Genomic DNA, 72,089 nt, shown 5'->3' with positions numbered 1-72,089 from the left:
AGGACAAACACTCACACCCCGCAGTCGAGTCGACTATTTGGTCGACGCGAGGGAGAGGAAAGTGATCTTTCGGGCAAGCTCGATTGATATATTTGAAGTCGATGCACATGCGAAGTGAGTCGTCCTTCTTAGGGACCATGGAAACATTAGCTAACCACTCGGAGTGGTAAATCTCTCGGATAAACTCGGCTGCTAGAAGTAGAGCCACTTCTTCACCGATTGCCTTCCTATTCTGTACAGCGGACCGTCGAAGATGTTCTTTGACCGGTTTCACCTTTGGGTCGACTCGCAAACGATGCTGAGCCAGTCCCCAGGGAATACCTGGCATGTCAGAAGGTTTCCATGCAAAGATGTCCCAGTTCTCACGGAGGAACTGGATGAGTGCTTCTTCCTATTTAGAGTCGAGTGTTGTTGAAATGTGAGACGACACGGCATTGGGATCCGTTGGATGAATATGAATCGGCTTTGTTTCACCAGTCGACTGGAATGCTGAATCAGTGGCAGGCTTCTTAGCTCGCAACAAATCACTCAGATCTGCATTTTTTTGATACTCCTGCAACTCCACTACTACCATCTGTGCATTGGTGATCTTTGAGCCATTCAGGAAGCACTCTTCTGCCTTCTTTCGACTGCCAGTGATAGTGATCCCCCCTTTAGGACCAGGCATCTCCAATTTGAGGTACACGTAACATGGTCGAGCCATAAAACGTGCATAAGCTGGCCTGCCTAGAATAGCGTGATAAGCACTCCGGAAATTCACAACTTCAAATGTCAACTTTTCTTTGCGGTAATTGTTGGAATCACCGAACACTACATTGAGGGCGATCTGACCGAGTGATGCAGCCTTCTTGCCAGGAATAACTCCACGGAAACTCATATTACTTTCGCTGAGTCTGGACATTGGAATGCGCATTCCTTTCAACGTCTCAGCATATAGTATATTCAGACCACTGCCACCATCCATCAGAACCTTAGTCAATCAAGTGCCTTCGACTACTGGGTCGACCACCAGCGCTTGCCTCCTGGGGGTGGCTATGTGCGCTGGGTGATCGGACTGGTCGAATGTAATGGCAGTCTGAGACCAGTTCAAATAACTGGGTGTCACCGGAGTGACCATGTTCACTTCTCTATTGATGACTTTCAGTCGACTCTTACTCTCAACGTCAGCGAAAATCATCAGAGTGGAATTGACGTGGGGGTAACCATCATCGTCCTCCTCATCCTCAACTTTGTCTGCTTCCTTCTCTTTTCCTTAGGTTGTTTCTCTCGGAATTGCTGGATCAGGAGTCGACACTGTCGAGTGGTATGCTTTGGGTAAATGAAATTACCCTCTTCATCTTTCTTGGTGTGAATGTGGCATGGTAAATCCAGCACATCATTTCCATCTTGATCTTTTACTTTCTTGGGGTTCCACGGCCCTTTTGGTTTCCCCTTGAACTTCCCTTGAGTCACGGCCAAGGCTTCTCCAGGAGCAGCTGGCTCGGCTTTGCGCTTCTGCTTCCGACTGGAGTTCCCCCCTCCGGTTTCGTGGGAGACCGTTTTGTGCTTGCCACTCTGGAGTCGGTCTTCTTATTCACCATTGGCATACTTGGTGGCAATCTCCATCATCCGAGTCAGAGTCATATCTCCTGTTCGACCGAATTCCAGATTCAACTCCCGATACTTAACGCCTTCTTTGAAGGAACAAATTGCTTGGTGATCTGACACATTCTCCACTGTGTGGTGCAACGTGATCCATCTCTGGATATAATCTCTCAAAGTTTCATTCGGTTTCTGAACGCAACACTGTAATTCTGTCAACCCTGCTGGCCGCTTGCAAGTACCTTCAAATGTTCTGATGAATACTCGAGCAAGATCTTCCCAAGTATAAATACTACCAGGACCTAACTGATTCAGCCATGCCCTCGCCGAGCCCTCTAACATCAAAGGAAGGTGCTTCATGGCCACTTCATCATTGCCGCCACCGATCTATACAGCCACTCGGTAATCCTCAAGCCAAGTGTCAGGCTTGGACTCACTAGTGAACTCCTTGACTCCAGTCGCCAACCTGAAGTTGGGAGGAATCACTGCGGCCCTCATGGCTCTGCTGAAGCACTCTGGGCCTGAGACATGCACTCTGCTGCTAGTTGGAAAATCTCTGTCGGGGCCTTCTCTGTGAGCTCTGTTTTTGTCGACCAGACCCTGAACGAGAATAGATCTCGCATCAAAGCCCGGTTCCCTGGGGTCGACTGGAATCCTTCGCCCACCACTGTGAGGGCGCCTATCATCCTGCTGCCGAGGCATGTATGATCCACTCCTCGAGGGAGGCGTGTGCACTCGACGATGATCATCGTGATCGAGTCGGTGATCATACTGCTCATGGTTTCTGTATTGATCTCGTCGGTCTCCACGTCCCTCACGCCTCGAGGGCGATCTTGGGCTGTGAGCCGACTGGACTGTGTATGCAACCACGGATCTGCTGTCAATCCTATTCCGCGAATGAGATACTACTGTATTCTGCTCTCCCGCGGCTCGGAGCAAGGCCCGGATCTGCACCAAACCTCGACTAGCTTCTGACTGGGAAGGTTGAATTGACTCTGCTATTCGGGCCGCGGCTGCGAGATTCTGGATTGGAGTTCGGTATACCTGAGTCAGATGTGGGAAAAGTTGACGTCGACTGGATTCGGGAGCACGCTGCCAAGCACGCTCGTCAAGTGCGCGTTGGAGGATCTCCAGTCGAGTGCGCTCAGCCAAGTTGTCCAGGCGCGCCGCCTCCAAGGCCTAGGCCTTAGGGGTTTCTCCAACAATGGGAGTGTGAAGTGCATCCATGTTCCGGCGGCGAAGTTCCTCCCTCCTCTGCGAAGAGAGGGGTTCAGGTCGGTACTCTTCATGGTCACGCGACGGATCACCACCACCATCGCCTCCGTCCTCGCGGGTGAAGCCAGGAGGACTACGTGGTCCCTTGACCATCAAAACTTCCGCCATGGGATCGCTGCTGTCACACTCGGATGCAGTCTCTACGGAGCAAGTCGACAGGTCGAACAGGCCGTAGAGAGTTTCGCCGTGCTCGATTGCTGCGACCTGGGGGTGGTCGATTGGCGAGCCACCGCATGCCTCACCCACCGCTGAAGCCTCGACCGATCGGAACGTTTGCCCAGGTGGGCTGCAGGGAGGGAGGTCGACACGGGAGCCGACTGATACTGAGTCAACGTCTGCTGTAGGAGGGCGTCACCACTACTAGGGAAAACCTTATACACAGAAATTTAGCAACAGCGCAGGTTAAAAAAGGGCGCTAGTGCTAGATAGCAGTAGCGGTTCAGAATAAACCACGCTGCAGATACGATCCTAGCAGTAGCGCGTGTGCCCGTAAAAGCGCTACTACTAATATTCCCATTGCTGGAAAGATGGGCTACACATAGCAGTAGCGGCCATGCAGGAAGCGCGCTACCGCTAGGGCATGAGTAGCAGCGCGTTTCCCTGTAATAGCGCTACTGCTAATGGAAATAAAATAAAATGAAAAACAAATAGAAAAGTAAATGAAAATGAAAGAAACAGAAAAAGGAGAAAGAAAAAAAATAAAATGTAAAGCAAAATAAATGAAAAAGCGAAAAAACAGAGAAAGGCTTAGCTGTAGCGTGTGTTAGTAAGAGGCGTTGTAGCTAACGCAGCTGCAGCGCGTTTCCAGGACCCCCGCTATAGAAACAGAAAAGGAAAAAAAAGAGAGAAAATTACATATGTATAGCAGTAGCGCGTTTTGGAAAAAGCGCTATAGCTACCTTAGCTATAGCGCATTCTGAAAAATGCGCTACCGCTAGTTTTGACTTAACCAAAAAACCATCCCCCCCCCCGGCCACCACTTGCCCCCCAAATCTGTCGACCCACCCCGCCGCCGTCTCCCCGATTCGCCGTCGTCCCACTTCGCCGTCGTCTCCTGTCGATGCCGACACCCCCGAAGCCACCAGAGCCGTGCGCCGTCGACGCCACCGGAGCCGCCCCCAACGCCACGGAGCCGCGCGGCCTCATCAACGCCACCGGAGCCGCCGTCTATGCCACCGGATCCTCCCTCGCCACAAATGCCTCCCTCACCGTCACCGGAGACGCCCCTGCCTCCCTCGCCACCACTGCCTCCCTCGCCACCACTGGAGCCATCCTCTGTAAGCCCCCACCCCTCCTCTCTCTCTCATGCATAGGTTAGCTAGTTTAATTATGTTAATTATCTAGGTTAGGGCAAAAATTTAGTTAGGGCTTTGACAGAGAAGTAGTTAGGTTAACTAGTTTAATTAGGTTAATTACCTAGGTTAGTGCAAAAATTTAGTTAGGGCTTTGACAGAGAACTAGTCAGGTTAACTAGTTTAATTAGGTTAATTATCTAGGTTATTTAGGCAAGTTTTATTTTAAAGATGATCCCTTCCTAGACTTTCATTGTTGATTATATCTTTTCATTGAAGTGGTCATGTTGTTTGTGCCCAAGTGACTTTGTTGTTTGAATGAAGCTGAGTGGCCTATATATGTTTTGCCGGAATGTTGATTCATTTCCGTTCTGGCAAATTTCAGGTTCTCGATTTGTCCACTTTTTAGCAAAGGTCATGCCGAAATTTTCCGTGAATTTCGGCATGACTTGTGCTACAAACTAGGACATATCGAGTGCCCGGGATTTGCCGCACCAGGAAGGAGTCAACGTTCCTACAAAACATAGGCCTTTTGTATGGCATTATTCATTTTATTAGGTCTAGAATTAATTTACTAGATTTAATCGTAGGAAACATGGCTAGCAACGATGAAGGACAGGGTTCTGGTGATTGCAACGACGTCTACTGGGCGGCAGATGAATTTTTTAGCCTTGCCGACGATCAACTGGTGGCATCGGGGACTGAGACCAACACGCAGACCGGTGCTGAGACTGAGACCGGCGCTGAGACTCAGACCGGCATCGAGACCGGCGCTGAGACTAAGACCGGTGCTGAGACTGAGACCGGCGCTGAGACTCAGACCGGCATCGAGACCGGCGCTCAGACTCAGACCGGCGCTGCCTCGGGGAGCGGAGCCGGTGTAGAACAAAAAGCAAAGAGGCAACGACTTCCTAACAAACTCAAGACTACTAGACTGGTGGTCACGGAGGTGGACGACGGCAATTTTGAGCCAAAGGCACCCGAGGAAGCGCGTCGATGCTATGGCAATCAAATAGGTTGCATCGTACGGACAACCGCCACCATCAACGATGAGAAACTACCGAAGATAGAAAATATGAGGAGCTCCCTCCTAAGGAAGTTTCACCAGATATTCTTGTTCCCGGGCCGGAATGAGAAGGATTATGAAGATCCAGATGAGGACCCGGCAATGAAGAAGATAAACAAACACGCCATGACCAAGTTTAGCAACGCGTTGGCTGCCTGGAAAAATCGAGTGAAAGCAAAGATCATCGACAAGAAGGAACCCTACTCCGAGATTGTAAAGGATAATCCGACAATCACGGAAGAGCAATTTCAAATATTCAAGGAGGCTTGCGAGGCCGAAGCTGCCAAAAAAAGTCTCAGTACATGAAGGGGCTTCAAGAGAGGAACATTGGGAGCCACCACCTCGGAAGCCGTGGTTACGGCGGAAAGAGGTCCAAATGGGCCAAGGAGGACGCGGAAGCCGCGAGTCTTGGCATCCCAGACCCCTTGGCGGATTTCACCGTCCCGCAGGAGCGTGACGTCCTCAGGGCCCGGCACCGTTGGGACCCAGTGAACAAGGTTTACGAGACAACACCGGTCATTACGGAGTTCATGAGACTGCTGGTAATTTTAGTTTCTGATCAATTCGACTGCACACGTTAGTCATATTTGTAAACAATCATTGTGCCTTTTGCAGAGAGAGCAGCACTGGATTGCGGCCGAAAGCGACTCGCCGTCTGAGGCATTGGCGAGGCCCAAGTGGGACACTCCATTCAACCAGGCGTTGAACATATTGAAACGACAACCGGTGGATACTTGACCGTCGTATGGACGCGTGCACGGTGTCGGAGACGGCGCCACGTGGAAGAAGTACTACCGTGAGACCACGGAGGAGAGAAAGGAAAGACGGAGGTTAACTGAAAAAAACATCGACAAGAAGGTTGAGATTGCGGTTGAGAAGAAATCATCTCAAACAGTCGCAACAGCGGTAGCTGCCGCAAAATAGGTGGTTGCAGATTTGTCTACTTCCTTGGTGATGGGCGTTATCACTTGGACAAGGCAAAATCCAGAAAAAAATGCAGAGGACTTTCCCCTTGCCGACTTCTTGGGGAGCAGCTCGACTAGTGTTGCACCAGCACCTGCTCCCACACCGGCTTCTGCACCTGCTCCCGCACCTGCTCCCGCACCGGCTCCCGCACCGGACGTGCTCGGTGGTGCTTCATCTTTGGCTGAGCTCGACGCCCTCACGGTATTTGTCACACCGGCCCCCTTCAATATAAATGTATAATCTCCCGTTTTCGTTGCCTTTCGGATGTCTCACGTCACAGACTTTTCTTTGCAGGCCGACGAAACCCCGTGCACCATATTGTACACCATCGGCGACCAAAAGGTGGACGTGGGGAAGGTGACGATAATGAAGCCGAAGGAACCATTGTTCCACAGCCGGTCGATTCCCCCGAATGCCTTCAAGGTTTCCGTGGCCAGTGTCAAACCGGGCCACGAGAATTTGCCTCCTCTAATACTAGCGGGGGATGACGATGAGACACCGCGGCGGATTGGTGATTGTTGCAATGGGTGGGTGCTGTTGTGACCAAAGAGTCTGCTTCGTCTGGAGGCGGCCGGGAGCACACCCACGAGCACGCAGCCTTAGCAAGGTATGAACATCAACACCCCACCTACCCAATTAGCATCGGGTGTCGGGTTGGGTGATAGCGGACGGGGTAAGGAGGAGGCTCCATTTAGTCGCTGATGACATCGCCATGGATGAGGATGAGGACGACGATGGCGCTGAATAGTATGTCTATACTGGCGCCTCCTCAGGGTTAGAGCGTCATGAGTCGGTGCCTGAATTGCCGTCTCAACGTATTATGGACGACCTTCCGATAGTAAAGAAGTTTAGGAAGAGAGCGAGGAAAGGCAAAAAAGCTGATTCTATGATCCAGCCGCCTCAGCAGCCTCGGCTTCAGGACCATATAGATATCCCCGATGCAGATAAATGGCATATCCCCGGTCAACCAATCCAACCTGCAACAGCGCTACGGGCCAGATTCGGCGATCTAAGGAGACTTCATGACGATGTGCTGCGGGTAGAGAAAGGCCTCATCGCCTCGAAAGATCCAGGATACCCACTCTACGTGGTTAACGTTCCGCGGCAAATGTCGTACGTCGACAGCTTCCCCGCGGATAAGTTCTTCCTCTGATTCGATTACATATTCGAGATGTTTCACGTGAAGAAGCTGGATTTTACGTTTGTCCGCCTTTATGCCTTGCACATTAACTACATCATCAGGGTTGAGAAGATATCTAATATCTGTGTCGCTGACCCATACTACATGCACGAGGGCTTCTTGGGAGTCTGCACAAAGCACCATGAATACGCGAGGGATTACATCGTCACTTTCATGCTCGCTAATAAGGACAAGGAGGCGATTCTCGTGCCTTATCATCCCGTGTAAGTCATCCGCGCTGCTATCATTCCTTCGATTTCAATCATTCATTTGCACGGTGGAGGCTAATTAATTTGAGGTGTACTTATTTTGCGCAGCGGCGGGCGTGCCGTCCTCATCATCCTCTACCCCCGATTCTCCCACGCTCTTTACTTGGACTCGTCGAAGAACATTCACAAAAAGGATTACACCCACATCAAGGATGTTCTCGACAGTGTTATGTTTTACTACCAAGCAAGGGGTGGAGAGGTCAGGGACAAGAAGACAAGGGGCGGCAGGGCTGCCTTCGGCCATAAGACCGACTTCTGCTGCATCCAGCAATCGAACGATTCTCTTAATGATGGATTCTATGTCCTACACCACATGCTGGAGTACAGACGGTATCACCAGAACCTTCGCATGTCACCTAGATCCGACGATGCCCATATTCTGCAATGGGCAAAGGACATAGGAGATATCGAGGATCATCGACTTCGAGCTGAGTTCTATAGCATCCAACGCAAACTTGCCCAAATCATCATGAAGGAGGTCGTCGGAAAAACAGGGATGTTCTACGGAGAAGGACAAATGTCGCGGGAAGACGTCCGAACATGGATAGCCTCTCAGCGTCTCAACATGAAGCCTTTCACTAAGCTCAAGGACTATCTCCCTGACTTGGATGGATGGAACGACATGTTGGAGTGATTGTCGATATATGACAATGTGTCTGTTTAGTCCATACTTTCTGTATGACAAAACTTTGAGTTATGCATAGTCAAAGTTTATTTGTGATGTAATTAAACCGTCCTCCTCCTCGACTAGCGAAAATCACTCTAGTTAGGGCATTTTGGGGTACGATGAACTTTGTTATTTATCCTTATGATATGTTGTTTCTATTTTTGCCAAGTCTGTCTCTTTCTGTTGCTCAACTATATATGTTGCATATCATCGACTCATGTGACGATGCAGGTGCATAGATCATAGATGGCAAAGAAGCGCTATGCCAGGAGTATATATACGACAAGTGGCCGGAGTGTCAGGCCCGGGTGTACCGGTTTCCGGTTTCCGAGCGACATGCAGTAGTTAGTTTAGGTTCACACTAATGCGAGAGAGGGATACGAACTCATGTACTCAAAGTGATAGCTCTTCTCGCGTATATCATTGTTTAGATGGATGACGATGTATTTGCCAGTAATCGAGACTTGTATCGCTATTTTCGAGATGATGACGAGAGACCACTTTGTGTTGGATGATGATTATGATGAGACTATTTGTATGTATATGCTATGATTACATCTGTGGTCTCGCAGGCATTTGTATGTGTATCATGATGACATTTGTATGTGCTAAAGGTTCTTCTATAAAGCCTGTTCAAATACAAGACAAATATGCCAAAAAAACAAAAAAAAACTACTAAAATTAGCAGTAGCGAGTGGAGAAAAGTTAGCAGCAGCGCGGTAGTAGCAGTAGCGCGCACGGAAGAAGCATGCTATAGCTATTAGCAGTAGCGAGCTCCCACTAAGCGCGCTGCTGCTACACTTGTGTAGCAGTAGCGCTGGTGAGCACGCGCCACTGCTATGTGTTAGCTGTAGCGCCTTATTAGTAGCGTCGGTCCGCGCGCTACTGATACACCTAAAACCCGCGCTGCTGCTAGCCTTTTCCCTAGTAGTGCACGGACGCACGCGCGAAAGTGCGTTGCCCCGCGGACGGGGAGCGCCTCGACGTCGAGTGGCGCTTCCTGGAGCCAAGCGGAGTCGTCGGCGATGAATACGAGCGCACCGAGATGGATCTCGTGGCCCTTGGCCAAACCTCCGCCTGAAACCATGTTGATGGGGATCGGAAAAATCACAACTTCTCCAACAAGTCGCTAAGACACCTGCCCCATGGTGGGCGCCAACTGTCGTGGTTCTAAGTCTGACAGTAGAATGGGGGGTAGGAATGTAGAGGCAAGATCTTAGCTATGGAGGAGTTGTACACGCGAGTTTTACGAGTTCAGGCCCTTCTGGGAGGAGGTAACAGCCCTACGTCTCGGAGCCCGGAGGCGGTCGACTGGATTATATGCGTGTGTGTTACAGGGGGTGCGAACCCTTGTCCCTGAGGAGGGGGTGGCTTATATAGAGTTCGCCAGACCCCTCCCGCCCTCAGTTACAAAGGATTTAAGGTACATAAAGACGAGAACGTTACTGGTAACGCCTGCAATAAAGATACATAATGACCATTAAAGCTATGACTTAATTCCCGACCGTTGCAGAGTGGAGTGTCTCTAGATCTTCTGGTAGCCGAGTGATTGCCCATACGGTCGAGTGTCTTCAAGACTGTCGAGTGGAACATAGCTTCATGGTCGAGTGGATGATGATATTTCTTCGAATGCTTCTGGTTCTTTTTAGAGATGTCCTTGGGGAGGGTATCTTGGATAGATCCATGACCCTACCCTAGGTACATAGCTTCATCAGCGGCTCCACCGGAAGAACGCGAAGGCTCTACGGCTAGCTATCAAGCAGTCCGAGCGCGAGGCTAGGGAGAAGGCAACCGAGGCGGCTTGGCCGGCAAAGCTCAAGCACTGGTAGAACTGGGCCATCCGGCGCCTCAAGGGCCTCATCATCGTCTCATCCTCCTCCGACGACGACGACAACTCCTCGTCCGATGACTCGGACGATCCTCCACCAGCCACCGACGGCTCGGACGATCCTCCACCAGCCACCGATGGCTACAGCTGCGCCGGTGACCGAAAGGGGAAAGGGCCGGCCCAGAAGTGGTGAAGATCAGCACTTCTTCAATTTAATTTCATGTTTTAGGAGTAGTTTCAAGTTGTCAGTCGTTTATGTGAACTTTGGTAGTCGTTTGAACATCCGATCTTTTGGTGAAAGTATTGTACTTGCCTATGTACTTTTGCTGAGCTATGTAGTTTGATCCACGTTTCATGGTTTAGTGTGGATATAGGGGATCGGATATGAGATAAATAGATGTGAACAACACTATTTGAGGAGTGCCCGATCACTGCCTGCGGACGCGTTCGGGTCCATCCGTGGGCGTTTGAGGGGTCATATTTGTCCTCAGCGGCTGTAGATGCTCTAACACAGGCCGCTCCCACGTCTGCTCAAGGCGAGGTTCTCCCCCCTCCCTGCAATGCTCTGTGTCTAACCTTACAATGCAGGACCGCGGTGAGGCTTACACTCGTCGGCGTTGCTTCCTCATGTCATCCCTGGTTCTCGGGATGTGGTGGTGGGGCTCCTCGGTGGATCAGACCGCCCTTGGTGGAGCCGCGGCGGCATTATTTCTTCCCCCGATCTGCGGCCCTGGCTCTAAGGCAGTGACTTTTTGGTGCGTTTTCGGTGGTGCCTCCCAGCAGTAGATGCCCTTGCGCCATGCTGGCCTAGTGTTTGGTGGACGCACGCGTCATTTCTATGGGCTTCTTCCTAGCTCGCCTCCCAACCATGTGGCCCTGGACCTGCATTTTTCACTGTCCATGGGTTGTCGATGTCTCTCCCGGCGCGGTGTCAGCCCTGGTGCTCCGGAGGCTGCGTCTACTCCAGCCTCTATGGCTTGCCAGTATCTTGACGATCTCGAGGCCGGATGCCCGGATCTATGCCTCCTCCAGTTCCTGTCTTGTCGACATCGTCGATTGGCAGGTCCCCTGCATTGGCCCCCTCACCCCACCGCTTCCCCAACTGCACCCACCTCTCTTCCCCACCCCTAGTCAATGTCCAAGGCCCGTGTGTCCAGTGTGGCTTGGTTTTTTTACCTTCGTTTGACTTTTGACTCCCGATTTCTAATTCGATGGCTATGGGATTGCTTAGACCCAGGCCAATGAGAAATCCCTGCTCGGCTTGTCGATGCTAGCAGCGGCGTCGACACTTGCGAGTGCCCCCCCCTCCTTGGAGGCTTTGCCATGGCCTCTCTCCGAGCCCCTCTTTGAGCACCAAGAGAAACCCTAGGTTTGATTCTTTAGATCGGACGGTGACAGGCGCTCGACGTTGTCTTGTGTGCTCACGACATCCCCAGTGTTGGAGTTGTGGATGTAGGACGTCATGTAGGTTCGGACCGCCGGCAAACTAGGGGGTGTAGTTTTTTTTTGCATGTTTGGGCGAGCACCCCTTGTCTCTCTTCTCTGGGCACTGTGCTCACGTCTCCTTGCGTTCGTTCATATGTTGTACCCTCACTTGTGCTCATTCTCTATTCTTTAATCAATGGAAAGATACGTAGCAAAGCCTACTCGCAAAAATATGATTAGTAAATAGTTGAGCACTCTTAGAAGTTTGTGTTGGGGGAAGATTGACCGAACAGTTGATTCACATTGCACTTGTCCTGGACCACTTGGGTACCTCATGAAGTTAATGAATTTAGGTTTTACTATGTATGTTGAGCATCACTTGGGTATCTCTTAAGATTATGGAGTTTAGTTTAATATGTTATGGTTAGTAGAGCTTGTACATACTTGATTTTTCTGGGTCATTTTTGAGAATTTAACCTCACTGACGCCTCCAAATAAGAACTAAAGGAGATGAAGTGGTTTTCCATCCTTGAAAAGAAACCTAGCTTTGTGGTGCAGAGCGCGGCGTGGCTGGCGCGGCAGAGGCAGCACACCACGTGCCCGGCGACCTCGCACTGCGACCACAGATGCAACAACCACCCCCAAATCATCATCTTCCTCTCAAATTTCTTTCCTGTGCTTGCAAAGAAATCCTTCCTCTCAAAATGTGAGATGGAAAGAGGGTTTTTTGGTTTTTCCAGAAATCTTCTCACGGCCGTATCAAACCAGAAAGTGAGATGGAACGAGGTTTTTTGGTTCTTCCAAACAAATGTAAGATTTGTACTGTAATAATAGGCAGAGAAATCCTCTCACGGCCGTATCAAATCAAAAAGTGACATGGAAAGAGGGTTTTTTTGGTTCTTCCAAACAAATTCGTGATCTTGGCAAACAAACAGAGTCATGGATCTCTGGTAGAAGAGAAGAGGAGAAATTACCTTGAACACGGGGGGCTTGAGGGGGAGGAGGCAGGCCTGGCAGTGGAGCAGCACCACGTCCATCCTCATATCGATCTGCGCCGGCGCCATGGCTTCCGCTGCCGCCGCCGCCACCGCAGCGGCACCTCCGTCCTGCTCCTGCATCATCATCACCTCTCCCTCCTCGCACTCCGGCTTTGCCTCCTCCTCACTCTTCACGCTCTTGCCGCAGCTCTCCGCACCCTCCATTGTTATTATTTCTGGTTGCAGCGTGTGTGTTAGATGATGATGAAATAAAAATGGAAAGAAAGGGAGGGAAACTGGAGGGGCCATGGCTGCCACTGCCAGCCAGCAGAGCATACCCCAAAACGGAAAGAAGCAGGACCATAATTTGAGGCCGTGCATCCCCTTGGATGCTTTTCTTGTTTTTTACACTTTTGACTGTTCAAAGAGCTGAAGCCTATAAATTCTCCACTCGGACGTGGCTAGCGGGCGCCCGAGCGCTCGGTGGTGGGATTGGTCGCTATTCCAAATATGGAAAGAGCAGCTGACGTACACGACGTAGTTCATTAAAAAAGGAATCTTATCTCCCATGCATTTATTTGTGGTTCCAAAAAATAAAAAACATGTTACTTTTGATTTAAGCGTCGAAATTCAATTTCGTTTTCACAGCTGGGTTTCTGGCGACGAGTTCTTCAAAACTAGATCTCATATAGATAGGTTTCGTCGAACATTTTTTCGAGGCAACTTTGGCTACGATTGTGGCAACTTTAGTGATATAGGAAAGCAACTTTATTTTTATTTTTGTCTAGTAGGACTTCCTATTATGTTTGTTTGTGTAAAAAATAAGAAAATTACACAAAACATGATGCACCTTTAGTGCTACAGATAAGTAACTTCATTGCACTATGTGTATCAATGAATTTTGCAAACATTATCACGACTTTGCCTATCATGGTTGCTCAATTGCCTACCATGGATATTTAGTTGCCTATCATAGATGCCTAGTTGCCTATAAATACGACGAAATTGGCCTACCATTGATGTCCAGTTACCTGCTATTGATAATTAGTTACCTACCATTGCTGATTAGTTGTCTAACTTTGCAAATTAGTGACCTACAATATTATGAAGTTGCTTATCATTGTGTTTTCTAAGTTGTCTAAAACACTATGAAGTTGCCTATCAGTGATGCTCAGTTAACTGGCATTACTATTTCAGTTGCCTACAATACATTAATAAGTTGTCTGTCAATGTTGCTAAGTTGCCTATATATAAAACTAAGTTGCTTATTACCACACTGAAAAAGTATTATATGCAACTCAGGATAATGTTATCCTACTAACTAGTCATGGCAGGCAGGCTACCTTAAAAAGTGAGTTTCCTATAGTACTATCAACTTGGAGATGAAGCTAGTTATGGTAGAATACTTGTGTTATGCACTCGAGTGCCTCACAAAAAATGTTATCAACTTTGGGTTGTATTTATACAACTCTAGTGCACTCACCAGACAACTCATGTGTACTCTGACTTGGTATCTAGAAAAAAAGAAAGCACATATGGAAAAGTCTAAGTTCACCATTGATGGGGCTATTGGAGGTAAAACAAGTACAATAACTTTAAGATCGTTGTGCACTCGAGTATCACATAAAAAGTTAGCAACTTTTGGGGTGTTCTTGTGTGACTCCAGTGCATTCAACAAGCAACTCAAGTGTGTTTTCCATCATTATATATGGAGATTTCAATGATTTTTGTGGGCAACTCATGCCAAAATTATGAACAACTTATGTAGGTTTGTGGGCAACTGTCTAATCCACCCCCTATAAAACCTCTAATCACCCCCTATGCAAATTCTCATATGTCCCTACTTATGCAACTAGTCAACACCCGTGACTTGGCTAGCCAACACCCGCGCGCTCAGCGGGCAGACTCCCCAGAAAAGAAAAAAACAAGGCTGTCATACCATCCATCCCCACATAGTTTCGAAATTTGGAATCATGATAGGCAACTTATATCTGACAAAAACTTTTCTACATTGTAGGCAACTTAGGTCCCTTAATGGACAACTTCCATAGTATTTTAGGCAATAGTGGATTTAGGAAACTTCGTAGCAATATAGGCAACTTTTTTTCTGAGGCGGAAAACTTAGAAACCATGTTAGACAACTTCCACTCTACGGTAAGCAACTTTCACAATATCGTAGGCAACTAAACTATCTACAGCTTAGTTTTCGATGTATGCAACTTAACAACTAAGGTAACCATCTATTAGACTGCTGCACACAACTATTAGTAGGCTAGTAGGTGAATTTACAAATACACGACGTAATTCATCTAACATCGAAGTTGCTCCTACTTAGCACTAAATTTGTCTTATTTAGCATCAAAGTTGCTTTACAAAAAACATCAAAACATATTCATATGAGATCTAGTTTTGAAGAGTTCATCATGACAAACCCAATGGTGAAAACGGATCATAATTCTAACATGTGGTTTGAAAGTTATAGCTTTTTAAATCTTCTAGTACTGGAATTAATGCATGTTACGTCATCGTTGGATTCATATGGTTGGTAGGACGAGTTGAAGAGAAATTGACGTACTGTAGTAGAGAAATCTTTCCATATATGGGCAACTTAGAATGATGTTAAGCTAATCACTAGTCATAGAAGGTAAGTTACGGTATTATTAGCCTACCTCGAAAACTAAGTTGCTTATAATTCTATCAACTTGAAGGCGAAGCTAGTTATGGTAGAACGCTTGCTAGTTATGGTGAAAACTTAGAGGTGAATCTAATTAACCTGGTAGTATGGTAACCAACTTTGAAGGAATTTTTGATAATAGACAATCATACTACATAGACTAACAAGAAGTTGCTTCTCTATAGAACAAAAGTTGCTTCTGTAGTATCCAAAGTTGCTCGGAAAAAAAAGTTAGTCAAAACATACTCATATGACATCTAGTTTCGAAAAACTCGTCATGAGGAACCTAGCGGTGAAAACATATCTTAATTTTGATACTCGGTTCAAAAGTTATAGATTTTGAAAATTTTAAAACACACATTAAATGCATGCACGTGGGATCTTGCGAAGATAATCGTGGTTCGGGAGGGTGCAAGGATACGATGGGGGACCAGGTGCTTTTCATGTGAGTTAATCCTCTCCGTGGGCCCTGCGATTAGGTGGATTTAATTGCACTATGCATTAATAATCATGTGGGGAAGGAAATTGAAGGGGACACGAGCGTGCGCTCGAGACAACCAAAACGCGCAGCTGTGCGTTGAAGTATTTAGGTATAAATTTTAATGATTTCCCATTTTGTTGTTGTTTTACCAAATTGACAATGTGGGATTTGATCTTACAAATTGGGTGGTTAGTCATCGAACATGTGGTATGAGACGTCGAGTGGGAGGAGGCATCTACAGTGACTTTGTAAATCTCAAGATGATATGTCGGCTCACTCCCTCGAAGATGCTCATAAGGGTAGGGTGTGCGTGTGTGCGTTCATAAGGGTGAGTGTATGTGTCTGTACTGTGTTAAAAAAATGTGACATGACATTTCTAAGAAAAATACGTGACATATGTGGTAAGCAATCCAAACTAATCTAATAAAAAATAGATGAACAAAACTCATTGCGTACCCTCCCAAAAAAATATTGACAATGATAAATAAAGTTCACGCCATCAAACACATGATGGAAAAAAGGAGCCTCATGATCCGGAAATACCGGATCAACAAACTAACGCCCTCCATAGACCCAACCCACCATGCCTCCGCCTGCGGTCACCAATGGCGCTGTCTGGACGAGAGGGTCTAGGGCAAGAGCGCCCGATGGTGCTGGTGAATGGGTACTCGGAGGGTGGTTGCAAGCAGGAGACGAAGCACGCGTCCCGCGCGGAAGGCCGTGAGATCACGGCCCCGGCGTAGTCGCACGCCTCCATGTGCGAGCTTGGGGGAGACCAGCGTCACGGAGGAGGCGGAGGCCTTCGTGGGAGCGGGATTCTGCGGCACGGAAGACATCTTTCATAACTGCGATGGCATTCCTACTCTAGATATAAATAGTTTTCTCTTTAACCTTAATAAAAATTTATAATTTTTTTTTCTTTCGAAAATGAGGTAAAAGCACCAGGAATCCTGGAACTTGTCGTGTATGTGATGATCTAGTCCAAAACTTGTGAAATCAAACTATTGCATCCTACAACTTGCACCCAATGTGCAAATTTGGTCCTAGCCAATCAGACGACGACAAGTGGAGCCAAGTCAGCACAGCCCACTCCATCGGTCAGTGCCGCACTTTTTGCAATTACCCCCTGGCCTTAGCACAAATTTTCTGCATCAACTGCAGTAAAAGCACATACTTTTTGCTCGCCGGACACATGCTCCCTCGATATTTTTACTTCACATATATGATTTGTTTGAAATCAAACTTCTGAAGTTTCACCAATTTTATAAAAAAATCAATATTCACAATACGAAAATAATATCAATAGATGTGTCATGAATTTAATTTTCATATTGCATAACTTTAGTATTATAGATGTTGAAATTTTTCATATAAATATGGAAGTTTGACTCTAGACAAATCTTATATGAGTAGTAAAAAGGACCGGAGGGAGTACGTGCACATATTTTTCTCATGAAACACACACATATATTCTTCTCACGAAAAATAAAATATATATTTAATGTGTACTTTTTTATTCTTTAGCGCTTAAAATAAATGGTGTATTCCCTTTTGCAAAATCTTCACTATGCAACTCTGTTTTTACTTATTTCATTACATGCAAGTCCTAATAAAAAAAGTTATATCACTAAACAAGTATTTTTAATAACACGGATTGTTTTACCTGATAAAATTTGATCTTGTTTTATTGACCAGTTGCAAACCATTGGTTGTGCACTTTATAATGTCTGTTTTGGTGAGGGTTGTGTGCATGGATTGGGGGGGGGGGGGGGGGGGGGGCGGGGGGGGGGGGGGGGGGGGGGGGAGGGTGTTGTTGTACCCTCTTTCTGTGAAAAATATAGCGTCCATTTTGGTAATAGTTTTAACGTGGTCCCACTTACCTCCTGAGTTCACATGAGAGGTAACAGTATATAACAGATTTGGGTCGTTGATTTAATTAAGTAGTGGATCTGAGTAACTTTTACCTTCTTACCTCCCATGTGAAAAGAGAAGGTAAGAGGGACCATGTTAAATTTAGCCTTTGTCCAATGAGCAGTCAGTACGTAAAATATGGGGAACCAATTAAAAACGAACTATTACAGTTTTTAGCTTCTCAACAAATTGTTAAAGCACCGATTAAAAACAGGCCATTTTGTTTCTCCAACGCTTCAAAAATGTTTTGCATCTTTTTTGACGGTTTTTTTACACCACCGTTTGCGATTATGGCATCACACACAGTTTCATCCAAGGGTCTTTGATCGTATAGTGTCGCATTAGCAGCATCCTGCAGTAGTGACAAGTTTTCTCTTAGCCGTGTGCGGTGCCCCCCTCCATAGTTACACACATCGGTCATATCGTTGTAGTGCTTAGACGATGCTCTGCGCCGGAAACTTCATCATCACCGTCAACACGCTGTTGTGCTGATGAAACTCTCCTTCGTCCTCAACTGGATCAAGAGCTCAAGGGACGTCATCGTGCTGAACGTGTGCTGAACACGGAGGTCCCGTACCTTTGGCGCTAGGATCGGTTGGATCGCGAAGACATTCAACTACATCAACCGCGTTACTAAACGCTTCCGCTTTCGGTCTATGAGGGTACGTGGACACACTCTCCCCTCTTGTTGCTATGCATCTCCTAGATAGATCTTGCGTGATCGTAGGAAATATTTTGAACTACTGCGTTCCCCAACAAAGGTACCCATACAGACCAGCTCCCATGATCTGGGAGCGAGCCTGGGCACGCCATAGGACATAATTGGTGCGGCTCAAAGGTTCAGAGGTGTTGTTGTTTAGGCCAGAGAAGTAAGCCGAGCTAGAGGAGGACATGGTTGTGGCTTGGTTTTGATCTGGAGGAGGTTTTGATGGCGGCTAGGGTTGATCTGACTACCACAAAAGAATTGATGAAGCGTCTCAACTCCCGTAACATGGGAGCCCACATCAGGTTATATATTGATTGAGCGAGAGAGATCTCGCGATCATTTACATGGTGCGGTTGAGGAGGATCTCCAACCGTGGAGATAGATTACAAAGGAGAGGAGAAGGGATTGAAAGATACAGATAAATATTGTAACTCTCCTATCGTGAAGCACAAGGCTACCTCTATTCTGTTATAATATTTCTAACATCAGGTCCTTGTGCTTCTACTAGAATATAACAGTAAGGGCATGAGTGATGATCGGAAAGAAAATGCAAACACGAAAGAATCATCTAAAAGAGAAGAGAAGAGAGATGAGCAGTAGCCACTTGTTCATATTTGCTTGTTTGCAAGTATTAGCATCTTCGAACAAGTACCTACATGATATCTGTGTACTGTTGGCCATGAAAAGGAATTCCTCTGCTATCTGTCCTTGTGATTAAAAGCACGTGTGTTATGTCTGATTGATTAGTAGTGAATGAATAGCATAGTGAACGATAAGTCCTATAGTTCATATGCACCATTGGAAGTAAATTAGTATTGGACAAGCAGCAGCCAAAGGCTGGATCATGAACACATAAGATCGAAGTTAAAAAACATCAGATTGACAATGATGACATACTTTTTGAACCACAAAAGAGAAGCACACTCAAAAGAGTCATTCAAAGACTAAGGCATAAATCAAGATACCCAAAATCCGACTTGAACTAGGGTATTCAAAATCACCTTGCTACATTAAGACTTGTCTAGGAATGCGAACACAGCCAACCACATTGATGCGATGTGAAAAACTCAGTGACAACTTTAACACCTTACCACATAAGAATCTTGTCTACATTAGATAACGTATAGACACTGCCGTTCATATTGAAGTAATGTGGCAAACACAGTTACAACTAACAACTGCAGCGACCCTTCCCTTCTTCACCTGGAGAAAACAAAAGTGTTAATATGACAGTAACCTAATGCAGACACCGACAAAACCTAATAGTAAAACTTGAGAATATATAACAGTGTATGAACAAGGTTTGTGTACAGACATATGACCAGCGGAGCAACAAGTGAGGTGTTTTGGTGAACTTCGGCATTGTGCTCGTCCAAAACTTGCCAAAGTGACTAGCATTGTTTTTGCTACGGGCAATATGAGCAATACAAGAATTACGCTCGATCAAACTATCTTTGATCTCCTATATTTCTCAGAGTACCTTTATATCATATATCTTACCAGTATTCATATGTCAAATATATTCTTAGTGGATTGCCTAAGAAACAAGCTGGCAATTAATATGTTTAACTATTTCAACCCACGGGTAGATAAGCAGGCCTAAAGTGTCAAAAATATGTTGGGAAATGTCCACAGTTCAGAACTTAGGATGGGACTTCTGATTTATTACTTTGGAAGATATGTTTGAGTCGCAAACAAGCATTTCTTTCGTAGCAGCACCACCAGTAAGCAGTTAACTATTTTGATTTGTTCATACAGAAGTGGTTGTTGAGCGGCGCCACCGGCTGTAGATGCTCTTAATTATATCAGCAAGAAATTTCGGAGCAACGCATCAGGGACATTTCGAGTTAAACAAACGCAAGCGCCCGTCAGTCTCTCCCTTGCTCGAATCACATCGCCAACAGCCAGCTAAGTGTGACTGAGACACAACTATTCGTGAGCTACTCCGATGAGAAATACAGTAGCAAAAACGTCTTTGTATATATATATAAATCTAAACGTCTGACTCGGTAAGCATCGAAGCCGTCAAGGTAACGTGATGGCAGCTCAGCTGAAGAAGGAAAGCGAAAAGCAAAAGATCCCACGCGCACCCTGACGTACGTACGGTGGTTCCAAATCCAAATGGCAGGCGGTGGCCGGCTCAACGGCAAGTCGTGGGCTGCGGATGTCGAGGAGCTTGTGAATCTGGACGGCAGCGCAGACCCCCTGGTGGAGGCGGCGCGGTGGCGGAAGCACTCCATCTATCGGGTGCCGGCGCACGTGAGGAAGAAGAACAGCAGGTACGCTTACATCTCGCCCTACGAGCCGCAGCTGGTGTCCTTGGGCCCCTTCCATCACGGCAGCCCCGAGCTGGAGCCGCTAGAGGAGCACAAGCAGAGAGCGCTCCTCCACCTGCTCCGGCGCACCGGGACGCCGGTGCGGGACCTCGTGGAGGCGCTGGAGCAGGTGGTGGGTCGGCTGGAGGAGGCGTACATGGACCTGGACGACAGTTGGCGCCGCGACACCGACGAGTTCCTGCGAGTCATGGTGATGGACGGCTGCTTCCTGATGGAGGTGATGAGGACGGCGGCCGAGGACGGCCGCAGCGACTACGCCGCCAGCGACCCCGTCTTCAGCCGGCACGGCCAGCTCTACATGTTCCCCTACATCCGGCGCGACATGCTGATGATGGAGAACCAGCTGCCGCTGCTGGTGCTCCAGATGCTCGTCGCCGTCGTGTCCGGCCCCGATGCAGCGGTATGGTATACACACATCTCTCACCAAAGACCAGACCATCCACAACTCAAGGACTGATGATGTGATGTTATTTCCTATACGAGCAAGACCCACGACGCGATCAACAACATGGTGCTCAAGTTCGTGTCTTTGATGCCTGACCCGCCGGAGATGTGTGACGGCAGCCTGGCGCTCCACCCCATCGACGTCTGCCACCGGAGCCTGCTGTACGGCCTGCCGCGCGAGATGGTCAAGGGGCGGGAAGACGAGTTCATCCGCTCCGCCACGGAGCTGGACCAGGCGGGCATCCGGTTCGCCAGGAGCTCCACGCGCAGCCTCCACGACATCGGCTTCCTCGACGGCGCGCTCCACGTCCCGGAGCTCACCGTGGACGACTACACGGAGCACAAGCTCTTCAGCCTGATGGCCTTCGAGCGCCTGCACGCTGGCGCCGGTGCCAACGAGGTGACGGCCTACGTCTTCTTCATGGACAACATCATCAAGTCGGCCGCCGACGCCCAGCTCGTCTGCTCCAAGAGGATCATCTCCAATGGCCTCGGCAGCGACAAGGAGGTGGCCAGGATGTTCAACCGCCTGGCCAACGAAGCGGAGCTGGACAAGTACAGCCCGCTCCGCACCCTGCACGGCCAGGTCAACACCTACTGCGAGAAGCGCCGGAACCAGTGGCGAGCGAGCCTCATCCGGAACCACGCCGCCAATCCCTGGGCCGTCGTCTCGCTCCTCGCCGCCGTCCTCCTCCTCGTCCTGACCGTCCTGCAGACCGTCTACACCGTGCTGCCCTACTACCAGCAGCAACCATAAGCCCAGGACGACACACCGTACCGTACGTGTCTGGACTAGTATTGTCGCACGTACGCAGGCTTCTTCTTCTCTTCGATGAATTGTTTCAGGCTTGTTATGTAAACCAACTGTACATATATTTATCAGATGACATGTTACGCCAATAATAGCGCAAGTGTGCCCGATTTTAATCGAAATTTATTTGCTCAATAAGGCCTTAATTTCTCAAGCATGTCCACTATTTCATCACCGGGCAAAGCTAGACCTACGTAAGGTCTGTTACGTGTTTTACGTAAACAGTATCATCTATACTTCTATACTACTATTAAACAATCAAACACGAACTTCTTTAAGCACACCCCACAAAACGTACACAAATCCAATACCACCGCATGATTAGGCTCACTAAAACCAATCTAACGGTCAGCCTTAACCTAAACCATTTTCTGTGTGCACTTAGCAATTTACATTGACTGACCGTACTCCACCGTGGAGGAAAATATGAAACTCCACGCCTGAGCAATTAGGAAACTAATAATCACAGGTACATCCTATTCTAGGAAACTAAATCAGAGTGCATCCATCCTATTATCTATATCTATACTACTATTAAACAATCAAACACGAACTTCTTTAAGCACACCCCACAAAGCGTACACAGATCCAATACCACCGCACGATTAGGCCCACTAAAATCAATCTAACGGTTAGCCTTAACCTAAACCATTTTCTATGTGCACTTAGCAATTTACATTGACTGACCGTACTCCACCGTGGAGGAAAATATGAAACTCCACGCCTGAGCAATTAGGAAACTAATAATCACGGGTGCATCCTATTCTAGGAAACTAAATCAGAATGCATCCATCCTATTAGGAAACTAATCTCAGACAAATCCATCCTATTAAAAAACTTATCTCGGACGCATCCATCCTATTAGGAAGCTAATCGCGAGCCGCCTGCCGCCATCATGCACGCTAGCCACGATGGGGGAAGCGCGAGGAGCTTCGTCTTCCTCCGGGAACACACGTGCTATCGCCGCCATCGTCTTTTGCCTGGAGGCCAGGCGCTCTTCTGCTGCTACTGCGACCACTCCATCCACGTCCAGGGCATGCTCTCCGGCAACCATCGGCATCCACGTTGACTTCAGCTCCGTTCACAGCACCCACGCCGACAAAGTGTCTTTTCAGTGGGTGCACGTGCATTACATATTAAATAAGAATCGTGGGGCTTCAAGCAATCTGGAATTATAGATTTGGGATTATCTTAGGTTGCCGATTTGCTGTACTAAAAATGTGTAATTATATATGGCACGTACATAAGAATGCAGCAATCTTGTCTTACAAAGTAGGATCAAGAGGGATACTAAAGAAGTCAAGATGCAGAGTCTATTTCCCATGATTACTTCTCATGTTCATGTCGGCTTCCTTGGGCTTTACTTCGTACCACCATATGCATTAAACTGGATCGTATCAAGAGGTAACGTCATCCCCTTGATTAGAATTGCCTTATTTGTGCTATTTGATCAGTGTGTGTTTTACGTATGACCTTGCTTTACCTAGAATTAAGGTGGTTTGCACCTGCCTAGGCACTATCTCCAGAGATAGGTTGGAAATCAGAATATATGATTCATTCTTAGAGAAAACTTTACACGCGTCACTTTAACATAATTGCATAGCAATCCGGTAAATTATGTAAGATTCGGTAGGAGGCAAGATATTGAAAATGTACTACTATTTCAGTTACATGATTCTATACATCTAAAACGGGTCACATGACTCCGTAACTGTTGTTAGAGAATATCTCTCGCTGTTCTGTAAAGGTATGCAATCTCTACTGCGTTCCAATAAAGAGAATTTTACCATATAGAAGGATCCAATGAAGAAACTAATCTGGCTGAGTTCCAATAAATAGATCCTTCAAAGGATATGTCCTAATACAGCTGCCGTATATTGGTAAAGAGAAATCATATAAACTGTACTCAATCGGATTTATTTTGTTTCATGACAGAGAAACCAAATACCTTTCGCTATTTTGGAACATATATTTATTCTTATATACTTGTGCAGTTTCAAATGATCCAACATATCTGCAGTCATCAAACTTGAAGACATGCTGTTTAAGGCCTTATTTGCACCGTCTCTCTTTCTTTGTCTGTGCGTCTCTTTCATCCAATAATAATAATGAACAATTTTTTCCGGATCAGGTATTACACTGTTACAAATGTATGCTGAAGCTACTCCTTACGACAAGGAAAAAGAGGATGAATGCTTTCCATCTTCACCAGTTCTGTAGCATGTTCCAAATTGTTGGCTCTTTCTTATTTGAGGATTCATCATTTTTTTTGTAATTTAGAAGCTGACCTGAAAGCTTGATAAGGTTAAGCTTGACAAATACTCTAGAATACTTTTCCTTCCATCTTTATTTTTCTTCATAACTCATTTCAGTTTCTATACGTACAAAGCGTCTTACATCATTGTAAGTTAGTATGGTTGCCAATGCATAAACACATACAAAACCAGAAAAATATTTTCTATCATGATAATTATTGGATTTCTTTTAGCCCTTTTACATTTCAATTAGTTCTAGTAAATCATCTTTATTTCATATAGAAGTCGTTGTAGTCACATATCATCTTTTATTTCCTATTATCCATAGTAGGTAGCTATATAATTTTGGCAGTCCACACAACCAAAAAATATATATAGTTTGATCCAAATTAGTATAAATGTATATTTTGCTATGCATACTAGTAGAATAAAATAAGATTCGAGAATTAAGCATCTTGAACAATATAATTGCACCGTAAGGCAGTTTATACTTTTTTTTCCTGGCTACACTCGAAGAGAAGACTATACTACATTCCTATATTACTGCATTAATAAATAATTGCTGATTTTATTTAAACGAGAATATTTTCCTGCTATTACACTATGCAGCAACATAACCACTATTGTGTCTCGCTTTTGAAAATACAATTTGAGCGACATCAAACATTGTGTATCCATTTGATTTATATTTTAAAAAACATTTATTTTTTATATTATGTGAATTCACCTGTTTTACGTTTGAGACGTGCGTTGCACGTGCAAACTTACTAGTGGAGAAAGATGATTGGATCTGTAGGAGGGCAGGGGCCCACCCCTGCTGAAATCAGGGAGCCAGGAGGTTTAGTAGTATGGAAAAATACGTAGGCCTTCGTAGGCACTACGTAGATGTAAGATTATCGTTCATCATCCAGGGTGCAGAATACGTTATTATTCACTGAGGTACTTGGATAATTTTTACATAAAAAAACCGGATGCGTTTCATCTAAACAGGACCAAATTTTTTATATTTCGACATATTTCAACTAAACCAAAGTCTAAACCTAGTTTAAATTACCACCGGCACCTGTTCCCGTGTCCAGCCGGACATGAGCCCCGGAAACTAAACCTCCTACTCCACAGTGTGCAGGAGGCTAATGGGCAGATGATGATGAGCCGACCAAGCTTAGCTTTAATGGGAGGGGAGGAGTGGTGGCCTTTCATAGGCGGTGGATGTCGCATACGGTCACTACAAGGATTCCGGTCTATTGCAACAAAATTTATTGCTATAACTACCATTTGTTGCAATAAAATGCAATATTACCACAAATTCTCTGGTTGTGGTAATAGGTCACACATAGTGCCATAACTTAGTTTGGTCACGATAAATACTAACTTTGTTGCAATAGAGGCCTCGTATTGCAACAAACGGTATCGGCGTTGCAATATGGCAGCGTTATTGCGACAAATAAATTCCGTTGCGTGAGGGTAGTCATTTCGTTGTAATAGATACTAGTTATTTCAATAGAATAACTATTCGTGGCAATATTCAGAAAGATATTGCAACACAGGCATGACGTTGCATTAGTTATCAAATATTGTTGCAAAAAATTGGCTAACTATTGCAACAAAATAAATTGGCCTTGCCATATGGCTGCGACATTGCGACAAAAAAATTCCATTGCGCAAAGCAGACATTTTCTTGCAATAGAGAGTAGGTATTTCAACATGATAACTTTTGTGGTAGTATTTGAAAAGATATTGCAACATCGGTGTGATGTTGCATTAGTTACAAGTAAAATAGTGGAAAATATATTATTCGAATTTATAGATATTAAGTTATAATTTTTGCAAGCTCTAAGGAGTAATTAAAATATTTCTAAATTACACCAATTTTAATTAACCAAAAATGTGGAAACAGTTTATAAATGGTTAGACCACACTTTCTTGATAGGAATACATATTTAACTCGTTAAATTTGGATTTGAAATGGCCAAGAAATGTTCGCCTATGTAAAAAAACATGTTGACGAGTTTCAAAAAACATGTATGCAATTTAAAAAATGTTTGTGAATTCAAAAAAGATTCAAGAATTTGTAAAAAAGTTTATGAATTTAGAATATGTTCGCAACTTCAAAATTATGGTGGACATTTTTCAATTTGGTGAACAAATTTTAATTCGAAAAATGTCACCCCAATTGGTAAAAATGTTTACCGTTTTGAAAACAAATATCAGGAATTTAAAAATATTCACAATTTCAAAAAAACAATTGTACGTGCTGAGTATACACCAGGTCGCTCACGCCAAATAGGAGACCGCCAAAAAAATGAAAACGAACAAAAAACCAGAGCACACAGAACACAACTGGGCCATAGCTTTAAAACGAAATATACAGGCCCTCCCAGCCCAAAGGAAAAGACTATGTATACCTAAATGGATTTCTGTTGCTAAAAAACACCTAAATGGATTTATTTTCTCCAAAAACCTAAATAGATTTGTTTTCACCCAAAAAAAACCTAAATAGATTAAAAACTAAATATATAATAAGTGCATCTCCACATTTATAGCACATACACGCTTGGTATCGTGGTTAGCACGTGCGTAAACAGCGCACAGGTCTCAGGTTCGACACCCTCCGCGTGCTCTGTTTTCTTTTATTTCTCATATATCCCACTGACATATGGGCCCATTCAGACGAGCGGGACCGGGCTAACGTGTCATACTGCAGAATACACTGTACATAGTCCTCATTGTTTGAAAAATTCCCAACAATGTCCAGAAAATGTTTATTCCCATTCTAAAAATAAACGTGACACTTAAAGGAATAGTCACATATATACCAATAATATATGTGAAATTTTCCAAAATGTTTATACAATGTAAAAGAATGCATAGTTTACAAATAATGTATGAGAAATTTTCAAAAGTTTTTACAGTGTAAAAGAAAACTTTGCATAATTTGACAAAATTCCCAATAACGATGGACTAATAATTATTTTGGAACTCGTCGACAAGTTTTTTTTGCATAGGCGAACATTCCTTGAAATTGGGGAACAACTTTTGAAATTCAGAAACATAGTTTTGTGCAGAATATTTTTAGAAATTCACGAATTTTATTTTGAATCGGCGAACATTTTTAAAAAATTGAAATATTTTTTTAAAATTCCGAAACATTGTTTTGAATATTTTGAAAAAAATCATGGAATTTGTTTTGTGGAAACGGACTTTATTTTTCGATCATGATTGTTTTTTGAGGCGATGAACATATTTAAAAAAGCTCATAAACATTTTATAAATTTATGAATTTTTTAAAAGATAAGTATATCTATATAATAGACGTTGCATCCCCATTTAAACATATCACAGATTTGCCCTGGTGGGAAGCGATGAACGTTTTTGAAAAAACTCATGAACATTTTCTAAATATATGAAATTTTTAAAAGCCAGAATATCTATATAATAGACAATGTATCACCATATTAAACATATCACTGATTTGGCCTGGTGGCTTGCTTGCCCAGCGATGGGGCAGAACCTTGCGCATGCGAATCCCCTCGTCGTGTTTTTTCCTCTTATTTGTCGGCATGCTTTTTTCTTTTTATTACTCGGCCCACAAACAAATTGACCCGTTAGCTATAGAAATACGAGATACTATGCAATGTGTAGACTGTTGTTTCAAGCTCAAAGACCGTATTGAGCACGTATTTTCTTATGACGGGACCGTATTGAAGTACTTTGCAACCACCAGGACCAAGTTGGACTTCGCCAGCTAGCGACTACGAGGACGATAGATGCAATTATCTGAAGTATAAATCACAGAGAAATATTTCTATTATGTAGGATGTGGCACTTAATCGGGAGTAATAATCTACACTGCAGGAGAGTGAGGGTATCAAATAAAGGATTGTTACTTCAAAGCAGGAAAGTGACCAGGTGGCAACTCGCAAAATCAGAAGCTCCAACCCAATCAAATCACGAAGCACTGCCACAACATATGGACGACTCGAAGATACGGAAAAATCCTGCGCGAACGACACACAAAATACATGTCTAAGCCAGCTCGGGTTGTCGCTTCCTGGCGCTGATAGACAGGGTCCACCACACGACCATAGGCCGGAGCGCTCTCATTTGAGGGAGCTTAGAAACATAGAGATCTGCACACAATTTTCTTGCTGGCCGGAAGAGATTTTTTTTGTGTGTGAAATGCTAGAACTAAATTTAACTTCATTGCAAAGCAATATTTGTTTTCAAAGTTTGGATTTTGTCATGGCAACTAGGAAGTAAACAAAGATACACAATTGTAGATCCTTGCTGTAACAACACGTTCCTAACACAAAAGATCTCAGAACAAAATTGGTTTGATTATTAATTTACAGAGTTGAATATCTATGGTTGTTGTTGAAACAAAAATGACATGATTATGTTGGACCTACTCTAGCGCGGAGGAACTCTCTATGGATTGTTCGGTAAGATGAAAGATGCTTAGATCACCCCATCTCAAGATCAAAATGTGAGATCGAGACTGACATAGATCGACCGTCTCATCAACCCATCCCATCTGTAGTTATGTTTCAAGGCAAGAATATAACCTAGTAGTTTTAAAGTGAGGGTCACATGATGTTTTCTGTGGGCTGTAGTTCAAAATTGGTCAAGTTTTTGCTACTTTCTGAAACGATTTCTGAAATTGTAGTGCAAACCTGGTTGTACGTACCTATAGCCGGATCGTCCGGCGACAACGCGCTAGCACCGGTCGCAACCCCTACTTCTGCAGGACGGCAAGCCCCGTCCGACGAGCCGCCCCTCTGACCTTGCACGTCGCTCCTGGTCGGCCATGGCTCCCGTCGCCCTCTTCCTCCATCCTCGGTGCTGACCAAGCAGTTCCTTTGTCCCTTTTCCCGATCTTCCCCCGGGAGCTCGAGCCTTTCCACCGGCCATGGATGCAAGCTTCCCACATGCTGCTTACCGCCGTACTTAGGGAAGATGACGGGCGTGAGACGATTTCATCGGGAAGCTCCTGATCTAGTTCGGAAGGAAGATAACGGTGGTAAGACGGTTTGTCGGGATTTGAAAACACTCAATGACAACAACAGTGCAAAATATGGTATCCTCTAAACATATGATGCCATGGATTGGTCACGTTGAACTACTTATACGCACCATACATGTATACTAAATAACCGGGAAACAATGTATAAATAAAAAATATACAAATATCGACGCCGAGAACGTTAGAAGGGAGGGCGCCGGATCGCCCCTCCATGATTCTCGGATTTGGTGGTCTTTTAAAAAAGAAATAACTTACAAACATATTTTAGTAATATTATTTTAGCAGCATATATATCTCATATTGCTTTGAAATATTTTTTTCTAATTTATTTCATTATTCTAAACATTCCATCCAAAAATAATTACTTTCCCACCACCTAATTTCAGTTTACTGTAGTTTGCGCCAATATTTTGTGTTCCCACCAAAACAAATAGAGTCTACTTATCCTTTGCCTTCCTAACTACCCACGATTATTATTCTAAACCAAATCACAGGGCGTCTTCATGGGTGATTGGATCTGAGGTCTCGTCCTCGTTCCTCCGTCACGGCGTCAACACAGCAAACCACACCGGAGTCAACTGCAGTACGAGGAGTCGTCGTCCTCGATCTCGCCCTCCTCCCTCTCCTCCGTGCCCGCCGACACGGGCCGCGTCTCCGTGTCCTCGGCCATGCTGCCAACAACAGCGATGCGGTCTGGTGTCGGCGCCGACGGAGTTCCCGTCTTCTTCCCTGCATCACGAGCGCAGTGCCGGCCTGCCTACGTCGGGGTTGCTCGCCACATGGCCGACCCGGAGGTGGAGATGCTGCGACCAGGTTCATCACCAAGCCGCATCCCTGAACCTCCATAACGAGTGCTGTAGATGCAGTACCGCCGCCGTATCCCGCCCCCATGATCCTAACGAGCAGGCCAGATTCGCCGCCGCCGGGAGCAGCACAGAGTCGTGGTCGTGCGCTACCATACAGCCTCAATGCGTCAACCCCGGCCATCTCTACGTGGGACAACTATGCCTCACCATAGATGACCTCCAACACCGTCCTGCTGCCCAAAAAGGAACGAAACATCCGGCTCTCGGACGACTTCCCCTGCCCCCGCTAAGATCGCCCCTTTTAAACAGCTGAGCGGCATCGCTCCTATGGTCTCCACCATCAGCTTCGTGTCTCCCCCCTTTGGTGACCTCAAAAGCACATACGTAGTATCAGTATCATAGTTGTAATTACTAATCCATACAATTATTATTATTTCGCTGTTATTTGCAGATATGTTATCTGTGTGCTAAAGTTGGCTGGGTACTTTGGCCACTTTCACCGGAAATATCAAAGATAGAAAGGAGCATATATGGTTTCATGCCTCTCATGTTTCGGTACTGTACCTACAAATTTTTAGATACACATTGGACTACGACATAGTATTAAAGTGCGCCACATCGGCTATATCATTGCCTCCAAATGGTTACTTGATCTCTGTATTATAGTTGATGGTGTAATTGTTGTTTCAGCTGGATGTATATCTGATACAGTCACCGGTTATAAAAGCTTTTGATTTGCTTAGTAACTTTTGTTGTAGATTCTAGGTTTGTTTTGTAGGACCTTCCATACATTAACAAATATATTTTTAGCTGATTGTTACCTACTTGACTTCATTTGGCCACACCAGCAAGTTACATATATATGTTGACTCCTGCATGAATGACAGCAATGTATTGGCATCTACCTGCTGATCACGAGTTCATGACTGAGATTCGAGATGGATAAGGTATCCCTTCTTAACACGAATATGTTTTGTTTTCCTGAAAGAAAATCTTGACAGTTATGCAAATTATGTTCGGATCTCCTTATTCTTATGCTTTGTTATTCAGGACACTGCCGCTTAACATCATCTTTTAATTTTCTTTATCATGAACATCTATTTCAATGTTGTTTCTCAGCGATTGGTGTAGGTCATTCAGAACCCACTCCAACATTTGTTCGGGTTTGTTACGTCTTTGCCTCCATTTAATTAGCCACTTGAGTTTTTCAAGTTATCATGCATGTATTACTGGATAATTCATCACACTTTTAATCTATAGTAGACTAAGGAGATTTATGCTGCTACCGCATAGGTAATACTTCAATGGTGAGCTACCTTCTGCATTGTAGAGTTCTCTTTTTAAGGTATGCCATTCTAATTAATTTTTTGATTTTATATTAGTAATCATTTGTTCAGTCCCTATTGTTGTGAGCTCCATGGTAATTATTGCCTCCTAATTCTAGCAAATATTTACCGGTTATGTATGGTTCTCTATTTGCGCATCACCAGGTGTAAAGGGTCCAATATAATCAATTCACTAAACTTATCTTGGGATATTCATATGTAAATTTCTATCAAATGTACACAATTTCCATTTTTCTGTCGGTGTAAACTTACCAGATTATTTATGTTTTTCTTAATTTGCTTCTGGGAACAACCGAATATATGCCCAAGGAGTAGTGAAGTGGGTGCTCTAATCTTGCTCTTTCTTTTGCTTCAGAATGAATTGTCGTCGGGCAAACTGAATAAAATACTGTAGAGAACCACGACACCAAGGGTCTTCTCCTTTGCCAAGAGATTATTTCCACTATGTAACTCATGTAACCATGTTTATTTTTGTTTACTACACATAATCTTGATAATTTTGTTCTCTTTCATTATGATTTGGCGAGGCATCGTCTATGTACTGTGTTATGCCAACATTTTACCATCCAATCTTATAATCCATCTACACAGAGAACAAATGTAGAAAATAGAAGTGGGCTGATTTCTTGCCCAGCTTTGCTACGTGGTGCACATGTATTTTCTGCTCCAATGTCATCACGCCATGTGATCCGTCCTTTTCTAGGGAATATTAATCCATCTATTGCTATATGATATAACTCAAGCTTTCTTATTCTTAGTCATGAGCTTTGTCCCCTTACTTATATTGATATTAGTTTGCCAGGGCTCCTGGTTCCATGGCGTTCCTTAGTCTTTGGTGGGCATACTAAAAGGTGAGGGCTCTCCTGGTCAAACAAGTGGAATGAACGCATGCTCTTTTCTCACATTGAAGGACCATAAACTGCTGATGGGCACCTCAAGTTTCTCCCCCATTTCAGTTCGCTTTGGAAATCTCTTGCAAGCTCAAGTGCTCAGTTGTAAGGTATTTCTTAGCACCAATTTAAAAGCAAAGTTAACACTCAAAATCTGGTCCATTGTAAAAACTTTTTTCATCCCTGATCATAATTGTGCCATATGCCAAGCTCATGTCGAAGCATATAGTTGTACTTTTGTTTGATTGTTGATTTGGCTTGCAATGTTTGGACATTCTATGGCCTGCATGGTGATGAGGCATCTAAAACATGGCAGAGATAGAGATTATTTACCAATAGATCAATAGACTATTTTCCATGGAAATAGCCATTTTGGGATGTGTTGTATTTGGAAAGTATGTAATAGAAAAATCTTTGGTAATATACTTGCTGGAGAATTCAAGTTGTTAGCACCTACAGTAGAGCTGAATCTAGGAGAGTGAAAAGAAAATTGTTTTGTTGCATGGATGACTGAGTACTTTGGCACTGATTCAAAATTTCAGGTTATCTCTAAGATCACTCTTTGTCTACTATGTGTTAAGATGAAATTGCTTGTCTGACTGGTTATATTTGCTTTCAATGACTTGATAGGAATACAGCCAAAAGAACACCGATACCCGTAAGAAACTGAAGACAATAGACAGAATTGGATCAAAATCTTATTTGCAACTAAGTTTTGAGAAGGTATGAGTCTAACTAAATATGTATGCCTCGCTGCTAACTATGGTTTCATGTTTCAAGCATCTCATTGCTATATTACTTGCAGAGAAACTTGGAAACTGGAGAAGAGTTAGATTGTATTGCTCTGTGGGAACTCACCCACACGAAGAATGAAACATGGTCTAACACAGAGTCCCAGTATATTTACGTGAGCACTGACTTTTGGTTAATTATTCAATGATGTGCATTCAGCATGCTTCTTCATCAGCTTGGATTATTCATGTGTTGGATCATGTTATTCTTGTTTCATCATTTATAGTGTCAATATTGGTGGATATTTGCTATGAGAATTATGAATTTTATGAATCTACATATTATACGTATGGTTTTGAATATTCTAATTGAACGCCTGTATTTTTTTTACGGTTGCAGTAGGCTATTACCACAACCCAGTTTTGGTTGCCACATGTTAGCACCACGAACAGTTTAAATTGTCGCAATAGTTTCTCGCTACAAACATTTCACCCGCGGTGAAACCTATTTATCACCACCAAAACTAGTATGTTGCAATTTCCTATTACGACGTCTAAAATATTTGTTGCCATAATTTAATGCCACAAGTGTAGCGGTTCGTGGCAAAATGCCTAATGCCACGAAAACAAGAATTGTTGCCATAGTTTATTGCCACGGAAGAGTACGCGCCACAAAATGAGCATCGTTGGCATATGTTCTTTCCACAAATGTCTATTGTCACGAGCTATAAGTGGCCATGATTCGTTACATGTTGCATTAAAGTTATCTCCACAAAGCGAATTGTGGCATAACGTGAGTGTTGTCACGGGAAAACATGTGGCAACTTCCCACATGGTTGTTGCAATAGCACACCTTATTGCCACAATTATTTTTTTGTGGCAATAACCTATTACCATGTGTCCAGTCGCAACGGCTGTCAACGAATGATGCTTTGTGGCAATAGGTACTTATTGCCACAAGTTGGCATGTATTGCGACGAACGATTTTGTTGCAATAGACCCGGATCCTTGTAGTGGGTTTTGCTAGGACGTGGAGAATAAATTTCATGTACTCACTTTCTTCATTTGACTCAATCTTAAGGGGTCATGTAGATCTGCGACTCGTAAGACGACCTACACATGACTTGAAGTTAAGCAGCACCTTGACGAACAAAAAGGTACACGAACTGATCATTAATTCTTCAAGGCAGAAATGGACTCATTCTCTCAAGTTTTTATTCATTCCCATGTTTCCATGGGCACCAAGTGCTGCTACAATACAACTACCCATAGCGAAGAACAGTCCGAGTTCTAAACTATTACATTACCATTTCCCTCTCTAACAATGCATGACTAAACCTTTAGCCTTTCCTAATTGATCCATCTCACCGACACTAATAAGCTAGCTAGCTACGGCTAGGCTGTAGGCTACTCCTAATCCTGATCGTCTGGGCTGCTGCTACTGCTCCAGCAGCTTGTTCATCGTGGGGGTCTTCATCTCCCACGCGTGCAGGTTGGTGACCTTGATGTCCGACTCGCCGTTGTTGAAGTCCAAGAGGTGAGTGTCGTCCCCGGTGGCCTTCCGGTAAACCCTCGTCAGGATGCACGTCCTGCCGCCGGCCCCGGAGCTCTCCACCACAGAATGGTCAATCTGAATTGAAGTTTGACACATGGCAAGCTTAGACCCCTCTTGCAGTGGTGCATTTCAGTCCAGAGCATATACACTCATCATGTGGTTCCATATATACGTTAATACGTACCAATGTCCTGAGGGCGATCTTCTTGGTCTTGGCTATGTCGAAGTTGACGAAGCTGGCAAAGGTCGGCCTGTAGATCTGCGACTCATATGACGACCTGTTTGATAGCAATCACTGGGAATTACTATTGGATCTTGGTGGCCTTGATGCATGTGACTTTAGTGAGGTAGTTTATCTTATATGTAACCTTGTCGGGTCATTGCACATGAGGACGACGTAGTTGGTGTCGTTGGTCTTGAACACCCTGAAGAAGACGGCCGTCCTCTCCTTGAGGTCGTTGGAGGCCAGCAGCCAGAGCCCGAACGGCCCAACGCTACCTTTGACGTGCTTGTTGAACTTCTTGCGTTTTTTTTATAAAAGGAGGATGTATCCCTGGCCTCTGCATCTGAACGATGCATGCAGCCATATTATTAATTATTCGTAAAGACCATACAAGGTGATACATCAATAAGCTTGAAGCCACCATCTTGACAACACCGTTGCTACTCCTATCCCCTTGACGAAGGCGTGCCGAATGTCCGGGCTTAATATTAAACAGACATCGCACTAAAGCCTAACATCTAAAGCCGGGTGTCCCCTCCAAGCCACTATCTGGATTGGGTCCCACACCGGTCAGACACACTCCCAGTGAGCACCGCACACTGCAAGGGCCGTCACCTCCACCATCCCTTGGTCCATCCTAAGAGCAAAACTGTTGCACCGACCTTGCCAGACTTCTCTGCCATCAACGCCACTATGACTCCAGATAGTTTCCTCCTCCTGCACGAGTCCATATCCAGACGCGCCCATCGCCGAACCTCCACGGCGCCATGCCGCCAGGATCCGCCGTCAGCCTCGCGGTAGATGTAACACCACTCCTGCTCTTGTCCCCTCCAGCCAGCACGTGCTACAAAACGATGCCCCCAGGAGGGACAACGACATCGATGGTGCCATCATCATCCGATCCTGTAGACCCAAATCTAGGGTTTCCCCCGGAGCTCACACCGTCGCCACTGCTAGAGCTACACGGCGCCCACCACCCATAGCATCTCTCGCCCGGCCTCCCAAGACGGCGCCTCCATGGAGGTCACGATGCGCAGGGCACCGCCGCCGCCCAATCCAGACTGTATTTTGAACTTTCGTCTGAAAGGGGTTCGGATGTGGATAGGAGGGACCTCGGCTTCGCCTCCAAGGAGGGTAACGACGCCGTGGGACACCGCCGATGCCGGACCGGACCAGCCGGCCAAAGTTTCCTCCGGTCCCCAACATATACCACCAAACCTCCGACTGTTCCGGATCCGACAGCGAGACGAACCGAGACCAGCAGAGATGCAAGTACCATGGGGCTCAACCCACCAGAAAGAAGGATCAAGAAGGACAGCCGCCGTAGATCTCCAGCAGTGGCGAAGCCACATGTAAGCTGGGAAGTCAATTGACTACCCAGCTTTTTGATAAAATCTATGTATATATGTATATATCTTGCAAAAAATAAATATAAATTATCTGACAACACCACTTCAAATTGACTACACTGCATTAAACTTCTGGCACCGCCACTGATCTCCAGGCGCCGGATCCAACGATCCGACGAGGCCAGCGGTGTAGACCACCACCCTGCGCTGGCCGACAACATCCAAGCGCCAGATCCAGATGGATCCGGCCTGAACATGGCGGCGCCCGCGACCACCCGATTTGAAGACCACACAGCCACCACCTCGCCGTGGAGTCGCATCCAAGCCGCAGCTGCTGTGCCGTGTCGCCAGCGCCGCAACGCGCCGCCGCCAAGATGCTCGCCCGCCACGCCGCCAAACCCTGCGCTAGCCCGATGCCTCTTCGCGATCTGGTCGTCCCGAGACGCCCAAGACGCTCCAAGGGGGAGAGATGCCCCGCCGCCGCCCAGTCAGCCAAGCTTTGCCCGGCGGCAATGCAGACAGCGGCGAAGAGAGGTGGAGGCGGAGGAGGGACGAGGAGGACAGCGGCTAGGGTTCTCCCGGGTCGCCTGCGGGGGCGACACGAGGGGGGCGAGGGGAGGGACGAGGGGGACGGGCCTGATGGCTCCCGTGGTCAAACTTCTCCGCCTTGTCTAGGTTCCTGATGGCAAACCCCGCCTCCACGTCCGACTGCACGGATTTGAAGCCAGTGACCTCGAAGTACACCCCACCCTTGACAACCTTGTTGCTGACATTTACGTGCTTTGAGCGCAGCGACTTGACCTCCTCCTCGGTGTCACCTGAAAAATTCAGCAACAATAATACGTTTGGATCTCAGCACGTACGGTAGAAAACATACTAGCAAAAGACATTTTGTTCATGTGGAACCGTAGCTAGTTACCTGGATGTCGGCCCAGCATTGTGGCAGTCATCAGGAATGGTGTCGGACTCGTTTGCCCAGCCCGAGAGCACGCGACGCTTCTTTGCCAGGTCGAAGAAGGACTTGAAGGCGTAGAAGTCACCGTAGTCGTAGCGGAGGCCGTAGTTGTTGTCTGGGAAGGTAGGGTCGGGGGTGTACCTATCCTTGTCATGGTCGTAGGTGCCGACAGTGTAGTACTTGTACCGTGTCAAGTCTAGACTCACCTTGAGCACATACTTGACCTCCTCGGTAACAGTGCGGTCGTGCAACTCCATGGTGTCCACGCCGCTCCGGTGGTGCTGGCTGCCTCCAGCCACCACCATAGGGTAAAAATCCGGGCATTTCCACATTCCTGTGAGCCCTCCGTGCAACGAGCGGTGTTCCTTGGCCCACTTCTTGAAGTCTCAGCCCTGATACAGCACCACAACCCCGCTCATGTTCTCCTTGCTGCCCACCACCAACCTCCAATGTCTGCACATAATTCACATGTATCATGTACATACAACATACAATGTCTACGTGTATATCACATCACAGTATATAGTTTCTGTTTTTAGGGGACACGGTATATAGTAGTTTGTAACCATGCATGATAGATGTCAGTGACTTCATACATTAAAAAGAAATACTTCTTTCAATGTCAGAGGCGGAGCTGTGTGTGATTAGCGGGAAGGGGGGGGGGGGCATCGCCCCCTACCCCCCCGCAACCCCCCCCCCCCCCCCCCCCCCCCACACAACCCCCAACCCAACCCACCCCCCACCACAAACAACAACACCCCCCCCCCCCCCCCCCCCCCCCCCCACCTTCCCCCCCCCCCCCCCCCCCCCCCCCCCCAGTAAAAAAATTACGTACCCGTCAGGCCCGTACCACACAATCGTGGGATCGCGGAACGCGTTCGCGTTGATGTCCTGGTTGGTGGTGATGATTGGCTTGTAGTCAGGCTTGACCCACTCCCGGAGGAAGGGATCGGAGAGGTTGGCAGGGTACGCGCGACGTTCTGCACCTGGTGACTGTAATATACTCTTAGGTTGATCTGTTATTATTATCAATAATGCAGTTGGATAAAAACACAGAGTGTGAAAAGCTAGGGTCCCCTGCCAGTGGCTGCCTCCCCTAAAAAGCTAGGGTTTCTTGCCTCCCGCCGGCGCCAGTGTTGGTTCGCCTCGTCTCCGGTGGCCTTAGGTCCATGGGGGTGGAGTGGATCCCGGCCCTTGCAGGTGGGAGGGCTCCGTTTTTAGATCTTTCTTCAAATTTTGGTATGGTTTGTGTCTTGCTTAGAAAGGCGAGATGGCGGCGGCTCCCTGAAGATGGAATAAAGGTCGTTCATCTATTTCCATGTGTCTTCAGGTTGAATCCTTCTGATCTACGCTACACTTCATCAGCGGTGGTTGTTGTTCTACTGCGTTGGTCCTATGGGGTCTGAGCACGACAACTTTCCAACTGTCTACTACAAGAAGTTTTACCCGGCTCCGGTGATGACAGCGGCACCTTCAGGCACAATGTCTTCACCATTATGCAGTAAATGTTCTTGGGCAAAACCAGCACAAATGTTGTTAGCTTTTCTAATGGCGCAAATGATTTTTCCCCAAAATATCTCTCTATCTTTTTTGCAAGGAAAAGGGGAGGTTTATCCAAATATCTCTCTATTGCCCATTTATAGTTTGTTAACTAGAAATTCTGCCAAATATCCAAATATCCGAAATTTCTTGCTGATATAAGATCCCAAATATTCTGCCAAAACTAAACAAAGATTAAAACTATTGTGATGCGCTTGTTGAACAGATGCGAGCTATCTTTTGGAGGCTAAAAAGCCAAACATGTATTTTATTCCCTGTGTTTCTAAATATAAGTCATTTTATAGATTTCAAATGGACTACCACATACGGATGTATATAGACATATTTTAGAGTATAGATTCACTCATTTTGCTTCGTATGTAGTCACTTGTTGAAATCTCTGGAAAGATAAATATTTAGGAACGGAGGGAGTAGTTGCTTTGGGGCTCATCTCTACTCCTAAGGGGGAGTTGGTAGGCCAGTAGCCCCAAACCCTAGCCGCCAACTCCCCTCGTGCCCTCCCCAACCGCCGTTGCCGCCGGCACGGGCCGCAGTGGCGGCGGGACCGGCGCAGATCCAGGGTGGTCGGGTGTCACGACATCTCCTGTGGGCGGAGGAGGCGTTGCATGCGAGGAGGCCGGGGGCGGCAGTCAGGGCGGCGCCGTTGCGAAGCCTCCAAGGCCGGCGGTGACCTGAGATTTGGTGGTGGCGGTGGCGGCGCTCCATTTAGCGACGGGGCGGCTGCCTGTAGATCGGTGGCATCGAAGGCTGCGGATCTGGCATCCTGCCCAGATCCGTCAGGGTATGGCCTTGGCCAGCCGGTGGCGCGAGGAGGACCGGTGAGGGGAGGCTGAAGGCTCCCTGTCGGCGTGCCGACGGTGGCACTCGTCTTCACGGCAAGGCTCCGTTCGCCTCCACCCACTTGCGAGATCGGGGGACGCGACTTCCGCTAAAAATCGCGCCGACTATGGTCATGGCGGACGTTGGCGGTGTCTGTGATGTCGTTCTCTTCTCGAGGCATCGTTGTTGCAGGTCGTGGCACCCTACTCGTGATATTCTGGGGGGAACCCTAAATCTAGGTCTACTGGAACGGACGATGATGGCACCTTCGATGCCATTGTCCCTCCTGTGGGCATCGTTTTGGAGTAAGTGCTGGCCAGAGGGGACAAGATGAGGTGCGGTATTACATCTGTCGCAAGGCCGGCGGCGGATCCCGGTGGCTTGGCGCTTCGGACGATCGGCGACGGGTGCGTGTGGACGGATAGGTGCAAGATGGTGGAGTTGTCTGGCGCCGTGGTGGCATCGACGGCAGGCCAGGCAAGGTCGATGTGTCAGTTCCTGCTTTGGAGAAGGACCGGTGGAAAATGGCGGCGGCAGTCTCTGAGAGTGTGCCAGACCGGTGTGACCCAGTCCTGGTATGTGGTTGGGATGGGGAATCCGGTTTTAGATGTTAGGTTTTGGTGCGATATCGGTTTGGTATTAGGCTCGGACAGTTGGCACACATTCATCAAGGAAATAGGAGTAGCAGATGGTGGCTGCAGGCGTACTGATGTATTGCTTTATATGGTCTTTATGAATAATTAATAAAATGGCTGCATGCATCGTCTAGATATAGAGGCCGGGGTTATATCCACCTTTTAGAAAAGAAGTAGTCACGTTGTAGTTTCGTCCCATCGGTTAAGTTTCACCTCACCTCCCACCACCACCCTATCACAATGGTTTTCTTTCCTCCCGCCTGCCGTTGGTTTTTTTCCCTTCACCTTCCACATTCATTTTTTTCTTCTCCAATCTGGTATTTTCTTTAATTCGTTCGGATCGAGACTCTATCGTCGTCCATCAAGTGCAGCAAATCTCTCCCGAGGGAAAGAATGCGGATGAGATCTTGACCACAATAGCGACTTGTGTGAATCCATTATGTTGTCCGCACATATCCAAACACCAGCGGCCACTGCACTCGTGCTTCTTTGTGCGCCGCTCCCGCACGCCCGTTGTGAACCGCGCTTCTCTACCTGCTGGCAGCCTGTTACCACTTATTAGCATATCTACATGGTGTCATGTGCAGTTGTGCCTAAATATTTTATCCATTATCTCGGATGGCTTCACTATGATTTATATAAGGCAAACACAATATCTTTACTATGCCATTATGTATGTTTTCGAATATTGCCTAACAATGTCTCCACCAAGGGGCGAGATGCCCATCCAAACACTATAGCGCCGTGATAGTGTGCTATTTAAAACTATAGTCTACACTAGAGCATGATAAGTAAATAATTATTAGTGAATGAAGGCGTATGCCTAGTAGCAACTCTGTGTATTTGTCAATTGACTTTTATTATGTAGAAAGATAGATGGTGTCTGCATGTAAAAAGAATTCAATCTTTGGTGGCAGATCACTTCTCACAAAGCAACAAAGCATGTGCCAACAACAATGCCTGAATCAAAATATAAAGAATTCTATCCCAGATAGCCATATCACTTCTCACAAAGCAAGTCTGAAATCTGCTATCAGCATTTAAAGTTGGACCTTGTAAAGTTCTATTTTTTTTTTTGAGATAGCTTACCAGGCTTGCTGCCTGGTTGTAAAGTTCTATTTTAACCGCAGATGGGTATGCGTTTGTTTTCTCAAAACAATTTGGAACATACCATGCTACTCTTTCTTTTGGTCTTCTATTAATTAGTTATTTTTAGCAGTGTTGCTGCTGCAAATTTATCTTTTTCCCTGGTTTGATCTACCTCCAGTTTCATTTTTTTAGCATTGATGGAGGATAGTTTATTATAGTGGAGGTGTTGTGAGATATAGTAGTCAAGTTCTGGTTGATCATACTGTAGTCGAAGGTGAGCACAAGAACAAGTCGTTTGGCAATCTATAGTTTCTAACTGCATGGCAAGGATGCATATATATTACGTTTGTGAAGCTAAGTGAATACACGACTCAGTGAATGAGAGGTTGCAGACGATTTGTCAAGTCATCGCTATGTGAAGATGATGTGGCTTGCCACATCAAGTGTGAAGGACAGACTAGGGTTAACGAAGTCAAGTGTGGGGTCTGGAGGTCACGGGTGCCAGAGATGGTGGCAAGGTTTAGAGGTATGGCCAACGACAGAGGCGGCGACTCAGGCAGGGGGCGACGAGATAGAACATGACAACACTTGCTAAACCCTAATGACGGTCAGGTGGCTAGGTAGGGAGAGGTGGGCGGGTCGATAGGGTGGACAAAGATAAAATTAGTGGTGGCAGACAGAAGAAGAATAATAGTAGTACAAGTGGGTCATCACCGATGGTGGAGAGGCAACGGGTTAACGAACTCAAGTGCGGGAGTGCGAGGTCGTAAGCACCGGCGATGGTGGCATGGTTTAGAAGGATGGTGACACGGTCGATGTATAAAAGGTAGAGGCGGGCGGAGAGGAAGAAGAAGAATAGTAGCGGAGGTGGGTCGTCGCTGGCAGAGGAGGGACATGGGATTAAGGGATTCGAGTGTTGGGGATTGTGCGAATAAGTTCTGTAAAATTTGGGATTGTATTTGTGATGTTATGGATTTAGATCGTGCCTAGATGACTGAATAATACACAACCCATTCCAACTACAAGCATACTCCCTCCGATCCTTATTTCTCTGAGCATAAGGTGAAGCAGAGATACCAAGGAGGTCCTCACTGTGTATATTTTGGACGAGTTTGTCCCTGTGCACGCACGGAGAGAGCACAATTTGTTTAATCATTGCATACAACAGATCGGGTGGCCGCCTCAATCTGCTTCTTTCTCCCGCATGCATGCGCCATGGGCCCGTTTGCATGCCACTCTGATTGGTTGGAGCACCGGTGCTGCTGCCAAAGTAATGAATGCGTACGCGATAGGTGCAGGGTATAGATGAAAACAGTCGCCAGCAAAAGGTAGTACGCAGACTAATTAGGAAGAAACGGGCAAAGTTATACGCAAAGAAAAAAGAATCAGAGGGAGTATTTTCTTTTGAGTTGTCAATAACATGATTGTGTTTGAGAATATGACGTCTGTTAGCTGATTTGCAAGACAAAAGATGTGCAAGCTGATATGCCAATGTCCTTGGTTATTTGAGCTTGGTGAGTAGCATCTTATTTTTTAGAAGCCCGTTGAAACCCACAGACGTTCTACTAATAATAATAGTTTACGACATTTTCTCTTTGTTGTGAAACAACACCTCAATCCATTAAACTTTCCAGCAATAGAAGAACCCCTATAAAAAATGGAAATTACCACATGGTCCCTGGGCATTTTCCAATATATTTTTGATGGGGTTTAATCATATTGCATGGATTTATTCCGTCTTCATCATGTCATCATGCTTAAAGTGCTATTTTGTTTGTCATGAACTTAATACCATAAATGCAGGCAGGAGTCGGTCGATTGGTGGAGTGATAATCGTAGATGCAGAATCGTTTCGGTCTACTTGTCACAGACGTGATACCTATATACATGATCATTCCCATGAATATCGTCATAAGTCTGCGCTTTTCTATCAATTTCCCAACAGTAATTTGTCTACCCACCATATACTATGTTTCGAGAGAGAAACCTCTAGTAAAAACTATGGTCCTCTGGTTAATTAACTCATATTGGTAAAACCAAAAACACCTTGCTGCAATTTTACTCTTTTTTATCATACTTTTCAATTTATCTATTTATCATTACTGGATTTAATCCTTGCATGTAACAAGTTCAAGGGGATTGACAATTGACAACCCTTTTCCCTGCGTTGAGTGCAAGTATTTGCTTTTGTGTGTGTCGGTACTACTTACTAGGCATTTGCTTGGTTCTTCTATTGGTTTGATAACTTTGGTTCTCACTGAGGGAAATACTATCCGCTACTATATTGCTTCACCCTTTCTCTTCGGGAAAATCACAATGCAGCTCAGAAGTAGCAATCCTCCCTAGTTATGGTGCAATACTAGCTTAGCCCGCGCGGCGACACGCCGCGCTCATCGACCAGTCACGACTATGTAGACTATGGTCCAAACAATAGAGTAATAAATAGTCATTCGCTAACAATTAAAGAGAGGCATAACGATACATAAAAAGGTTGAAGATGACAAAAAAGTTGACTTATTACGACCATTCAAATGCATGGACACAAGTAGAACGATTAATATTGATACACCTCTAACAAGAACTGCTTACTGAAACCATATACAGCTCACCCCCTACATACCGGGCTGTACATGGAGATACAGACACACAGTGATAAGAAGTTGGAAGCACTTTTCGCTTGAATGGTTCATCTATTATTCTAAAAATATTTGTATATCCAATACAATATTTATCAGTTAAGAAATGTATTATAATTTAAAATAATACACATATTTGTAAACATTTAATTTTAGAAATTATTATTTTAATCATATAAAAAATTAATGATTGTCAGCACATTTGTGTAGATTAATGTTCATATAATTAAACATATCCATAATTTAAAATCTCAACTACAATTATTTGTGTGTTAGACATAAATGTTTGTATTAATAATTTAATATTTGTGAATATAAAGCTTACACACATTTGTATTACTCTAAACTATAAAACATATATATATATAATACTTATAAGACACGAATATTTAGAACTTATTTCTATTCCTGATAATAATTTACATACTATCTCATCCCAATACAGACTACACACAGAGCAAAAGGAGTGAATCTACACTCTAAAATATGTCTATATACATCCGTATGTAGTTTATATTGAAATCTTCATAAAAACTTATATTTAGGAATGGAGGAGTACAAATTTCTGAAAATAAACAAAGGTGCAAAATGGGCTGCACAGACAATAGTCCATTTCAACTAGCTAGCCCACTGTCTGTACAAAAAGGATATATAGGCAGTAGTCACCGAATTGAACGTTTATTATGCGTCTAGCATTGCTACTGGAGGTATGATGTTCTATTTCTATATGTGTATAATTTTCCTATTATACTGTTTGCTAACAGGAAGGACCCGCATGTGCTATTCTGTGTAATTATATAATCCAGGGAGTTATCTGATTTCTTTTTACTCCCAGTAGTGACGTGTGGGCCACTGCCACACTGGCATGCCATCGAGACAGGATAGGATAGAGGACGCGTCTAGCGGGCGGCTGGGTGCCCGCTAGCGCTCCTAGGCGGCTTGCTGTTTTTTTTTGCCAAATATTGCGCGTAATTATCCTTGTGGCTAAAAAGGACACTGCTAATTAATCACTTTCTATGTGGTTTCTTCTCACGTGATGGATGTCTGCATGTCACTGCATTAATGTTTCTCATGTTCGTTTCTTGTGCATTAATTTTTAGCTTTTAAAATTATAAAAGACATATCTTCTAAACCGCGTGTCGAAATTCAGATTCGTTTTCACTGTTGAAACCCTCGCGACGTGCTCTTCAAAAGTAGATCCTGCATGGGGATGTTTCGACAAACTAGTCTTCTTGCCAACTAAACATCAATATGTGTGCAACTAGACTACATTCCCGCGCCAACTGAGCATATATGTGTGTAACTAGTCCTGCAAACTAAATATCAATGTGTGTACAATTAGACTACATTGCCGCGTCGATTGTGCATATGTGTGTGTGCAACTAGTGTCCTGCCAACTAAACATCAATGTGTGTGCAACTAGACTACATTACAAGCCAACTGAGCATATATGTGTGCAACTAGTCTTCCTGCCAACTAAACATCATTGTGTGTGCAACTAGTCTTCCTGCCAACTAAATATCTTTGTTTGTATAACTAGACTATATTACAAGTCAACTAAACATCAATGTGTGTGCAACTAGACTATATTACAAGCCAATTAAACATCAATGTGTATGCAACTAGACTACATTACGAGCCAACTAAACATCAATGTGTATGCAACTAGACTACATTAAAAGTCAATTGAACATATGTGTATGCAACTAGTCTTCCTGTCAACTAAACATCAATGTGTGTGCAAGTAGACTACATTACAAGTAGGGACGATGGTTGCACATCTACAACTAGGTAGTTGGCCACGACAGTAGACTAGTTGCAAATCAAGTTGTCATGGTTGCTACGTTGCAACCTCATAGGAAGTTGGATTATCCAGCTCTAAAATTTTATTTTGAAAATAGTTGCAACATGTGGTACTAAAGTTGCACAACACAGTGCTAAAGTTGCATCATATAGCTCCAAAGTTGGCATCAAAAAAATTTCATCAAAACATACCTATGCGTGATCTAGTTTTAAAGCTGTCGATGTGAGGAGTCCAAAGGTGAAAACGAATCTGAATTCCGATGCAAGGTTCGAAAAATATGACTTTTTTAATTTTTGAGGAAGGTAGTTAAATCAGTCACATGCGGAGAGAGAGAATGCACATCACGTACTACTTTTCCTTCTAATTATATTTCCTGGCCCACTATTTTAAAGAGCAACAATCCAAAACCAGTCCATATGATTCAGCCCATATGGCACCTGGACTATGTCCGCGCGGGATCGAGTGGCCAGGAGCCGGCCGCTCGGTTCACCCAAACAGTGGGTATGCACTTTTTAGATTTTAGGTAGGATAGAAAGCATTGTATTTGAAGCCATCATAAAGTTAGATATCACAAATCCGTATTTTTAAAGTTCTAGCACCAAACTGAATATCCATCATAAGTTCTATAACTCCTAGTGATATTACCTTTTCTAATATTTAAAACGAAGATGAAGATATAGCAATGTTGGTAACTTACAAAAATAACAAAAAATGTCCAAAAAAGTCCAGTAACAGTTTCAATCAAAATGTTAAATGACTATTTTTTTGTTTCCTAATCTTTAGGCGGAGCTGGAAAATAATCCTCGAAACCAGAAGCCAACCCATTCAGGATAAGACATGGTGTAAACAAAGCGTACATCCACATGCCACTTACATTTTTTTTTATGAATCACGTACAATTTTTTGAACAGAAGTACAACTACCATATAGTACTATTATGCATCAATTAGAACTACTCCTTCCGTTCTAAAATACGTGTTCCGATCTTGTACAAAAACCAAGAAGAGAACATAAAATCATTAAACATGTCCAATTTCTAAATACAAACATAGCATGAGGACAAAGTGGCATAAATGCTAACCATAAAATCATGCAGAGGGAAAGTCCCATAATCTAATTTATAGAGTCCCGCGTATCTACATAAAACTTCCTCAACTGATTTCTGAATGGAGAGCTAAATAGCTAGTCAGAGATATACAGGGGGATGTTCAGCAAGAAGTAGCTCTATAAAATTAGTACGTATTATCTATTTGTACAAATCCACCGCTGGTAAACCAGAAAAACAAAGGGCATGCGCACCACACCACTTCATAATTATGAAGAGACTAATTTGCTCAGTATCACTTTGTTTTTTGATGACAGATCTACAGTATGCGTATTTTTTTATAACGATTTACAGTATAAGTATGTCAGCGAAGCAACAATATCATCTCATCACCCGGGAAAGTATCTAGTGCTTCCAGACTTGGGGTGCTCCCGGTGCTCCAAATGTCCGAAAAACATTTTTAAAATGTTCAAAAAATTCTGAAAATGTTTTGAATTTTCACATTGATGTCAAATTTGTCATTTTTGTATCTCGAGCAATGTTTCGAATTTTGATTTGAAATTTTGTGACAAGAGACATCGATGTTCCGTCGATGTGCTGCATTTTTCAGAATTTTTTGAACACTTTAAAAAAAATTCGCATCGAAGCACCGGGACCACCCTAGGCCTGGGAGCACTAGATACTTTCCCCTTATCACCCACGTCTTTGGGCAGGACACACGTCGGCGTGACCGCGCGGCCGTGGCCCAACAGCCACAAGACCCCACACCACGTGGTCAACATGGCCATTCACCTTCAGCGATCTGTGCTTGGCGGCAGCATCATGACGTGCTCCTTGTTTCTCGCTGTTCTTAGCGACTCCAGTTCAGCAAACTTGCCGTGCACATACATGTCCCAACTCACAATTGTTAGAGTGAGCATTACGTACCACCGACAGTGCGTGCGGCAGGTGAGCCGTGAAGCACATCCACCGTCCCGTGATCCATCGCGCCGTTGAACCTAGCGACGGTGCTCTCCCACAGCCCTGCTACCTCTGACGTGGCAAGCGTATTCCAGACCCGCAGAGCGCGCAGCCTTCAGCATGGCCGTCACGCTGCCACATAGGAACCCCATATACCATCGTAGGCGATGGAGGAGCTAGAAACAAAGGCGACATGGTAGTGGTGCGAGGTGTGCACGGGGCGATGTCAGTTTTGCAGCGAGACCCCTAGACCGACACTGGGCAGAGGAGAGGACGCGAGCGAAAGAGCCTCGCCAGCGCAACCCACATCGCTTGGATCTGGCCAGTCGTCGGAGGCCGCCAAGGTTGGCCTGGAAGAAACTTGTTGTCTCTAGATGGATGTGTTCCCCGCGATGATCTAGGCGGTGCGTGGCGTGTAGATTCTAGAGAAGGCAACGCTGAACGGTGTAGGAGAGGGAGAGGAGCAGCACACGCCCATGTTACCGCAGTAGCCGAACACCACACACTGGTCCGCCACCGCCGATCACTGCTCGGTCGCCGTGCCACTGGCGCACCGGCGTAGTAAGCGCCGAAGTTGCCGTCCGTGTCAAGGCACACGAACCACAGCATGTCGCCACTCTCACCGTAGTTGCTGTTGTAGGCAACGACAATGGAGGAGGAGAGCATGTTGTCGGTGAGAGAGACGATGCGTTCGTCTGCGTCTTGATTTTTGAGCGTCGGGAAGCTGAGCGTCTTGTTGGCGGTGAAGGTGGAATTGTAGCCCTTGTTGAAGTAGGCGACGGTGGCGGAGCCAGCAATGGCCCACCTGAGCGTTAGGTTGCCGGTGGCCTTGTCAACGATGAAGACGTAGGGGCCGGATTTGAGGTTCATGCCGGAGGCAAAGGTCTGTGACATGACCATACTGCCCGTGGGGTGGTCGAAGGACTGCCACAGTACGCCCGCCACGGAGTTCTTGAGCACGAGGTTGCCACTCTTGGAGGGCGACGACGGTGCCGGATGACTAGAGCACGACACTGGAGCCGTTGAGCAGCTGCCGGTCGCCGATGGACGACAGGCGGAGTGAGCCCCCAGAGTCGACAGGCGCGCCGTCGCCCGTGGACCAGCCGGAGATGCCGCCGGCCTAGGTGACCGTGGCGACGAAGAGCGACAGCGTGCCCAGGGACGCCACAAAGGCCAGGAATAAGGTGGAACTGGGCGATGACCACGCGGCCGAGTTGAAGGAGCAGCAGCAGGGAAAGCCCATATTTATAGGAGCTCGGACAAAAGCAACCCGACGCGAGACGCCCAGAACACGCAGCCAAAGCGGCAACAACCTATACATGCAGACCAATGACACACATGTTACGAATGAAAGCAAAATTGCAAACCGGACGCTAATGTGGCACTCTCAACAGAATATGCGAGAAAAGACAGGCCCACCTGCCGAGAGAGGTCCGTTTGACACACGCACACATGCAAGAGAAAGGAAATAAGGAGGGAAAAAACAAAGTGATGGCCAGGGATAAGTATGCAGATCCAATCGTAGGAACGTGGTTAAATCGAACACCGGCCCCAGCCTACACATGCAAGCCAATCAAAACACGTCGTTCAAAACACATTGGACCAATAGCAAACCGGTGGAGCAAATCCAGCGTAAAGTGGTAGAGCCACCCAACACACACACAAAAACGCGAATCACGTTGACAAAATTTACAACGAAAAACTACAGTCACCATGAATTTGTACCCCACAGTAGCCCAAACTAATGCACGTGTCCTCATCCCACATGTTCTCAAGTTGCTTTCAAACAAGTGGGTAAACATGAGGGCGTAAACTTCCCCAGATATAGTGGCTTGGTTACGCAATTCTACATCAGATTGTTAGAGATAAATTTGTCACAATTGCACTAGTCTTGGGCCAAGCAAACCCTAATATTCCATTCAGTAGGGACCCAATAGGGCATAGCCACGCAGCATGGAATAATAAATTACTCACATCACATGTGTGAAGCTCATTCAGCTGTCAAACTGATTGGGTGAGTGTTGATGAAACTTGCATCAGAATGCTAGGTTTTCTGTCAAGTCCTTATATGAGGCGGTTCGCGGAAGATAGAGACCTTTTTTTACGACGGCGTCTAACCCAGCTTGAGCGTATGACCAGGGAGGTTTTGTCCCATCTTGGATGATGTGTAATCTCCGCAGAGCATCTACCCCATATTAGGATGGGCTTTGTATTAGTGCTGCAAGGGCATTTCCTTTGGTTGTGTTGGAGTTGGTTGTGTGCATTGTGTTGTACAGTAGCCCAGACATTCGCTTTCTATGGCTGTATCACCTCTATATATCCACGGGATGGAAATATGTCCTTTGTCGAGAAAAAAATCCGCTATCGAGCTGACTGGCCTGTGTTTCTCAAAACGGAATCACGCTGGAGGTATGATGCGAATGCGACCCGATCCGCTTTTGCCGCCCATGGACTCCGATTCTTGGATGATTTCTTTGGTTAACTAGTGCATAGGTAGGAGTGATCATCGAGTTAAAACTCAGAAGTGTACTAGTGTACTGATCCGTCGGTGGCAAAGGCAAGCATGCACGCCACCATCATCGTATATGTATGCGTGCAGGTGCAGGCCACGTACGAGATGCTTGCACGCCCCGACGCGTTCACGTGCATTCCTGATTCGCTGCACGTTTTGGGAGCAACGCACATGATGAAATCCTACGCGCCCCTATACATGATGCACCATGGTGTTCAAATTCAACGCTCTACGGGATTCTGAAAACAAAAAACAAAAGATCAACGCTTGGGAGTACTTGTTGACATGAAGTGCTGCCGGGGCTATAAATACGGGACCGGTGCCTGGAGGTTTCATTCACCCAAGAGCAAGAGCTAGCTGACTGAGCAGCCGGTGGCCATGAGGACATACATTGTTGCCACCCTGCTGGCGCTTTCCCTGGTCGGGCGCCTCTCCGCTGCCGTCGCCGAAGACACCATTATTCGTCTCCCGACCCATGGTACGTGACTTCCGCACTATTCGATCGACAAGATAGTTCACCCCTGGGCATTTTACTACTCCCTTTGATCCATATTACTTGTTTTAGATTTGTATAGATACGGATATAATGGGTGCGTGCAGGTCTAGGGGCCGATGGCGCCGGGAGAGTGACGGCGGGGTTGCCGCCGGGTATGGGGCGGCCGAGCTGCTGCGACCACGAGAGGTGCGGCGGGTCTATCCTGCGGAGCTGCCGCTGCCTGGACGACTTCGAGCACTGCCCCGCCACCTGCGAGGACTGCGAGAGGGTGGTGACTCCATCTGGCCGGTACGGCTACTACTGCCACGACAGTTACTTTGGCGGCCCCGCGCCCAGGTGCACCAAGGTTGGCCGCAACGGCCACATCTCTAGCAGTAACTAGGCGTCGCCGCCGACGTCCGCCGCTTGGATGTCCATGCAGCCAGCATGCGCCGAGTGATGCATGGTGAATCGAATGAAGCGAGCCGGCCGGCCGGTGGGCTACTAATGGACAGAGTGAATTGCTGTACTAGTGTTGTTCACCTGTTGTGCTTGCTCTTTCTTTTCTTTTCGTCTCTTCTCTTTTTTATCTTTCAGGTTGTTGCGCTGTAACGCTAGTTTAATTGCATCGATGAATGAATAAGATAAGCTGTGTTGATCAGATAGTTGTGCCGTCTAATTTGGATCTGTTCGGGACATCTAGTTGCTTTTTTTCTTTCGGACAAGCAAAGTGGCCCGCGCAAATGCTCAGGCAAGCTCTTTGTTTTTGTTTTTTGTGTTTTTTTTGGGGGGGGGGGGGGGGGGGGGGGTGTAAGAAGGTAAATCAGCCTGTACCAGTTCAACAATGTTGCTCAAGCCGGAGCCCAACCAAACTACAGTACGAGGAGTACTTTTACCTTAGGCAGCGAGTCGATGACTAAATTTATCTTGCCAGCGACTAATTATAGCACGGATAGATGTCTCGGGCAAGCTCTTTGTTGTGTTAACTTTGTTTTGGATTCATCACTACAGCGTGGATTCAGTGCTCGTTTTTCAAAAGAAAAAAAAAGAATAATCACATACTCTATCACGCAATATCTATAGCCATTGATTGGTGGTGGAAGTTTATGTGTGAAATAATTGACTTATTCTCCTATCATGTTTATTCAAGACATAAAATTGTGCACTCTAGGAGCTGTCTCAGAGATTTCATGCAGCTATCAGAGCTTACACCACGAAAAAGAGCACCCAAATCTATAATACCTAAATAGTTCATCCCCGATAATTTATTTTTCTTGACATGCAGCCTATCCGCCTCAATAGCCTTGCCACATTGATTATTTTGCTTATTGCTGCAAGGACACTTGAGGCATTGAGGCTCATGTCAACGAGGCAGATGATGTTGATGTAAGGAATCAGACCCAATTCTTCGGTGAATTCACACAACCTCGAATTATATTCGGTCGCCAGCTTACCAACGCTTGCAGATGGCGAAGGCATGTGGGAGGGACGACAAATGTGCAGGGAAGCGGAGCAGCATCTCTCGGAATGGAGACCGGTAGCCAGCCACCTCCGTGATTCCTTTTTCAGTTTGGGAACGAAGAGCTAGCAGCTAGGAGGGTGAGGTTTTTGGGTTCGCATTGCAAAGCAAAAAATTGCGCGTTAACGCTACCTACTGACAACTGCTTGCCCAATCAGCTAGTGACACCTCAAGGTTTTCCCATGCTTATGAACTAGTATTTTGTATTCCAATGGCTAGCCCACCACAATACTTCACTTGCAAAACCCACTCTCTCTCTCTTCTCCCACACAAGAAAATATACCTTTTCTTTCACCTTGGCTAATTTAAAACATTCATACCTTTTATACCATATGTTCATTTTTTAAACTTTTTTATATTTGAACTCCTTGTGCCAAAATCTTTAAAATGAGACCAATCTTGAATATTTTTCAACAACATTTACATTCAAACGTATACTTCACATTCCTAAATAATCAGTTTCACAATGATACATTGCTATTTCACTTTCTATAATTACCACTGCTCAATAAATCTTCCGATTCAGCGATTTATCGCTACTCATGGGGTGACCGATAAGATTATGCCTTATCTTCACCGTTTATTGTTTGGGCCGATTTATCACTCTGACAAGTGATTTATCAAAAATCTACCGATAAATCGGGCCTATTCCAAACATTATGTTTGCAAAAACTATGTTTATTTGTGTTTTATCGACCTTGTTTTGGAATATGTACAATTATCCTATTTTGTTTGTCACTGTAAGCGGATTCAAAGGCTAGGAATCAAGCTAACACTTCTGTCCAATATTATTTTGGTGTTGAATATAGCATATTTTAGTGTTGGGAACCTGAGATCTGCAAAAAAAACAGCCGATTAATAGTCGATCGATAAAATTGATTAATCGGCTAATTTCGGATTAATCTCTAATCCCTAGCTGACCGAGATGCTAACGATAAGCGATATCCTCAGCATTTGTAGTTACTATTTCAGATTTCAAAATCCATATTTCACTTTCCATTGCCTTGTTTCACGAAAGTTCCGTATATTTCAATTGCACAGTTTTTAATATAACCTATTTCACATTTGGAAACAATCTATTCCACAATGATACATTGCAATTTCACTTTGTGTGGTTACTATTTCACAATACAAAAACTACATTTCATGTTTCACTGCCTTGTTTCAAACCTATTTCATACTTTTGAAACAAACTGTCACACATTTCAAAATAATTAGTTTCACAATGATACATTATATTTTTCACTTTCTTTATTTACTATATCACAATTCAGAACCTACGTTTCACTTTTGGCTGGCTTGTTTCATAAAAATCGCATCTATTTCAATTGCACATTTTGAAATAACATATTTCACTCTTTTCAAATACATTGTTTCACATTTTCGATTAACAAGTTTCACAAGTTGACATTTCAGCTACATATTGTTTTTCACTTTTAGAACTTACGTTTCACTATACACTGTCTTGTTTCACAAAGTTCACATCTATTTGAATTGTATACATTTAAATAACGTATTTATCTCTCTTCAAATAAATCGTTACACATTTTGAAATAATCAATTTCGCAAGTTGACATTTTAGTTTCATATTTGGGTTAAATAGGTTTCACATATTTCTATTGATTTATTTATTTTTCACATATGGAATGTGAAAAATTGAAAACGTGTTTGGAAGGTATCCAGGATTAGTCTAGTTTTAAAGGTCTTGGAACCAGGAATTCAAATATATAAATTATTTTAAAAATGAACTTATAGTTTAATGACATGGGTAATTTAATCTAGCTAAGGTGAAATAAAAGTTGAATTTGTGTGTGTGTGTGTGTGAGAGAGAGAGAGAGAGAGAGAGAGAGAGAGAGGGCTGTCGCATGCTATCATGCCTGCAATATCCAGGACATGGTGCGGGCCTGCAACACCACTTTGCCCACAACCAATGTGACTGGAAATGTTATTTTGAGCGGTTACGCTATGTACAGGCAAACATCCCATTGTTCGTGCGTGCATTAAGTGGTGTTGGTCTGGCCCAACAAAAATAGGGATGAGGACCCTCTAACGTACGGCACCCTGCTGTTCTGCCACTGACATGTGGGCCCATTGGTAACATGGTCCACATGTGAATGGCCCAATGTCACATAGCGCACGTCAGAGGAGTCGCTTCCCAAATATTGTAGATCATCGTTGTCTATGTGACTGCATCTATTCTCAAAAGAATAGTTTTCTCCAATATTGTTTCTAAAAGAACTTTTTCTGAAATAAACTTTGAAGTATCATTAGTTCTTTGAGATATGTTGATATGAATTATCAAAATCCACCTTTGCTTGAATGCACTTTCAGCCCGGTCAAGGATTTGTGGCACACACGTGCTTTTATTTTTGGGTTTCCAATTTTTTTTATATCTTTTAAACGAACATTCCAAATTAAGTTATGTTTTCATATTCGTGTTTCTCGCAACGAGGGCTTTCAAATAAGATCCATTTTGAATATGTTTTGACGAATTCTAATAGTAAATGTTAAGTTTCGACTTTTAAGACTTGGTACGAGCGACCGATAAAATCACATTTTTTGTGCCTTCAACCGACAAAAAAATGTCATCAAATTTTATCTATGAAACTTGGTAAGAGCAAGCAAGAAAATCACAAGTTTCAGATAAAAACTCGTAAATTTCAAATGACTGATATTTAAAATTACTGTGACCTCGTGTGGAATTTAACCATTCACGAATCGTGAAGCAATGGAGCGGCCGGTCAAGGCTTGGCAGGTACGTGCCCCTAAAAATTTCCACTTTCAGCTCCCCATGGTGTGTTAGCCTCCGCTATCTCTTACCGTAGGCCGCCACGCAGACGCCATCCCAAAGTCACCATGCCCCTTGATAGCAGCTCGCCACTTGCTCGCACCACCAAAATTGAGCCCATCCTCGCCTACCTGGAGACACAAGCCTAACCTGCCTGGGCCTAGATCAAAGCCGCCCGAGCATGACACCGATCAGAGCCATTGAGTGCGACCTTGTGGCCACTGCGGGCATCGAGCAACATGACTGTCACACCCCAGGCTGTGCACGCCACCGGCAAGGACCAAAAAGGAAGGGAGGCCGCCCCCACCACCCCGCGCTGGCTTCAGGAACTCAAATCCGCGCCATTGTCAGTACCACAAGCCCTGCACGCCACCGCCAATTCACCTAGGCCCACCGCCAATTCACTGCCTTGTTTCAAACCTATTTCATACTTTTGAAATAAACTGTCACACATTTCAAAATAATTAGTTTCACAATGATACATTATATTTTTCACTTTCTTTATTTACTATATCACAATTCAGAACCTACGTTTCACTTTTGGCTGGCTTGTTTCATAAAAATCGCATCTATTTCAATTGCACATTTTGAAATAACATATTTCACTCTTTTCAAATACATTGTTTCACATTTTCGATTAACAAGTTTCACAAGTTGACATTTCAGCTACATATTGTTTTTCACTTTTAGAACTTACGTTTCACTATACACTGTCTTGTTTCACAAAGTTCACATCTATTTGAATTGTATACATTTAAATAACGTATTTATCTCTCTTCAAATAAATCGTTACACATTTTGAAATAATCAATTTCGCAAGTTGACATTTTAGTTTCATATTTGGGTTAAATAGGTTTCACATATTTCTATTGATTTATTTATTTTTCACATATGGAATGTGAAAAATTGAAAACGTGTTTGGAAGGTATCCAGGATTAGTCTAGTTTTAAAGGTCTTGGAACCAGGAATTCAAATATATAAATTATTTTAAAAATGAACTTATAGTTTAATGACATGGGTAATTTAATCTAGCTAAGGTGAAATAAAAGTTGAATTTGTGTGTGTGTGTGTGTGTGAGAGAGAGAGAGAGAGAGAGAGAGAGAGAGAGGGCTGTCGCATGCTATCATGCCTGCAATATCCAGGACATGGTGCGGGCCTGCAACACCACTTTGCCCACAACCAATGTGACTGGAAATGTTATTTTGAGCGGTTACGCTATGTACAGGCAAACATCCCATTGTTCGTGCGTGCATTAAGTGGTGTTGGTCTGGCCCAACAAAAATAGGGATGAGGACCCTCTAACGTACGGCACCCTGCTGTTCTGCCACTGACATGTGGGCCCATTGGTAACATGGTCCACATGTGAATGGCCCAATGTCACATAGCGCACGTCAGAGGAGTCGCTTCCCAAATATTGTAGATCATCGTTGTCTATGTGACTGCATCTATTCTCAAAAGAATAGTTTTCTCCAATATTGTTTCTAAAAGAACTTTTTCTGAAATAAACTTTGAAGTATCATTAGTTCTTTGAGATATGTTGATATGAATTATCAAAATCCACCTTTGCTTGAATGCACTTTCAGCCCGGTCAAGGATTTGTGGCACACACGTGCTTTTATTTTTGGGTTTCCAATTTTTTTTATATCTTTTAAACGAACATTCCAAATTAAGTTATGTTTTCATATTCGTGTTTCTCGCAACGAGGGCTTTCAAATAAGATCCATTTTGAATATGTTTTGACGAATTCTAATAGTAAATGTTAAGTTTCGACTTTTAAGACTTGGTACGAGCGACCGATAAAATCACATTTTTTGTGCCTTCAACCGACAAAAAAATGTCATCAAATTTTATCTATGAAACTTGGTAAGAGCAAGCAAGAAAATCACAAGTTTCAGATAAAAACTCGTAAATTTCAATGACTGATATTTAAAATTACTGTGACCTCGTGTGGAATTTAACCATTCACGAATCGTGAAGCAATGGAGCGGCCGGTCAAGGCTTGGCAGGTACGTGCCCCTAAAAATTTCCACTTTCAGCTCCCCATGGTGTGTTAGCCTCCGCTATCTCTTACCGTAGGCCGCCACGCAGACGCCATCCCAAAGTCACCATGCCCCTTGATAGCAGCTCGCCACTTGCTCGCACCACCAAAATTGAGCCCATCCTCGCCTACCTGGAGACACAAGCCTAACCTGCCTGGGCCTAGATCAAAGCCGCCCGAGCATGACCACCGATCAGAGCCATTGAGTGCGACCTTGTGGCCACTGCGGGCATCGAGCAACACGACTGTCACACCCCAGGCTGTGCACGCCACCGGCAAGGACCAAAAAGGAAGGGAGGCCGCCCCCACCACCCCGCGCTGGCTTCAGGAACTCAGTCTGCGCCATTGTCAGTACCACAAGCCCTGCACGCCACCGCCAATTCACCTAGGCCCACCGCGTCCCACGCTGCACCATCCCCCCCCCCCCCCCCCCCCCCCCCCCCCCCCCCCCCCCCCCCCGGCCGAAAGAGGCATGGCAGCGCCACCCAACACACACGGAAGGGAGATATATCCCCGCCGCCGCCCACGCCGGCCGGTCTTCTCATGTCAACACGCTCTGGCAGCAGTGAGAAGCGGGGAGGGAAGGTGAGGAAGCTCGGACCAGCGACAACTAGGGTTGCCCCGGTTGCTCGCGGCAGTAACTCGGTGGCGGCAGGGTATGGGGACGAGGCATTTTTTCTCCTTTGGTCATACCATATGGTCACCACTATCTCAGACCGCGCCGACAGCCCGTGCCCGCACCCACCACACAATACACGAGCTGGACCAAGGCGCTCAGCACACGGGTACGTAGAAGGTGTACATAGGCATAGCAGTTCATTTGTTGTACTGATTTTCATGCATGCATTCATTCATGCATGATGTACCACAAACGTAGGTAATTAGCTATAAACGCGCGTGGCCATAGGGGGGTTCGATTTGGTTGTAATAATAGTCCCACACCGCCAACCGGTCGAGGCAAGCACCAGCAGAAATACGCGGGTCAAAGCTACCGTGTCGGCCGGGCGTGGTGGTGCACGCTTGTCACTCCAGCCTAGAGGAGGGCCGAAGAGTTGATACGGTTCTGGTTATTGGGCTCGTAGCCCATGTCAGAGTTGCAGTGTACAGTTGAGGGGCCGAGACCAGGGTCGTTCGGGCCACGCTGTGGGTTGGCCTGATCCTGGTGGGTTTGCTTTCCCTCTGAACACTTGAAATGAACAAACACATCTGTAACTCTGGCCCCAGGAGGATGTCAATACAGCCGATTGATTATTACTCGGAGAAAGCCCGCGTCCATAATTTCCTGTGGGTTTCCATGCAGTAAGTAGGCCAGGGCCATGTCTACACGACCGGAGCCAAACTAGCATGGAGCGTGGGTTCGTTCACTAACCAACCATATCAACTCTTTTTCTTTTCTTTTGGTTGTGTTTTGTATTCTCTTGATGCATCATTATGAGTCAATAAAATCCACCATTTGTCGAAAAAGGTGCTTCGGCCCTAGTCATCAGTGGCGTTCTGGACAAGCCTACCATTGAAACGATAGCTTGCAGGGAGGCAATTTGCTTAGCCGGAGATGCAGGTTTTAGATCAATGCCTATTGCCACGGACAGTTCTGGTGTGGTCCGAGGTATTCATGAAGTGTCTCTACGCGAAAATGCTATTGTAGTTAGAGAAATTAGAGATATGGGCGTGGCTTTAGATAAAGTAGTGTATACACTTGAGGGCACAAAAAATAATGAAGATGCCCATACCATAGCTAGATTATTGCTTGATTTAGCTCCAGGTAGACACGTTTGGTTTTTGGAGCCTCCGGGCTTTTCAAAATTCTCTATCACTGATTAATAAAGCTTGGAGTGATGCTAAAAATGGTAAATAAAAGTGCCCCTTAAAAGGTGAAGTAAAGTTTGATCCACGGTCCTAAATGACGATTGTGATCATTTTAAGTGAAAAACTAACGGCTGAAATCCTCTGGAGCCTAAATAATCTTTTATACAAACCAACATTGAAGCTAGCATCACGTTGAAGTACCAAATTATTTTGTTTCAAAATCAACCAAATAATGTGCTGACAGAAAAGAGAATGGACAAGACGATGCCTCTGACAGCCAATCCTCTTTGATTGAGGCAACACACTACAGAACTTCCTCTAGTTATCAGTATAACTATATGACAGGATGCTGATATTCTATTTATATATACAGGGTAATTGTATACATTTGTTGTAAGATGTTACTATCAAAATAAATAGCAGAGTGACAGGATAAAACAAAGGTAATTTACATGCTATGTGGTCTTTCTAACATAAGTAACTGACATATATATGGCTGATCAACATGGAGGCTAAAAACTGGGGTTTTCTTGAAGGATATCATGAGCTCCGCACACTAAATACTTTACTGAAGGTCTTTGAAATATCTTTGTCTTCTAACAATAATTGAAATCAACTAGTCCCTCCGTCCCATAATATAAGAGCGTTTTCGACACTACACTAGTGTTGAAAACGCTCTTATATTATGGGGCAGAGGGAGTATATGATTCCACGTGAGTCGCGGGGCAACCAACCCCTATGGCTCCCTCGCGTCGCCCTTTCAAGTGCGTCGCGGGGTGACCAACCCCTACGGCTGCCTACCCCCTCCCGCTCGATCCCATCCCTCGCCGGCGCCGGGTCCCCCGCGCGGCTGTCGATGAGGGTGGCGGGCGAGACCATCGGCCGCGACACCGCTCGGGCTCGAACCTAGCGTTTGAGGCGGCGGCTTCTTCTGGTGAGGGCGGCATCGTCCTAGCGGCGGGCGACGCGTGCCGGTGCTGTGGGCCGCCTCCACTCGGTCGCGTGGGCGACGAGACGGCGGTGGATGCGGGTGTCGTGTGGAGAGCTTCCATGCAGCCTCACCTTCGTAAGATCTGAAGACAACGCCTTCGTGTTGTAGCCTCCTCTTTGTCAGTTCGGTCGGATCCGATGGTTGGGAGTAAATTGCACAAAACCACCACTTTGAAGGCTAGGTTTGCGAAAAACACTACAATACATTTTTTTTTGCAGAAAACAACACGTCTACGGTAATATTTTTGCAAAAATCACTGATCGGCGGATCTTGCGCTGTTAAGTAAGATTATGACAGATAGGTCTCATTTTTCGCTGACGTGGCATAACATTTTACCCAATACATCGTTAGACGGTAAAAAAGCTAAAACATCCGCAAGTTTTCTCCCATGTGCTGCCCAGGCCCTTGCCATGTCCTGCCACACAGTCAGCAGCCTCAATGGCGCCGGCCACTGAAGGAAATATGCCCTAGAGGCAATAATAAAGTTATTATTTATTTCCTTATTTCATGATAAATGTTTATTATTCATGCTAGAATTGTATTAATCGGAAACATAATACATGTGTGAATACATAGACAAACAGAGTGTCACTAGTATGCCTCTACTTGACTAGCTCGTTAATCAAAGATGGTTATGTTTCCTAACCATGGACAAAGAGTTGTTAATTATTTGATTAACGGGATCACATCATTAGTTGAATGATCTGATTGACATGACCCATTCCATTAGCTTAGCACCCGATCGTTTAGTATGTTGCTATTGCTTTCTTCATGACTTATACATGTTCCTATGACTATGAGATTATGCAACTCCTGTTTGCCGGAGGAACACTTTGTGTGCTACCAAACGTCACAACGTAACTGCGTGATTATAAAGGTGCTCTACAGGTGTCTCCAAAGGTACATGTTGGGTTGGCGTATTTCGAGATTAGGATTTGTCACTCCGATTGTCGGAGAGGTATCTCTGGGCCCTCTCGGTAATGCAGATCACTTAAGCCTTGCAAGCATTGCAACTAATGAGTTAGTTGCGGGATGATGTATTACGGAACGAGTAAAGAGACTTGCCGGTAACGAGATTGAACTAGGTATTGGATACCGACGATCGAATCTCGGGCAAGTAACATACCGATGACAAAGGAAACAAAGTATGTTGTTATGCGGTCTGACCGATAAAGATCTTCGTAGAATATGTAGGAGCCAATATGGGCATCCAGGTCCCGCTGTTGGTTATTGACCGGAGACGTGTCTCGGTCATGTCTACATTGTTCTCGAACCGTAGGGTCCGCACGCTTAAAGTTACGATGACAGTTTCATTATGAGTTTATGTATTTTGATGTACCGAAGGTTGTTCGGAGTCCCGGATGTGATCACGGACATGACGAGGAGTCTTGAAATGGTCGAGACATAAAGATTGATATATTGGACGGCTATATTCGGACACCGGAAGTGTTCCGGGGAAGTTTCGGATAAAACCGGAGAACCGGGGGGTTACCGGAACCCCCCGGGGGGTTAATGGGCCTCATGGGCCTAAAGTGGAGAAGAGGAAAGGCAGCCAGGACAGGCCGCGCGCCCCCTCTCCCCCTAGTCCGAATTGGACAAGGAGGGAGGGGCGGCGCCCCCCCTTTCCTTCCTATCCTCTCTCCCTTCCTCCCCCCTCTCCTACTTGGACAAGGAAAGGGAGGGGAGTCCTAGGACTCCTCCTGCGCGCCTCCTACTAGGGCCGGCCGCACCCTCCTTGGCTCCTTTATATACGGGGGCAAGGGGGCACCCTAGGACACACAAGTTGATCTTCGTGATCGTTCCTTAGCCGTGTGCGGTGCCCCCCTCCACGATATTACACCTCGATCATATTGTAGCGGTGCTTAGGCGAAGCCTGCGACGGTTAAACATCAAGATCGTCACCACGCCGTCGTGCTGATGAAACTCCTCCCCGAAAGCTTTGCTGGATTGGAGCCCGGGGTGCGTCATCGAGCTGTACGTGTGTCAAGAACTCGGAGGTGCCGGAATAACGGTGCTTGGATTGGTTGGACCGGGAAGACGTACGACTACTTCCTCTACGTTGCGTGAACGCTTCCGCTTCGGTCTACGAGGGTACGTAGACAACACTCTCCCCTCTCGTTGCTATGGATCACCATGATCTTGCGTGTGCGTAGGAATTTTTTTGAAATTACTACGTTCCCCTACAGCCACCACCATCCGCCAGTCGCGTCGTGCTCACCTCCCTGCCCCGCCGTGCTCCAGCCACTGCCAGCCGCACCCGCCTCTGCTCAACCGCGCCACCGCCGCCATGCACCGTCTAGGAGGGTAAGGGCCCACCTCAAGCAGGCCCCAACGCTCCCTGCGCCCCTCGACATGAGCTGCAGACGGAGGTTCGCGCATGCGCTCCAGGCGTCGCCCCGTTCTGCCCCCAGCACCGCCAGATCCGGATCCGGCGAGGGAGGCTGCGCCACCGCCCCGATTTGGCCTCCGCGAAGAGACGCCCATCAACGGTTGCCAGATCCGGCGAGGTATGCCACCCCGCCGCCCCGATTGGCCTCCAGCACGAGGAGGCGCCCAGCGCCGGCTGCCAGATCCGGCGAGGGATGCCGTCGCTGCCCCGATTTGGCCTCCTGCGCGAGGAGGTGCCCAGCGCAGGCTGCGTTGACCGCCCCAACCTGTGGTGAGGATCTGATTGCATTTTTTATTTTTGCGTTAGGGGAGTCTGTGTAAAATGTGTCTACTAGTTTGTAAAATTAGATTAGAATTGACCTAGCATGAAATGTTACGCCACATAGGCAAAAAGGGTCCCCAACTGTCATAAGCGTGCTTAACCGAGCCAAATCCGTCGATCAGTGGTTTTTGCAAAAAGATTACTGAAGACATGATGTTTTCTGCAAAAGAAATATATTGTAGTGTTTTTCTCAAACCTAACCTTCAAAGTGGTGATTTTATACAATTTACTCGGTGGTTGGCTGCGCAGATTTGGGGCGAGGAGCTCTGGATCGGAGTAACTTCTTTGCCGACTGCAGTGGCCATGATGTCGGCAGCGCTCCAGGCGCTGTTTCCTTCTTGAAGGCGACTTTGAGGTCCAGTTTCCTCCCCCTCGTCCTTCCCCTGCACCCGGGTGAAATCCCACATCCTTGGCTGGGCGGCGGCAGTGCCATGGCTCGGTCACCTTCTTGAAGGTGCCGCTTTGGGTTTGCGGGGAGCTGGGTCGGCTGCAGCCCGTTTTTCGGCGTTCTTGGTGGCGGTGGTTCTTTCTTCAGTGGTGACGCTTCGCCGTGCTCGGCCGGCTTCCTCTTCATGATGGCGTGCCCTTCTCACTACGTGGCCCTGTCTGTCCGGTGGGTTGACGCCCTCGGCTTAGGCGAGAGGGTAAAGGAAAAAAAATCTTATATGACCCAAGTCGCATGCCCGCGATGGTGAGACCTTCACCAGTGATCGACGCATGGCAAAAACAAATCTAAAAGCAATAAATCCCCTCTTTCCTTCTTCTCCAGCGCCCCACTCTTCTTCTAATCACGGCTGCTCCGTCCGTCCGTCGGCGACGCCGTCACAACTCCTTTGCTTGTGGAACCACTGGGCGCACCATCCCCACAGCGTTCCTCGGAGGCCCGGCAGCTCGCCCCTAGCAGCACAACACCTTTGCCTGCTCTTCCTCATGCAAACACAACCACACTCGTACAGATTCTTGGCTGAAATTTTTCTCCCAGATTGTTTGGTTGATTGATTCACAACGAAAAGATTGACTTCAAATCCATGCAATATTTTCTTTGTGAATGAACTCCATGCAATTTACCCTCCAAAGAGTTGAAGCAGATATTGCCGCCGTCATTGCCGCTCCTCCCCTCGTGGAGACCGTCGTGCCGTGGTTAGAGACGATAGAAAGAGACGGGGAAGGAGGGTGGAGCGCCGGCGGTTCCACCACATAGCCAGCGGAAGAGCTGCGGCGGCGGCTCGTACCTACAGCGGCATCTCCGTCAGAAGCAGACGATGCTGGAGAAGGAAATACTAGTAGAACAGGGGATCTCCGTCAGATGCTTTTAGATTTGTTTTTGCCACGCGTCAATCACTGGAGATGGTCTCACGATCTGGGCGTGCGACCCGGGTCGTATAAGATTTTTTTTCCCCTTGACAGCGAGTTGGACGCATCGAAAAATGAGGGATGGTTTCTTTGGCGAGGTATGGCTCTCCCGGGGCACTCCTGTTCAGTGGCTAGTGTCTTTGTCGTGCTTCTTGCATGAGGAAGCACTGCTATGGGTTGTGGCTTGTGTCTCCGATAGCTTGCTTGGTGTGGTGGTCCTAATCGGTGCCTCTTTCTTCCTGCTTGCTCTGGAGGGAGCAAGCCCCCTTTCTCATGACGCGACCCCATCAGGCCCTCCGTTAGGTCCCAAGCTGTAGCCTTCCCTCTTTGGCCGTAGCATTTTAGTCTTCCTCCAGCGCCACATATCATCTGCTGCTTTGGGGTTGCATCCCCAATTCCTTTGCTTGTTTACGTTTGTGGTACTTCGTTGTAATCCTGTCTGGTTGAGGGCTTTGTTAATTTAAAGCCAGGCAAGGTTCCAGCCTTTTTTTGGGCTCGGCCTGTGGCTTTCCTATAAAAAATGCAACTATATGTAGATTAAAATATTTAAGACGGTCTCTATCTAAAGCATTGTGGAAATTTGAAATGTAACTATATAGAGTTTTGGACGCCTACACACTGAATATCACATGCTTTTTTTTTTGCATGAACACAGTCCAAACGAAGTCGCTCACATACACGAGTATATATTTACCCATATGAACACATACACACACACCCTACCACTATGAGCTCCTCCGAAAGACTGAACCGCTATGCCTCCCAGGTACCTCGTAGTCGACCTGTACGTCTCCCACTGAACAAGCATCGCTGAAAGTCTGATATAAATTCAGAAAAATGTGGGCATCAATGTCAAGTTTAAGACTTGAATCTTGGTGGGCTGAGGATCGGATATCACTGTCCTCCTAACCATGCAACCTCAAGTTTGTTCAAAAAAAATTCATGTGCTTGAAAAATGCTCAACGTGTATAAAAAAAGTTACACAAGTATACAAAAAAAATGTAGAACGTGTATTAAAAAATTGACATGTATTTGAGAAAAAGAAAAAAAACAAAAGAAATCGATAAAGAAACACGTAGAAAAAGGTATAAGAAAAAATACAAAAGGTTCTAAAAGCGGTCAATAGAACCACGGGAATAAAAGCGGTGCATAAATGAATAAAAAGATTCACATGAATAAATGAATAAAAAAGGTTCTAAAAGGTAGAAAAAGATATAAGAAATACGATAGAAAAAGATATAAGAAAAAACACAAAAGGTTCTAAAAGCGGTACATATGCTTGTTTCGTTCATATGTACCGCTTTTAGAACCTGATAGAATCATTTATTCATGTAAATTTGAAATTTGGTGGTGAAATTGGGTACGTACTATAAAAAACTTAGCAAAATATTTCAAAAAATCAGAAATTTTGTGGATGTGATTTTGACCAAATGTTTTAGATGCTTGCAAAATTTGGTGGCGAAATGACATCCGAGGAGCGCTGTACAAAAAAAACAAAGGTTGTGTTGGAAACATGTGAATAGCAACATGGGTGCAGTGCATCATTTGTATGGAGATAATTTGATGTTTTTCAGTGACCAAAGTTTGCAAGCTTCTAAAACATTTGCTCGTAATCACAACCACGAAGTTCCAGAATTTTTTATTTAACTTTTAATTTTTTAAATTTACTATTTACTCCATGGGTGCACCGAAGGTGGGTGCAACCACCACTTTCCTATTAATAAAATAGATCAAATGTATTCTGTTGTACTGGCCACATGCAAGGAAACATTGTTTATTGATTGTGAGTGTCTGAGCTTCTCTCTCTCCTCGGGCCTATGCGAGAAAAAAGATTGAGGCGGATGTTTCAATTCCTCTGGAATCGTAGGGATAGGCACATCTTATCTTACGTTTACTGTTTGCATTTCCTTCATTCCGAACGGGTCGATGGGGAGAAAAACTATAGGAACTTGATTCCTTTGCTTTTTCCTGTAAACCGAACAGAGCCTAAATGCAAACTTTCTGCTGCAAGTTCCAGTTTGTGGCAATTTGCATGCACGGCCACAGACTGATTTGCAACATATTCTGTAAAGTTTACTTAGGTATTTATGATGCGATGTAGAAGTTGTCTCATATGGCACAGGTGACATAAACTGAAGATACATGGAGAGCGGCGTAACTGAGAGCAGGACCATCTGAACACGCAATCCTGGTCGTAGGTCCACCTCTAGGGATCTGGGCTAGTGGGCCTGTCAGAACAAATACGCATCTCAAGGAAATGGGTCGACCGACGAAATATGATGGGGAACAGTGGTGTACGGTCATTCGCGGGCCGCGTTTTTTAAAGCAAAGTGACGGCGACGAGCCGAGCCGTGGCTCGCGTCCGTTGGCGAAATCTGTGCTGTGGATCAGAATTGCGTACACGCCGTTAGCTCCAAAAACGGCGCAGCCACGGGTGCCCTGTAGTCAGTTCAACCTTTCTCTATTCCCTCCCCCGGCCCTCCCGAGCTCGTCGGCGGAGGGCGAAAAAATGGCGGCGGCGAGCAATATGGGAGGAGCTGCTGCCCTGCCCGACAACTCACTCGAGTTTCTACTGGATCTGGTTGATAGGTAATTGCTCAGCCGTATTCTTCAGTTCCTTTCGTCCTGCTCCCTGCTGATGTGCGAGCGGACTATGGCGATGACTGGCCTTTGATTTGTTGATGCTGCTGTAGGTTTCCGTTCAGAAAGGTCATTGCGGACGTTGAGCAGCCAGATCCGTTGGTGGTGAGGGTCGACTCCCGCACGGTTGTGGTTGGACACTTCGGCGGCGTTGTTGAGCACATGAATTTCGGCGGCTAGAAGAAAGAATCACTAAAACAGTCCGTGGAATCGACCGGCAAGGTGAACCCAGAGGTGCCGGGGTGGACCAGAGGTACAAATGAAATTAGTGTTCTTTATGACGAGATGGTTTTGATTTTTGCAACTAATGTCACATATTTTCTGTGTATGTCAATGGATGCATGGGGCTATGATTACTAGTGTCAGCTGGCTGCAGTCTGCACTCCTAATTTTTGTGGTAATTCGTGTGTACAATTAGCATATATTGTGTTTGTAGGTGGATCATGTCATTCATTGACTGATATACCCTGGTATATGAAAGACGAATTCAGCAATTAAAACATCTGAATATGATTTCAGGTTGAGAATTGGCCGTGCACCTCCGGATAGGGCACTCTGCCCCTGGTAGAGTCACTCCACTGGAAGAAACAAATCGGACAATGTAGAGAAACCAGACTTTGGGATGAGTTTTGACTCCCTAGGGAAGCCTACGATTTCTATAAGTTGTACTCCCTCTGTTCCAAATTATTTGTTTTAGATTTGTCTAGATACGGAGGTATCTAGCACTAAAATGAGTCTAGATACATCTGTATTTAGACAAATCCAAGACAAGTAATTCGGAACAGAGGGAGTATAAGATATGGCAACTGTTGTCTGAATGTTGAGCGGACAAATTGTATGCAGGAGATCGTCTATGGATCCTCGGTTAGCATTTAAACCAAAAAAAATCATGAAACCAAAGTTTTTTTTATTGCTTGCACTGAATTTCACTTCTAAGCTGAACAAAAAGTAATTTTCATTTGTAGGGAAATCCTGAGCAGTAGAATAGCTGGTCTTGCCGGTGCGAGTGCCCTTCAATGATCAGACTTCTTAGAGCTGCTCACAATGGATGGTTGATAGCTGAACACCAGTCAAGCCACAACCATTCAATGTCCCTTACTTGCGGTGAAAAGGTTCATTGGCCGTCCTACAAGCACATAGATATGTAGACAAAAGACTTAGTGAAGCAGCTTAGGGGGAACAATGTGAACCTCAACAAGGTGTACATCATAGTTGGCAGCTTCTCCTGTTCATCTCAGAATGTGCCTTTGACAAAGCGGTCTTCTCCCGAATCTGTGTGGCAGGATAAGTCGAGACCAGGCTGCCGATGATGTGAACAAGACCCTTCCTGTGTTTAAAGAGATACAGCGCAACGACCCTTGTGGACAAATGAAAACAACAATCTGCAGTACAAATTCTTTGGTGATGTCATCACATTTGACACAACGTATCGGACTAATTAATCTCTATGACATGCCCTTTGGGTTGTTTGTTGGAGTGAACAATCACTTCCAGAGCGTAATTCTAGCTGGTGTCTGGGTGCGTAACGAGCAAGTGAGAACTTCCAATGGGTGTTCTCTGAATTCATTAACATGATGAGGGGTATACACTTGCAGACAATACTGACAGATATGTACATCGCTCTCTGAGCAGCACATATTACGGCTAATATGTGAAATGTACATACAGATAACTATGTTGTTCCATGTGCAAATTGCAGATCAAGTGAGAGCCATGGAAGTTGCAACCAAGACTGAGTTACCCGGGACTGTGCACACCTACTCGGTGGCCCCGATGATATGGTCGGCGGAGGCGGCGGCGTTATGTCCACAACGAGGATATGTATATTCTTTAGCATATACATATATTTTCTTCAAGTACTACTACATACTTAAGAATTAGTCTTAACTTCTGAAGTGTGAATTGCCTATATAGTGTCAGTTTTCAGAAAACAACCTTGTTTATGTGATGGTTCAATGGTCGAATGATATTATTCTTGACAAACTTGTTTTATAGAAATAAATGGTGTTGCAGACACACGTCTTAGAAAAATCAACAAGCAGTATTGGTGGTTTGTGAGAACTGTACCTTTGAATCCAGTGAGAACCAGGGTGCTGGTGTTTTGAGTCCAGTGAGAACCTTTGAATTCTTTTTTCGGGGCATTGTTCAGATTCTTTTGATAGGGCCTAGTTAATTAGTCCTAAAAGCATACAATCATGTTGGGGGTACTTGTCATAAAGTTCCTCTCATTTCACTCCATTCAAAAAACAATTGAAGATTTGTACAGCTGATCAGGCTTTAAACTTTGCTGATTGTTCGCGGAGGGACAACTTGACAGCATGCTCTTTCATCATTTCATTGCAAAATACTCTTTATTCAAAACTCTTCTGCTAACTAAACTGCCTTTTGTGAACACATAGTATAGTCGAGCATTCATATGGTGATTTCCAACTACAGAATTATCACTGAATCCACATCCTGGAAGCGGAACGATCTCCAAACCTCATGCTCGAATTGGTTTGCACAAGTAATTATTTACCAACTGGATTCAAATATGTAAGCATGGCCATCTGTCTACTATATTTTCGACTATGCCAATGACCATCTGCCAGTGCATCACTTCTTATCCATCTCACAATTAACTTATTTCCGTTTTGTGTCAGGCAAAGTCTTCCAAGCAAAACTGCAGGAAGCAAGAAACCAAGCAGTAATTTGTAATCCTATTGAGTTTACTGAATGGGCTTCATGTTTACTAAATGTTGAGTTTACTGAATGGACATCATGCTTCAGAATTTTGAGGGTTCTCTTCACTGTACACTGATTCTTGGGTCTTGTGTCTTATGTACACTTTGTGAATCTTGTGTCTTTCTCAATGAGCAAGAAATCAAGCAAAACGTTGAGTTTACTGAATCATGTGTCTTTCTCAATGAGCAAGAAATCAAGCAAAACGTTGAGTTTACTGAATCATGTGTCTTTTTTACGTGGCTAGTAATCATCAGCTATACATACACTGTACTATTTTGTGTCTTTCTGTAACTGAAAAGTAGACAAGCATCATCGGCTGATTCCGCTGACGGGTCGCTCCCGAAACCTGCCGAACCCTCCACTCGCATTCAGGCCGATAAAAGAGGGTGCTACCAAACGGCCGGCTACCCTCATTGATGCCGGCCAGATGGACATGACCGGAGGGCTGACCACTTCGGCATTCATGCAACACGGCCACAGGGAAGACTCCGGCCGCTGCGTCTGCATTGAAACGGCACGGGTCCGTCTGCCCGGGTGGCGGCAATGCCCTACCCACCACCGCATCTCCTCTCCTCCGCACACGTCCATCACTGACTGCCATGATGGACAAGTCCAACGGCAGCAAGTGGTTCTTCATGCGCCCGTCCAGATCCGGCGGGGAGCTCCAAATCGTGGAGGCGCCGCCCACGGTCTCTCGGCCTATTAACCATCATAACACCAAGAACTAAAACCTTAACCTTGCGGTTTGTTGTAGCTATCGGCAAGCTGAGAGCTGCCATTCCTTGCAAAAAAAAACAAACTGACAGCTGACATTCCTCACAAAAAAAGAAGAAAATTTTGAGTCTGCCATTACTTGTGACTTGTGAGGAGCTAGCCATTGAGCAATCAGTGTGCACATCTCTGGCAGTCTTTGGTGGCTTCGCGCTCCTAGCGGCCGTTTGTAGATTTTATGGAGAGGTACGTGACCGTTTGAGGGCGCCGTCATGAGTTCCCGTCCATGAAGCCTATTGAAACAGGAGGCTCCGTCAGATGAGGATCTGGACCTGGACGATCGTAACGTTAGCCAGCAGCAGTAAATGCGCGGGCCGGGTAAGATTTTCACACCAATACGTGCACTTGTACTGCGGGAAATACGACCTAGGGCAAGCATCTCGAGGTGAATGGAAAGAGCAGATTTCGTGTCCATCTGAGTTCATGCTCAGAAGCGAATTTTCGAGATACATGACATTTCTCTATCTTTAGTGAAACATCCCTATCTTTATTTCTGCCAGCTGTGCAGATTTTCTAGAGATGATACGATTCTTCATCACTGTGACATACTCCTTAAGTACATCTCCATATAACTGGACCATACCACTAACTTTTCCTGGATGGAATGCCATTTCAAACAATGGTTGGAACATTCTGTTTATATCCAACAACGTACGTAGTAGAAGAAAAGGAGTGTTCTTCCTTCTCTTTGTATTGCATTGTATAGTTCTTACTTCATTAATGTTTGATTTGATGACGGCAAATGAAATCAGAAATGCAGTTCGATCTCTCTTAGCAGAAGACAGAACAGCTACCAGGCATAAACATGTAAAAAAAATGAGCAAAAGAGAGGCCCCCCTCTCTTATTTCATATAATGAAACCCACTGGTCTTAGTTACAAGTAGCATTCTTTTAACTAAGACCAGTTAAAAGAATAGATAAAATCAAACTTGTAATAAAAGAGGATAGATGAAATCAAACTTGGGGAAACTGAAGTCCCTAGGATTGTAGGTATTCAAAAGCTTCCTGCTCTTAGCTAGACCAAGAACACATTCTGTGTACAAGATTACGTCAACTTAAAAAGCAAGGCTTAAAAAAAGGAACGTCGACCCATAGTCAAGGAAATATTTCACATATTAACGTTCCAAACAGCAGTTACAAACCCAAATACATTCAAAAGTTGAACCACAAAACCAGATACGATAGAGTATTCAAGGTGACAGAAGCAATTTTCTGGTTTTCAGATAAAATATAAAGTAGGTCTTCCAATACATCCCGCGCATTAAGTAAGATTCCTAGACTAGGGCACATACTTAGTAAGTTCATTTTTGCAGATAATATATAAACACTGCCAACCACATTCACTAGTGCGGAACCGGGCAATAGCACCGGTTCGTAAGGCCTTTTAGTGCCGGTTCGGTAACCGGCACTAAATTGTAGGCACTAACCCCCCCCCCCCTTTAGTACCGGTTCAGCACGAACCGGTGCTAAAAGTCAACCACGTGGCACGAGCCAGCTCCGTGGGCGTGTAGGACATTAGTACCGGTTGGTAACACTAACCGGTACTAAATGTTTGGGTGTGTTTTGGTTTTATTTTTTATTTTTTACTTTAATTTTGTGTTTTCAATTTAATTTAGTGATTGTTTTACAGTATAATGAGTTGTTAAATCATTAGGTGAATGTACCGCAGATTAGTTTGACTGGATGCGTGGATCCTAGCTAAGTCATCAAGTATATGTCATATCCATATTATATATACTTGATCACCTACTTAAGTGATGGAGGTAATATGGATATGGCATATACTTGATCACTTAGCTAGAATCCATCCTGTTGAAACTAATATGCAATTTCTTTCATAAATGATATAATAACTCATCATCATCATCATCATCATATTAATATAAAAACTCTTGCATCATATATATCATCACCAACGGTTTTCATAGCAAAGATATCATCGAGTTCAACATGGTAATGATATTATAAGCGTTTATAACACCACAAAAGCAAATCACTCTTTGAGATTAAGTTTAGGACGAAGAACACGGACATGAGAGGACAAGTACTAAGAGCATGAACTAGCTAATTAATCACTCCTGCTGCTCTCTCTCAGGTAAAATAGCATAGAACATGTATAGCTTTGCTGATTCATCATATTGGAGCATGCAGATGAACCTGTCTCCTAATCGCGGGTTGCGCTTTTGATTGCT

General features: G+C 45.3%; 1 protein-coding gene and 2 pseudogenes across 1 annotated transcript; 1 reads left to right on the top strand and 2 right to left on the bottom strand.

Annotated features, from left to right (window-relative positions):
• Positions 1–34,378: 34,378 nt before the first annotated feature.
• On the bottom strand, positions 34,379–39,287 carry LOC125546452 (annotated as a pseudogene).
• Positions 39,288–47,967: 8,680 nt separating this feature from the next.
• LOC125546451 lies at positions 47,968–48,813 on the bottom strand (annotated as a pseudogene).
• Positions 48,814–50,426: 1,613 nt separating this feature from the next.
• LOC125547556 lies at positions 50,427–51,218 on the top strand. Its single transcript, XM_048711381.1, has 2 exons — positions 50,427–50,560; positions 50,683–51,218. The coding sequence occupies exons 1-2, from the start codon at positions 50,461–50,463 to the stop codon at positions 50,958–50,960; spliced, it is 378 nt and encodes a 125-aa protein (XP_048567338.1). The 5' UTR covers positions 50,427–50,460; the 3' UTR covers positions 50,961–51,218.
• The last annotated feature ends 20,871 nt before the right edge of the window (positions 51,219–72,089 follow it).

Source organism: Triticum urartu, chromosome 3, assembly GCF_003073215.2.
Source record: "Triticum urartu cultivar G1812 chromosome 3, Tu2.1, whole genome shotgun sequence".
Taxonomy (NCBI): Eukaryota; Viridiplantae; Streptophyta; class Magnoliopsida; order Poales; family Poaceae; genus Triticum; species Triticum urartu.
The sequence above is the reverse complement of the archived record's forward strand: the minus strand, read 5'-3'. Positions and strand labels throughout refer to the sequence as shown.

Bases quoted from the DNA above. Each gene is read 5' to 3' on its own strand.
- LOC125547556 (XM_048711381.1), top strand. From the start codon at position 50,461: ATGAGGACATACATTGTTGCCACCCTGCTGGCGCTTTCCCTGGTCGGG. The intron at 50,561-50,682 runs GTACGTGACTTC...GGGTGCGTGCAG, and splicing joins TATTCGTCTCCCGACCCATG to GTCTAGGGGCCGATGGCGCC.